A 72,089-nucleotide genomic window follows, 5' to 3' on the forward strand; every position below is an offset into this window, starting at 1 on the left:
CGGCGGTAGATCATTCTCGCACCTCGCCGTCAATACATGGAACACTCTTCCCACCCACCTGCGCCAGACCAAAGACCTCCTTACCTTCAGGAGACGTCTCAGGACCTGGCTGTTTAAACAGTAGCAGCCCCCCCCCCATCTCCTTCCCCCTCCTCAATGCTTTGAGACCCTCACGGGTGAGTAGTGCGCTTTACAAATTCCTGATTGATTGATTGAACAGAAGGCATTGTGTTATGCACTTTGTTTTGTTGCGATGTCTGTATAGTGACAAGACTAATGCACATTCTGTGTTAGACTTTTGAGACCCTGTAGATATATGTAGTCGATCTGTACAGTTTACTCAAAATACTGAAGAGGGTGCACTGGCATTTTTAATGGTGATGTCTGCTAATTTAGAAAAAAGGAAATACCTATTAATGAGTTATTTGGATTTAATTACTCATGGAATCATGAATGTGGAGATTGCTCAAACACATCAACTACAGAAATAGATTTGGACCATTTTATTTATTTAACATTACCAGACTGCAAAAGTGTGATGTTTGGTAGATTACTGAAATAAGCTAATCAAAATAAATGCCCAAATTGTCGCACAGATGTTGTGTCAAATTTATGTAAAGGAAGAAGTGGCAAGTACATAATTTTAATGATATAACAATGCAGATTAGATGGCAGTAAATTAGAAACTGAGATTACAAACGTTAAAGCAGGACATCTATTTCTGGAAAAACAGATAGTACTATTGATATAGGATATTGGAGTATTTAGTATTACACGTAGTCAGTACACTGTCAATCTAAAAAGTAAAAGCAGATGGAGAGAATGTAATGATAGCAACCTAAAATTCAAGCAAAGGTTGTCTTATAAGTTACCAATTTTGTATCTTTTGTTTCTGGAACCAAAGTTTTAAGAAGGATTACAGTTGTAAAAGTGGAACAGTTTAGCAGTACTTGACACATCATCAGTATTTATGACATTATAATGCCTACCAGGGGTGATATCTTTATAAGGGTTTGCATATGTAACACTTTTGCTTTTGCATATATAAGGCTTTTGTGCCTTATATATCTAGTAATAGTTCCAATGAAGATCTCATTTATAACATATATTTCTTTAGATTACAACAGCAAGAATAGGTGGAATTTTAGTTTAAAAGGTACAGTGAGTGTAGTGCACAATGCCACTTATTTACAGTGATATAGCATGCAGTTCTGGGTTTTGTCTACAGTCTGTATGATTGTTTTCACCACTGCTTAATGATGATTCTTTATACATAAAGTGCATAAGTATAAAATCTGAGAACAGTAAAAAAGGGGAAATTAAATGCTTATTTTTATTATAACATAGCACTACAGCATGATAAATGTGTAATGTGTAATGATTTGTTCCTATTATGAAGTTATGCATTGTTGAAATGTCTAAGTTTCACTTACAATTTTATAAATTGCAATACTAATTTATATTTGTTGTTTTCTTTTCATACAGATCAATGGTACCATCTATTGGAGTAATGTAGTTTACCGTTTAGTTCTTACAATATTGTTCCATAACATTACATTGTCATGTAACTCACACACCCAGTCACACACTGATAACTCACACACCGACTCACACACTCAGACAGCCACTGACACACCCACTCATGCACTGATACAGTCACTGACACACTCTCTCATATACTTATACACTCACTAATACACTCAGCCACACACCGATACACCCACTCACTCACTGATACAGCCCCTCACCCACCCACTCACACACAGATACAGCCGCTCAGACACTGATACAGCTGCTTACCCACCCACTCACACACTGATACAGCTACTCACACACCCAGCCACACACTGATACAGCCACTCACACACACACTCACACACTGATACAGTCACTCACACACCCACCCACATACTAATAACGCCACTCACAGAACCATTAACACACCGATACAGCCACTCACACACCCAATCACACTCCCATACAGCCACTCACACACCAATATAGCCACTCACACACCAATTCACACACCAATACAGCCACTCACACACCCAGTGGTACACTGACACAGTCACTCATACACCGATACAATTACTCAAACACCCAGACACACCCATACAGCCACTCACACTCACACACCCAGACAGTCAGTTGCACATTCATTTCCCTTCTAGTATTCCAGAAGGCATTGCAAAATGTTTTGAAGTGTATTCTCTAATACTTTGTAGGTTCACTTCCATTAGTGAATATTAAAGTAGTCACGTGTACTATTTTAATTTCTCTTATGTGGGATGTGATACATATAAACATACAAAAACTCACAAACACTTAAACACACAATTACACAAAAAACATAAAACATGTAAGCTTTTTGAACAGATGAGGTGGTTCTGACAAAAACTTTTTTGTAGATTTTTCTAATAGTTTTATAATTTTTCTTGCGTTTTTTGTTTTGGATAAAAAACATCACAATAAAAGAGAACGTGAAGGAAATTTGAAGGAACAACAGGCTGCAGTGCCTCGAAAACAGGTAAGGTTGAACTAGGATGAAAAACATTCAACACCTGTCGTTGTTTTCTGTGTCCATGTACACAGCCACAGATGAAATGTTTAGACCCACAGGCATGTGGCATTTGCCACAGTGAGTCACCATCTCAATTAGTTTTTGGGAAAAAGCAAGAATTGTTTTCACCTACTGAGATGTAGATAGGCTTGCAGATGCTGCTCCAGCTGAAGACTCTCCTGCTCAAGCACCAGCCTTCTCTCTCATCATCCTATTATAGGTCATTTTATGAATGGTCTTTAAATGCTTCCACATGGAAAACATCCCATGGGAATACTTCCTCTACCCTGTACCTTGTGATAATTTATTCCTACAGATAGCACACAGCACAATCACTGTGAGGCATTGTAAAATGCCTCCAAACATGATACTCCTTCTTTAGTAGTAGGATGTCTTCCTCCTACTCCCTGAGCAATGTTCAGGATGTGTAGGGCCTCCTGAAGACATGCCTGCAGCAATCCAAAATGTTTTTTGACAATCCCAAAAAAAAGACAGAGCAGCACTGGCTTCTAGTAGTCTCGGGTGAGAACTGAAATGAGAATGACTGACCTAGGGTGTGGTTTATCATGTGCATGGATGGGATTTGGCAGTAGCCAATCATAAGTTGAGCTTTGTGCTTTCTTCCAGCCATCACAATGGATTTGTGGATCCAGCCTGTGTATCCGTTCATTCACGGAAAAGGAGGAAAAGAAAATTTTGCTAAAAAATACAGATAGGCCTCTAAATATGAAATTATGGTCATGTTTTTTCCTGTTGGAAATGTTTAAAGCTCAGAGGCATGAGTATTAATTTATTCACATATTTTGAAAATTCCAGGGATCAGAGGATTCACTAAACATAGAGAAAAAATAATGATATTAAAAAATACATATAGGCCTCTAAATATTAATCTACATCATTGGAAATCTTGAAATAGAGGCCTAATTGTCATGTTATTCCATGTTTTAAAAATTTTATGAACCTGCGGATCCAGAGCTGAGAATTCATGATGCTTTCATTACAGGAACTAGCAACTATGGAGTACTCACATGGGTGCCTTTTTTTCTTTTAAGTCCTAGGTGGATCCCCAGATCCATAACATGTAAAATGCTTTAAAAAATGTTTTATTCCACTTACAAAAACACTACACAAATTAAATTACTTTGAATTGTGATTCATAACTTTTGGAATTTATAATAATAAAAATGAGAATAAAATGTATTTGTAAAGTTTTAAAAATGGCATAGCTAAATGTAAATTGTACATAACATTGGTGTACGATTTACAATTAAAAAACAGTGAAATACACTGTAAAAACTAAGGTTACAGGTGCGTTATAGTTATCAAATAGAATTACAAAATCCCTTAGAAATTCACCCAAAAAAACCCCAAAGGTTTCAGCCACTAAAATTAGGTTCAGATTTTACAAGCACAAAACCAAGGAAATTCAGTAGTTATTGTTGTGCTAACTATAATCTGGGTTCCCACAATGCACTGCTTATGACCTCACATATTACATCACTAATGACGTGGTCAGTAACATCACTAAAGACATCACTGATGACATCACTGATCAAACTAAACATCAATATTCTTTATAAAATACTATTACAATTTTATTTAAGATAGGAAAACAAAGTGGATGACAGACAGCTCATGAATCACTGCAACCTTATCAACTACTACACTCAGTTATCACCTAGGAGAGAATTCTTATTATATAGTAGTGCCTCTTCCAATTCACTGGTCTAATCACTAATTACCAAATTAACAAATCTATCCATATAGGTTCCTCAATCACATTCATGAACAACGTTATTTCCCAACATTGAAACAGGTTTTGGTGAAGAAATCAGGTTTATAAATAGTACTAGAACACACACTAGTACAGCTGTCTTAGTGAACAATGAACTATGGGCCTTATTAAGATCTCTGTGGATGGAATAATCCACTACGATTCCCATAGGATATAATTGGATCATAAGACGGCAGATTGGATATCTGTCACATTTGCGATAGAGTATAACCCTTCACCAAGATATAAATCAGTCCCTATGTCACACACCACTAGCAAAATTGTTGTTTATCCTAGAAAAAAGTGCATGCACAGGGGCCAGTCTGTTGCAAATCTCTACCACACTGAGCAATCACTCAAAACAAACATAATGGAGAAGAAGTCTGTTTTTTCGCAATCTACTACTCCATCCATTCATCACAAAGAAGACATGTTTAACCAAACTGGTCATGATGTCCTAAAACAGAACTGTACTGAGCCATCACCTTGCAGAAAAGTCTGAATGAACACCTTGGAGTGCCACAAAGCACAACTATAAACACACATCCGGAAGGAACACATGTTACTGTAGAGGTTAGTCCACTGATAAATAGTACACCCATTTTAAAAGCATAATTATACATCACATAACATATCTGAAAAATGCGCATGACTCCTGATTGAGAAATATTTTCACAATGCTTGATCAAACCAGGGGGTCCTTTATTCTGGCTATATGTACTTCATCTCGTGGTGGTGCAGTCCCATATGTGTGAATCTGGAGTCATGTGCAGAGAACCTCACAAAGGACTGAAACGCAACATAAGCCCACTAATCCCAGCTTACATCATAAAAATAATCATGGACCAACTGGGGAGTTAAAACAGGACTCAATGACATGTGAACTTAAAAATTAATAATGAATGCACAAACTAAGTGCAGTCCCTTGGATAGTAGCTTATGAAATATAAGTTTGTTGTCACATATTGCTGTGATGGACCTGTCAAAATATAGTGACATAAAATTTATCTGTGAACAAGTTAGATGTGGAAAGAAACACGTCAGGGATGTATCAGAAACTTACATTTGAGTTAATTAAATACAAGCTTTCAACAGGAGAGCGCCTCTTGTTTTTGTTTCTTTCGAAGATGGAGTTGTGATGTGTGAGAGGCTGGATCCTGCCCTCAAGACTGCACCACCTCTATGGATAGATAGTTATAGTTAGGACCTAGTTTCTATTGTAAAAGCTTTTTTTTTTGCTAATAACTTTGTCTCTATTTGATAAATCTTCAAATAAAATGTTCCAAAAAAATATGACGCTCACTTCAGATGCTGTCTGCAAGGTCTTGGAGTGATTCATCAAGTTTAGGCCCAGAAAAAGGGGAGGCCCCAAAATGCATTTTCCCCACTCATTTTTTCATTTTTCAGAGAGATTTTGAACATTGAGTTGCTACTCTGCTGTGGCACTCAGCTCAGCCCCCCTTTTGTAACAGCATGATGGAGCAGGGAACCTTGCTGAACAAAAATGTTTTAAAATACACATCCACGCACTCACAAATACACTCATCCTCCCACTCACAGACCAACTGAGATACTTACACAAAGTGGGAAAACTGGGCTGATTGCAGAAACCCTCCAGCTTTTTACTCCCATTTTTCACTCATACTGGTATTTTTCTGACTCTGATGGTGCCCTGTGCACTGATAAACAGTCCCAGGGCCAGTGCTCTGACTAAAATGGCGTATGCAAATTAGGCTAATTATAATTGGCTGTACCAACCTAGTATATGGTAAGGCATGTTGGTTTAGGGGCACCAGCATAGGTAGTACACCAGTAGGTATACTGCTGAGGTGCCCAGTGTTATATTAAAAGCAAGCCTGCCTTGCTGGTTGCTTTTAAGTTAAAGCTAACCCCAAATTTGACTTTGGAATTAAAAGTACTTCCAAAGTCCTGAGTTACCTTATTTTTACTTATAAGTCATCCCTACGTTTTGTCCTAAGTGTCCCCATGGTTGGGAGTAGTGTAACTATAAGCAGGGATTTTATAAAACATGGTTAATATACCCTGATGAGGTATGAATTGGCCTGGGCGGAAACAAAGGAAGCATCTGGTGGGAGGAGATCTGCCTCAGCAGATGGTAGAACAGGATGGGGGGGGAGAGCAGCCAAACTGGACTTCAAAGGAAGGAAGGACATTTGGGACAGCACTGGACCGCCCCCATTTTCTGCAGTCCCACACAACAAGGTGCCCCCTGATTAGATTAAGAGAGAGCTGTAAATGAGTGTGTTAAGGGAAACGTAGCCACACCAGTGGGTGGACTCAGCCATATCTAAACTCTAAGAATGAATTTTTGCCATTTTGGATTTTGGAGGAATGTTGCTCCATGGGATTGATTTTTCCCACACTTCCCAGGAAATGGTCACTGAAAATGGTGGTAGCTCAAACATGACTGGACAGGAACACCCCTGCTTTCCATCCCAGAAGTGAAGATAAATATGGCAGAGATGCACCACACTTCAGATCCCTACTAGATCAAGACAAGAAGAAGAAGGATTGACCTGTTGGACCCCTGGCCTGCACCTGGACACTGCACTCATCAAGAAAAGGACTCTGACCAGCTTTTAATACTCCAAGAAGGGACTCCCTGTAAGCTACATGTAGAAAAGAGCTGACCAGAGTCCCCTGCACCAAGCCCTGCAAAAATATTCCAGCGTGCCACTGACCAGTGGTCATTCAAAGATTTGAACCATGTGTATTCTGGGAGTTGGAGTCCTAAACCCCAAGAAGTAGCTCAGAGCTTCTGGAACCTTGGGAGGAATTCTGGAGAACTGATGGACCTTAAAAGTACTTCTGGAAGAAGATCCAGACATTTTGAGAAGTTTGGAGTAACTTTGGAAAAAAGCTCCATGAGTTGACCGACCCGATGTTGTGAGTCAGGCCAGCCAAAGTTGGCTGCAACCCATCTTGGCTTGTAGGGACGTCCTGCTGAAAAGCTCCAGAGCCCCAGACATCCAGGATTTCACTAGGGCGTGTGGAAAGGCAATCCAACGATGTAGCATCAAAATCAGCTTGCTGGGTCATCTGACATCAGGGAAGAAAAGCTCCAGAAAAGTTTCTAAGACCAAAAGTAAAATTTTGATCGGGGCTTCCCACACAGTGTATCTGAGGAGGCCTCCAGCAATGTCGGCTTCAACTTTTGACTTGGTCCTGGACAAAGAATTCTGTCCTAAAAAAGTTTCTAAGTCACAACCTAGAAAACTTGACTGAGGCCTCCAGTGCAGCATATCGGAAGAGGGCTCCAGCGAGGTTGGCCTCAACTTGTGACTTCATCCCGGTCGAGGAAAAATCTTCAAGAAAACGACTAAGTGTGAAGGTAAAATTTTAACAGAGGCCTCCCGCTCAGTGTAGACAAGCAGGGTTCCATTGCGGTCGGCCTCAACTTTTGACTTTGCCCCGGACGAGTACAACCAGATGTCCAGATTGGTGCTTTTGATTTCTAGGCATATCTCCGTTCCCTACATTGGACTTTTTTCATTTGATGTCATTTTCAAGATAAAAATATAATCTATTTTTATAAATTGGTGTTGGATTTTTAATGTGTTTTGTGTTTTACTTATTTACTGTTTTGTTGATATTAAATGCTTTAAACATCTGTCTCCTAAGTTAAGTCTAACTGCTCATGACCAAGCTATCAAGGGATAAACCAGGATTAATTTATTGAGACCTTGAATGGACCTAGTGTGGGTATGTGGCCTATTGCTAAGTGTAGGTACTTACCTACCCTTCCCAATAATCCACTTTTCAACACACACACACTCACAGACTCAGACAGACAATTGTACACCCACTCAGAGACCCACTCAGTCATTCATACACCCACTCACATGCCCACTGATACCCTCACACACCCACTCACAGATGAACTGACACTCAGAGAGTCATTGCAAGGCTCAGTCAGATACTGACACATCCACTCACATTCTCACACACCCACACACAGACCCACACAGACAGTCATGCAGCCACTCACAAACACACTGACACTCATTCACCCACTCACAACCCACTGGCACTCATACACCCAGTCAAATATCCATTGAGACACTCATACACCCAGTCAGAGTCTAATACACCCCCTCACAGACCTAGTCAGAGTCTTACTCACCCACTCACATACCCACTGAGACAATTATGCACCCAGTCCTAGGCCTAGTAAGACTATCATGCACCCACTTACAGATGCACTCAAACTCTCACTCACCCACTCACAGGTCCAGTCAGTGACTAAGCATCAACTTATTTGACCCAGTCAGACACTCATGCAATCAGACCCTACGCACCTACTCACAGACTGACTCAGACCCTCACGTTCCAACTCACAAACCCACACAGACACTCATGCACCTACTCACAGTCCCACTGAAAATGTGACACACCCACTCACAGACTCCACACACACTGATGCATCCACTCACAGACCAACTAAGACATTGATGCAACCACTCTCACACCCAGACAGACACTCTCACAGACACTCTCATTCCCAGATACACCCTCTCACACTAATTATGAAACCTAGCGAGACAGGCTGCAGCCATCTCTCGGAGCGCAGCGTGGGTTAGGTGGTAAGGGGGGGGGGGTTGGCCACAGGGTCTGGCCATAGGCTAGGCCCTGTGGCCAACCCCTACTGCACATAGCCAAAGGCCATGTGCAGCTCAGGGTTGAGTGGTATGAGGGAGTTGGCTGCAGGCCTTGTGGCCAACTGTGCACGGCAGTGGTTGGATTAATGTATAGTAATACAAATTACTTCACATTTTTAAAAAACATAGAAATTCACTGAATAAAACAACGGTTATAGGAACATTATAGTTAGGAAATAGAATTAAAACAAAAATAGAAATTTACTTAAAAACAAAGCTTACATGAACATTATAGTTAGGCTCACATTTTGAATGTGCAAAACCATAGACATTCACCTGTTATAGTTAGAGTTATCTCAAATAACCTTAACTCCTGCCCAAAGGTAACTATGACTCACTATCTCACCATGCACTGCTAATTACCCCACCAATTACAGCACTCATGACACCTTTGATAACATTATTGATAATATCAATGTAATATGTGCAGTAACATTTTTGATGAACAAACTGTGCATGAGTTATAGTTACCTTAGGGCATGAGTTATAGTCATTTGAGATAACCCTAACAGGTGAATTTCTATGGTTTAGTATGTTTAAAATGTGAGCCTAACTATAGCATCCTGTAACCTTTGTTTTATTTAGATAATTTCCATGTTTTTTAACATAAAGTGATATATAATTATTGTGCATTAATACACTCCAGTTTTCCTCTTCAGAGATACTAGCTTCACCTGTGTCTGATCTGCCAGCGTCATCTGCTTTATGTCTATTGGCACTTGACATATCTTTGGTCATCACATCCAAGTCACAAATTTTGCCCTTAAGATTGTTGCTGATGTTGTCAAATTTCTTATTAAATGTTGAGATACACCAGGTTTCACTATTTATGTTTCGAGGAGGGGAGGAAGGGACTCTCTAAACCTAGCCACACTGTGGTTACGAGAGGATGCCTCAGCTGGGCACCCTATCCTATTCTTCCATGACATCAAGTAGGATAAACACAATGTGATATTTTATATTATTCACATATTTTTCACAGTTTATTTTTACACAATGTCTTTGATGTTCGACCTAAGTCCAGCACTTGGGTACTTGCCCTCAGGGCTTTATTGTAGCATATATGAGATGTCAGTTGCAGAGTATGTTCAATAATATGACTTTGATACACTGCATATGTTTGTAACATTGCAATGCAACTCAATTGTATCTGCAAAGTTCATAATATTTTTTAGAGCAGTGGGACGCTGCTAGTGTTACTATATGCCCACTTGGGGATTGTGCTTTGAAGACAGAGCACATTATAAGGGTGCTGGTGCTCCCTGCAGGTGGCAACATTGCTGCCTGCTTGATTACGAGCCAGAGACAATGCTGTTGCCACTTTCCCACTCAGCTGACTGGCGTAAACCTTGGTTAAGCCCGTCAGCCCAGTGGGAAAGTCATAATGAGGCTGTCGAGGAGGTCGCCGCTACAGTGGTGGTCACCCTGTCGGGAGTTTGGCGTATGGATGTTCCCGTCAACGAGGCTCGCATTCAGATCTAAGGGCCAGATGTAGGTAGCGTTTTACATGGCGCAAACTGCGAAAATAGCAGTTTGCGCCATGCAAAACGCGCATTGCGATGCTCATTCCCATTTTGCGAGTCGGTACCGACTCGCAAAATGGGAATGCGACTCGCACCGCGATGCTAAATTGCTTTGTGACCGCGAACGCGGTCGCAAAGCAATTCGCAGTTACCACCAGTGTCACACTGGTGGTAACCCATTCGCAAAAGGGAAGGGGTCCCCATGGGACCCCTTCCCCTTTGTGAATGTTGCCATAAATTTTTTTTCAGAGCAGGCAGTGGTCCAGTGGACCACTGCCTACTCTGAAAAAACGAAACCAAATGGTTTTGTAATTTTTTTGTATTGCAACTCGTTTTCCTTTAAGGAAAACAGGCTGCAATACAAAAAAATAAAAATAAAACTGCTTTATTTAAAAAGCAGTCACAGACATGGAGGTCTGCTGTCTCCAGCAGGCCACCATCCCTGTGAGTGCAGGGAATCGCAATGGGGTCGCAAAATGCGACCCACCTCATTAATATTAATGAGGTGGGTCTTTGCAACCCCATTGCGATTCGCAGACGGTGTATGAGACACCGTTCTGCATCCGATTTTGCGATTCGGAAATTGCTACATCTGGCCCTAAATGTCTTTGAGTTTTTTTTCAACTTTGAGTCTTTTTAAACATTTGTCAGGCCACAAAGTGCTGCCATAGAACCAACCACAAGGGGTCACTGTACTCTAGCACAACAGCATAAGGCTTTAGCTTGGAGTGCTTCAAAAAAATATGGCAAGCCCTCCGGGTACATGGATTCAATGACCAAGGGGATGTACTGTGTTCTGAATACTGCTGGGGGACTACTGCACTCCCTGGCACCCTCCACAACATTTAAGAAATGATTAGTGGTGCCTTTCTTCTTTCTAGAGCTATCACCAGTAATCAAATATATAATTTAAAAGACCTCAGAGGGTATTGTGGGACACACCTTCCCTGTAGCAGTGAATAATAAATTAGCAGCTCCTGCAGCTCATTGATGTTTGTATATATGGGTCCCACTCGTGACACCCATGTTTTATTTACTCTTGTGTGTCATGGGAGGAACGCCAAGGCCACTGCTGCCCCTGCCGGCTCCCCAGCCACTTTCTATTGTAAGCACTTGAGTGTTATACGGTTCATACAAATCAGTAGGACTGTGTATCTGGTCAGCACAAACATCAGTGTATAGGGCCTCAGTCCACCTATACCCTCTGGAAATGTTGACAAGGTTCCAAGATAGTTTACAGTGCCCCATCTCAACCCTTAACCCTAACAGGGTACCAGATGAAGACTACCTAGATTCCCAAGGAAATTATGAATACAGATCTACTTTTTCATTGTTACTCTGTGCATCCAAGATGAAACACAAGAAAGATGTGGACATGTTGTTTCAAAATTCAAACAATCATATTCTTGCATAAAAACCATGAGCTGCAATTAGTAGGCAAATGAGATCAACTGGGATAGTCTACACCCCCACCCCCCAATATCTGGGTAAGATGTACCATGAAGCTAGGACTTTGTCCTGCTATGGTGCAGGCTATTGTCTCTTGCAGAATAGAGGTCAGAGTCAGCAGGGCTGCATCTCAGCCATAGTGCACCATGTTCCAGGATAATCCTAGCAGAAGAGCTCCTCTGCCAAAAGTTATATGGAACAAGTATTAATAGTACAGGCACCGCTCATATTGCACTGTGTCAGAGGTGCAGAGCTGGTGCACTGATATGTCAGTAAACGATGAGCTGTCTCTAAATGATGAGCTGTCTTCTCAGACAATCCTAATACTTAGGGGATCACGTTCTCTGTGTTTAGCCTTGGATGGAGTGTAAAGCCTGAACAGCATCAACACTTACAAGAAACATCCTGCATGTACAGTGATTTCTCAGTATATCATCACATGAGCGAAAGGGCGAGTAAAATATAATTATTAGACTTAAAATGTGCAATCTAAAATGGATGCTCTGTGGGGGACCTTTTGTGCTTTAAAACATGAAGGAGCTGGACATTTTACTTTCTCCATGTGTGCACTTGTGCCCATCTGGAGCATCCACACGTTTTATGTTGTGGGCTGCAGAGGGAGCCCCAAGCCCCCTGAAGCCCCTGCAGTCTCCTGAGCCAGCACTCTGGCAGGAACCATCAATTTCTCTTTAACTATGGATGCCCTGGCATCTCACCCGGGAACCCACACTTATTAGCCAGCGATCGCATGGGGGAAAGACCAAAAAATCCCAAATCCCCTACCGGTTCCCCAGCAAGCACTCCTCCAGGCGAGATGGGAGCTGGTTCCATTCCTTTGCTCCCAGATGGGTGGGAGGAGCTTTTTCTGTGCTCTCACCAGTTGGGAGCAAAGTTGTGTTCTCTGCTTGGCAGTGTGTTGGCAGGGAATAAAGTTTGCATTCCCTGTCCACACTCTCCTGGAAAGGAAATACAGCATTGTCTCAGACGTTAGGGTTCCCGGGACACTACATTCATTGGGCCCTGGGGAATTTGGTCCCCGGGGCTGGTGTACGGCTTGGTGAGAGGGGCAACACACACCCTCTCCAAAAATGTAAAACTTGACCCTAGCACGGGGTTCACAGGGCCTAACAGAGGCTTAGGGACGGGGGTTACCTAGCCCCTACCTCTAAAAACATATTTTGGGCCGGGGAAGTGATCCTCTGTGTGGTTCTGTAGAGAGTTACATACCTCCTCCCCTAAATTTAAATCTCAGTCCCCAAGGGATGTGCTCCCTGAGGCCTCTATGAGGCTTGGGGAGGGGTTGCATACTCACCTCCCCTAAAAACATTTTTGGCCCTGAGGGATGTGGTCCATGGGGCCGCTATGATGCTAGGGGAGAGGGCAACTGGCCTTCCTCACCTAAACTTAAAGCTCAGTCCCCAGAGGATGGGTTGCCCAGGACCTCTATGAGGCTCAATGAGGTGAGCCACAAGCCCTCTCCTCTAAATTAACTACATTGGTGACCTCCCTCATGTCAAGGTCCACCCCTAGGGCATTTTCAACATTTTCGTCCAGATTGTCAGTGAAGTTGCAGTAAATTATTCTAAAAAATAAGTTTTTGGATCCCCCTCCATCAGGCCTAAGGGTTCAGGGTATTCCTAGCTTGCTCTCTATATTTTTTTTAATATCTTTTTAGGACAGAGGACAGAGCTCCTGACCCCTAAAATGTTTGTAGCCTCATCTTTGTTGATGTGATGGTAACCAATCAGAGCTTATCCTTAGATTTGACCACTCTGTGGCTCCTCCATGGCTTGAAAACATACATACATTTTAAAACGTAATTTCTCAAAAACTACTGAATGGATTTACACGAATTCACAATAAGCACACTTTCTGGACCAAGATTTAGTTTCTGCTTCATTTATTGTAATTATTTTCTGCAGTTTTTGAGGTATCATTGTTAAATTTTCCTATGGAAAATTTGCATAGGGAAAGAGTATTTTGGGATCCCCCTTTTCCTCTGCCCTCACCTGATGGCTCACTGAAAAGCTTTCCAGGAACGAGCTGAAGTATATGATTTTTTTATTTTTGTTTAAGTTTCGTAATGATTCATCAAACCGTGCCAAAGTTATTAACATATCAAACAATTGTTTTCCTCTGGAAATTTGGTCCTAACTTTAACTATCCAGTAGTGATTCAGGGTCCATCCTACAATGGCTCTGCAAAGTTGCGCAAGTACAACCACTTCAGCAGTTGACTCTCTGTGATAGTAATGACGTGAAGTCACAGGCTTCTCAGGAAGGTAATGTAGGTGCGTACAAATTCAGAACTCGACAATCATCCAGCATCAAAAACCTAAGGGCCTGATTACAAAGGTAAACCTAGACTTCAATCTAAACTTAGACCTCAGGTCTACGTTTACCTTTGTGAATTAGGCCCTGAATGCCCAGCCCAGTGCTTTATTTCTGGAAAGGTAAAGTGCTTTAATATAAATACTTCACATCACATAAAGCACAATTCTTGTACTGGCACCTTGGCTACTGCTCTTCATACTCTGTCACACCCCCCCATCTCCGCCCCTCTCTTAGGTTATCACATTGCATTATTTACTTGCAAAGGCTGATAGAAGACCTTCTCATTTGTCACAACGCTTATTTTTGTAAGCTTCTTTCCGATGTGTTGTATTCAAATGAGATGTAATTGGACTACTTTATTAGCGGGGTAAATCATTTGGGAGTTTTTTGGAAGCAGAACGACTATAATGAAGACCTAATCACCAGCAGCAGTGTCCTTGCAGCAATTTTATTGAAAGTGTAATGTCAGGTTGGCTCCAGCGTGACAAAGACCATTAGAAAATTAGCAGAAGCAATGGGAGACTCTGTCAGCAGGAGGACCACTGCTTTCTTCATTCTGCAGAATACATTAATTACATCTATGACCACATAATCACTACAAAATGGCTATTTAATACAGCTTTTGCCAGGCTTTTTTTTAAGCGTAAAGTAGCATTCTTTTTTTAATGCTGTAACAAAGTGCAATAATACGTGTGAGACTTGGTTAATACCTAATTCAGGTATATTCTATAAGTCTGGTATCTGATTACTGTATTAAATCGTATTTATTTACATAAATGGTATATATAGCGCGTACCTAGCTATAAAGGCAATAGAGCTTTTCACGTAAAACTGGAACAGAGTAACCTTCATGGAGATGAGGAAGAGAGGAGGAAGGAACACTACTAGAAGATGAGTTTCCAAACTAATTTGTTTTGCAGTGTTTCTAGCCTAATTAATAAGGTCGGGCTAGAAAAGGAAGGCAGATCGCCTACTTGGACGACTTGGCATGGTCTCCCTTGAGTTCCTAGCACATATTCGGACGTCATGGACCCTCCTCACGCCTCCACAGAACATCGTCAAAGAAACAAAAAGGAAAAAGATAGTTGATAGAAGGCATGTTTGTCCTCTGCATATTTGTAATCCTGCAAAGAAATGCTCTGCAGTCGTTCTCTGCATGGACAATATTACTGCTGAAGAGAACATTCGGGATCTGTGTCATCCAGTCTCTACCGAGCGGTAGTTTCATTTCGGGAACAAAACTTTGGTTTTGAGTCTTTGTAAAACTGTGACTTCACATAATATCATGCTGACTGAAGAATGGGTACAGTGTAAAGAAGAAATGTGATACAGAAGAAACCAAACGGTATACTATCCTGAATCCTGAAACATAATTTGGTCTTGAAGAATCCGAAAAATGTAAGTACAAGAGTGTTCATTTAGAAAGTAACTTTTCTGTGTCTTTTCCCACACGGATAAAGATTCACAGAAGTTACTTTCTAAATGTTGACACAAATATTGTATTGTGCCAAATAACGCACAGACATACTGTTTATGATGTTCATAGGGCATGATCATCTGACGCCGAGAGTTCTATTGTAGCAGCACCTCGAGTGTATCCTATTAAGCTCAGCAGTTTGGGTCATTGTATTATAAGATGGCCTTATCACTTGGTACTGGTTACGTAGAGAAAGGCATAGGAGTCACTTGCTACTGGTTACGTATAGAAAGGCATAGGAGTTAGAATTAAGAACAAGGATAGTAACACTACAAGACACACAGGATTGCGTCTGTCACTATTCCCTCCCCACTCTCCCACTATGCGTTTTGCTCAAAGTGAGCACCAATGACGAGAACCTTGGTGGTGGTCAATGCCCATGTGTAAACCTACTTGATGTTGCTCTTGTAAGGCGATTACTTTTTTTTTACATATACACTGTTAAAAATGGGGTCTTTGGTTGGCAGTCAGGTTGCTCCCTGTCCCAGCAAGGACCTTCACTCTAGTCAGGGTAAAGGAGAATCACACTTAATTAACCCCGCTGAACCGCTTGGTAGCTTGACGTGAGCAGGCAGGCGTAACTCAGATATAATGTGTTAAGTATTTGTATCAACACACACAGTAATACAGTGAACCACTACAAAATGACACAACAGAGGTTTAGAAAAATAGGAGATATTTGATCTATGTGAACAAAACCAAATATGCCATACACCATTAAAAATATGATCTTAGCACTTAAAAACACAAAAATAGTGCCTAGAGACAAAAATGCTGCAATTTGATGTTAAGTGGCAATGTGACGGAGCCGTTTCCTACAATGCGATGCCACTGGCACCATTTACGGTGACATACAGACCCCCAGGTACAGTACCTTAGTAAAACAAGTAGAAAACAGGCAGGTGCATGGAGTCAGGGAGCGAGGTGTCACTGGATCTGATGCAGCGTTGGTTCCGGTGGTACGGGGCAGATGAGCAGAGGTGTTGCACAGTAGCATCGGGTCCTTACTGCAGAGCGGTGGAGGTGAGGCAAAGTCGGTTGCGAGATGTCAGTCCCTTGGTACCTCCGGCAGAAACGAATTCCAGCGAAGTGACGATGCTGCAGGGCAACCTCAAGGGGTCGGGCTCACGTCACAGGGTCACAGGCGCCGTGACCGAGTCGGTGACACGAACATCAGTGCTATGACACTCTGAACTAACCGAAGTCGTGCGGGATCAGCGGCTGCGGCAATGCAAGGCCTGCAGAGTTGTTGTGGGCTGTCGCGCTTCTATGAGGTCCACGGCTTCACGTGCAGCTGGCGTCATGGGTTCCATGCATCGGCGTCCTTAGCGAAGTCGCATGGTGTTGTTCAGCGTCGTTTCACAGAATTTCACCAGAAGTTCACTTCCAGGGGCCCAGGAACTGGAATGGCACCCTCTGGCAAGCTAGAGTCCATATCATGAAGACTCAAAACTGGATGGTGAAGACTTTGCTGTCCCTTAGGCTTAAAAACAAGAGGCAAGCTCTACTCCAAACCCTTGGAGATACCTCTCAAGCAGAATTGCACAAAAAGTCCAGTCTTTGTCCCCTTTCGCAGTCAGAAGCAGCAAATGCAGGACAGCCCAACAAAGCACAGTCACAGGCAGCACTTCTCCTGAGCTCTTCAGCTCTTCTCCTTGGCAAAGGTTCCTCTTGATTCCAGAAGTGATCTTGAGGTGATCCAAAGTCTGGGGTCTTCGGTCCACTACTTAAACCCCATTCTGCCTTTGAAGTTGGCAAACTTCAAAGGTATGTCTCTGTTGTTCACAGGATCTGGCATTGCCCAGGTCAGGCCACACACAGACCAGGGAGTTGGAGACTGCATTGTGTGAGGGCAGGCAAAGCCCATTCTGGTGTGAGTGACCACTCCTCCCTCTACTCCAGCACAGATGGCTCATCAGGATATGCAGGCTACACTCCCCAGCTCCCTTTGTGTCACTGTCTAGAGGAGAGGTTCAAACAGCCCTACTGTCAAACTGACCCAGACAGGGAATCCACCAACAGGCAGAGTCACAGAATGGTTTAAGCAAAAAAAATCCTACTTTCTAAAAGTGGCATTTTTAAACTAACAATCTAAACACCAACTTCACTAAAATATGTATTTTAAAATTGTGAGTTCAGAGACACCAAACTCCGCATTTCCATCTGCTCTCAAAGGGAATCTACACTCTAAGAATAATTAAAGGCAGCCCCCATGTTCACCTATGAGAGAGATAGGCCTTGCAACAGTGAAAACTGCAGTTGGCAGTATTTCACTGTTAGGACATGTAAAATACATCAGTACATGTCCCACCTTTAGCATACATTGGACCCTGCCCATGCGGAAACAGAGGGCCTACCTTAGGGCTGCCTTACATGTATAAAAAAGGAATTTTTAGGCCTGGCAAGTGAGTACACATGCCAAGTTGAATTGGTAGGCTAAAACTGCACAAACAGACACTGCAGTGGCAGGTATGAGCCATGTTTGCAGGGCTACTAATGTGGGTGGCACAACCAATGCTGCAGGCCGACTAGTAGCATTTGATTATTTATTAGGGACTTACTAGTAAATCAAATATGCCAATCATGGAAAAGTCAATTACACATACATTTCACATAGAGAGCACTTGCACTTTAGCACAGGTCAGCAGTGGTAAAGTGCCCAGAGTAACAAAAACAGAAAAAATAGAGTCCAGCACAGAGAAAACAACCTGGGAAGTAGAGGCAAAAAGTTAGGGGAGACCACTCCAAAGATGCCAGGTCTAACATACACTTTATTTATATAGATATCTAGCATGTTTGACTCCTTTGATAAATCATTTGAGCACGTCAAACACTAAAGATATGACACATTTTGTCTCTCCATTTAGACCAACTTCAAAGAGTAAGGGCCAGATTCAGAAAAGTGGCACTGCACCCAGTGCACCTCCACTTTTCTGGCACCCCTTTGTGATGCCCTAACACCACTATGGTGGTAGTTAGGGGAGTTAGCGTCAACATTTTTGATGCTAGTTCAGAGCTTTGCAGGATTAGCATAAAAAATGGTGAAACTAATCCTGCAAAGCCCATTGAGGTCCATTGTAAACAATGGTGTGGCTCCTTGTAATGCCAGCTCTGAGCAGGCGTTAGAAGTGCAGAAAAAATGATGCAAAGAAATCTATTAGATTTCTTTGTATCATTTTTTCAGCCCCCCCTAACAGGGGAACACCCTCATTGCATATATTATGCCTGGTGCAGGCATAATGTAGCAGAAATGGTTACAAAGTGATGCAATTCATGCATTGCAACACTTTGTAAATTTGGAGTGGCGATTTTGGCCACGTTGGGACACATTTGCGTCAAAATTGATGCTAATGTGGCGCAAGGAAGCACTAGGGGCTCTTAAATCTGCCCCTAATTTCCTTGAAGTCACTTATTGTGTGCTTTAGGTAACTGATTGGTAATTTGACATTTGCCCAAAGAAGGTATATAGCTCATTTTCCAAACCCACTGTTCTGCAGCTTCATTTAACAGTGGGGAAACCACTGAGTTTCAGATGGTAGGTCTCAGCTGGCTCCACTGTTAGAGAGGACCTAAGTGCATCTTTCTTCTGCTGGGCTGCCAGATTTAGAACATAGGAAAACTCCTCCTGTTTGAGACTCTTGGGAAAAAGTGCTTTTACTGTGCTGGAATCATTTTCAGTGAAAAACATCCACTGCTACAGCAGAGATTACTAAATAAAGTCAGCCTGCCATGCACGATAGAATGACCCTCTTTAGAGCCTTGATAAGCAATTTGAGGTTGAAGGGTTCAGAAATAGGATGAGTGAACACATTTTACTGCCTACCGCCTAGAGTAAGACACAAAAAAGCATCCATGATGAGAATTCAGTGATCAAGTTGAAGTTTTAGTATTCCAAAGTCTAGAAAGTTAGGATTAGATACAGAAATCAAAAGCATACATTTGCCAAGGCCAGATAATTTTAAGTAGGAACGTGTGATATTTACATGTTTTGTTTTTGAGTAATTGGGAGGAACCCTTGGAAAATGTATGCAAAATTATAAGTAAGTATGCAAAATTAAATCTGTCATTTTTCGCTACATTTTAATGTGAACTGTGTCCTTGCATCAATTTTTGGTGTGAGGATGCATATAAACAAAGCAGCACAAACAACTGCTACTCACATGCATAAAAACGCAAAGTAGTATAATGTCATAATTTGGTTAATTGTTCATAACAAGAGTAATGCAAAACTCCTGAAATTACGTTAACTATACTGGCCTAATTGGATTTCACCTAGGCCTAGATTTAAGCTAACATTTCCTTGTAATTTTACCAGCCTGATTTCAGTTGCCTCTAGGTCTATCTAAAGAAGGTAAAACCTCAGAAGAGAGTGCAGGCTGTCAAATATTTGACAACCAATCAGTATTAGAACATTGAAATGCTGGGAGTTCCATTGGAGACAATGGAGTCCTCTGGGCTTTTACTGGCTGGTAAAAGCCTGGACGTCAACATTCCAATGTTCTTTGTTCACAGCAACAGATGTGAACTAAGGCCTCACAGGGATTTTAATCCCCTCAGGCTCCATGAGGACTTTGTTTTATTTATTAGAACATTCTTCCCTCTATTTGCAGAATGTTCTAACAGTCTTATAGCCCTTTGTAGCTGGGCTACACTGGCAATTAAAGTCCCACTCCCTTGTTAAAAACCATTGCCGAACGCTGGAGTGGGCCTTTAATGGCCAGTATAGCCTACTGCGGTGGGCTGTAAGGCTATACTGGTACCTTTAAATCTCTTTTGTGTTCTCAGATTCATGTGTTTAAGATACAAATTAGGCCAAAAGAGATGTTATGGGCAAATACACACCATCAAGTTTTACAACAGACCTTTACTAAGCATCCTTTCCTTCGAAACTTTGAAAATGCAATCTAATAAATTAAGTATTGCAATACCTTGCTGTGAGTTTCAGCGCTACAATTATATATCCTCACTTGGCATGTTATTCATCTCAAAGTTGTCTATAATTACTAGCCATAATGGTAAAGCATTTGTTTGAAAAATGTTTTAGCTGGATTCCATTTGCACATATACATTTATAAGTACTGTTGATAGGATGGGGTATAATATGAAAGGGAAACTATGAAGGCGGAGTCACACTACTGTTCAAGATGGCAGCTGTTATACCTGTCATCCTAGGTGTGGCTTTCCTTGACTCTCTGACTTCAGACCTCCTGTTTTGCTGACCTCATTTTTACTGACTTTAGGACTCTGTGCACTGTACCACTAGTAACCAGTGCTACAGTGCATGTGCTCTCTGCTTAAAACAAGGTACCATTGGCTTTAGCTCATTTAATTTACTTATACGTCCCAAGTAAAGTGCAATAACCATGGCCATGGCCTGTAAATTTAATACTAGTCGTGGGCCTGCAGCACTGATTGTGCCACCCACTGAAATAGCCCTTAAAACATGTCTTAGGCTTGCCATTGCAGAGTCAGTGAGGGCAGTTTTAAACTCCCATGTTGACCTGGCAAGTTAACCATCTTGCCATGCCCAAACATATAATTTGAAATACATATAAATCACCCTTAAGGTAGGGCCTAGACAGTCTAAGGGCAGGGTTCAGTGTTTTTAAAAAGTAGGACATGTACTCTTAAGTTTAACACATCCTAGTAGTGAAAAACGCTTACATTCTTTTTTCACTACTGCAAGGCCTAGCTCTTCCATAGAATAACATTAGTATTGGCTTATTACATCTTCTAAGTGTAATTTCCAATTGGAAGACACGGGACACGCAGGTTTCGTGCCTCAGAAATCACAATTTAAAATCATACCTCATGGTGAAGTCAGATTTTAAATTCTAATCCTGAAAACACCAATTTTTGAAAGGAGACATTTTCTTACTGTATCAATCTGGTGCCTTCTGTCTGTCTCTGAATACACATCTGGAGCAGATGACGGCTGGTCTTTAGACATTCCCACACAAAGGAAGCATAGATGTGACTGATGGGCCATCTATAGCCTGATGGGCCATCCTGGGCAGGATGGAAGGTCGTAGCTGGCCTTTAAACCTTAACAGGCTGTCTCCTGTGCCCACACAAAGGGCTGTATACCACTCTGCAGTAAGTCTGGAGCAAAGGCAGAAAGGGCAGGTACTCTGTGCACTTCAAAGGTCTCTATTTCAAGTCTCCCCCACTTCAAACTTGATATAAGTACTGGACCTGAGATACCAACAACTCAGTACACATCTGGACCGGTGGATGGCCTGCCATGAAGGGCTGCTGAAAGGACAGTCACTCTCCTTCTGCACTCTTGCTCTGCTGTGCTGACCTGCTGCCCTCTTTGCTTGGTAGTGAGAAGGAATGGACCTTCATCTCTCCAACCCAAAAACAAAGTGACTCAAAGGGCTTGCTGGCTAGCCTGCTGTTTTCAGAAGTCTCAGGAACACAAACGACTTCCAACTCACCTGGTACAGTACCCAGACACTGCCAACTGGGAGTCTTGTCCTGCCTAGGGGGGTCAGTCCAGTCCGGGCCCTTGGAGATGGGTATAAAGTGCTGCTTCAGTAGAAATCCATGCATCAACTCCATTGCGGGAGTTTGAACCAGAGCATTAACACCGTTGCCGGAATCAGAACTGGCATATCGACTCCATTGTGTGTATCCAACCAGTGCATTGGATTCGGAAAAAGCACATCGCTCTTAGACTTGACTCATCCTCTGTCACAGAAGCCTTCGAACACATCCCATTCAGATCCAGTGCCTCATACTTGGGACCAATGCATTCCAGCCATTGCCTGGAGAAGATTGCACCATCGCCTCCACTGTGTAGTCAGACACCGATGCATCGCTTTGGTTGCACCTTGCATCTCTTCAACGATGACACAACACTGTTCAAGGTACTTCTGTTCAGGGGGCCAAAGCTGGCCCCTATACCCTACTAATGCAGCTGTCCTGAACTTTTGACTTTGTCCCGGTCAAGTGCAACCAGATACCGTACATGGGCGTGTATTGCTTCTAAGCACTATTTTACAGTTTATTCTTTAGGAAAACATATCTCAAGTTCTACTTTTTGGATTTTTATCATTTTGGTCATGTTTTATTTATTAAATTAGGCTCTATGTTTCTAATCAGAAGTGGTATTTTGTTGTGGTGTTTTCATTGTTTTAGTGTTTGAAGTGATACACAAACACTTAACACACTGTTTCTTAAGTGAAGCCTGACTGTCTGTGCCAAGGTACCACAGGATGAGCACAGGTTAATTTAGTGTATGTATCTGACTTGCCCTGACTCGGACTGTGGTTCCTGCTTGGACAGGGTACCTCTGACAACCAAAAACCCACTTTCTTATAGAAACCTATAAAAAAATACATAACAAATAGACTACAGCCTAATCCACAGAGGTTTTCTTTGCAGGCTCTCTGCCTCACATAATAAAACTGGCCTGAAAAAACAAACAAAAACCATCACCCTTTAGCACTCCTGTGCAACAAAATGAATAATAGCCCTAGAAGTGAGCCACACAAACAAAGAACTATGTGGAGGGCAAACCCAAAAAGGTGGTGCACCGCTAAACAAGCAAGCACATAGGATATGATAAACAGAGAGTCCAGTATTCCAGTGGTGAAGATGAAAAAATCCTCCTTTTAATTCTGTTCAAGTCCAATACTTGATATTCGCACAGTTCCGTAAATACAGCAATAGGTACAGAAAATTGACAGCCAACGCGTTTCGCCCACCAAAGGGGCTTCTTCAGGGCACAACAGTATCCAGTCGGTCACATAAATCAAATTGAAATAAGGAATAGAATGCCGAAAGGCTGGCAGGAGTAAGGTTCGAGCTGAATTCAAATTAAGTGACCCGGTCAGAATGACCGTTATAGTAAATACACCACTGTATGCCACTCTAGTCTACTTCTCTCCACTGTACACAACTCCGCTGGATGCTCCCCCACTATATCCTACTCCACTCTATGCCATTCTACTTTACACCACTCCATAGTAAATACGTGGCCAGCGAAAGTGTAACGCCGGTCCCACTGAGTTAGAACTATGTGGAGGGCATGAAAATGTTTCTGAAAATAACAATAGTTGCCTTTTCATTCATGTTGACCGTCATATGTAGCACAATCCTACTAACAACAGCAAGGGAGGTCAGAAAATAAACTACACTGCATGTATAAAGTTTCCAATTACACACAAACAACTAAAATACACATTCATGGTCACATGATTATGTAAACCAAATTAATCACAAATACAATAGGTAAAAAGAAAGAAATCACTCTAAGGAACAGATTACGAATTTGGTGGTCAGACCGTCCGACCACCAAGATGATGGCCAGGAGGATGACGCCAAGCCAGCGGCCTCCCGACTGTAGTATTATGATGTTCCCATGGAACAAAGGAATGCAAGCCAGCAAGGGTGGCCTTGCCCTGATAAGTAAATCGGGAGAAATGCACGGCAATGCAATTTGCTGTTTTGTGTTACTCCGCACACTCTAGTCTACATTGCTACTAAATTTCACATGCATCTATCTGTATGCCACGCCACTGTAGCAACTCCGCTATTCCACTCTAAGCCACTTCATGCTATGCCTCTACGAGACTCCACGTACACCACTCCACACTACACTATTACACTGCACGCAACACCACTGTATGCCACTCTAGTCTACTTCTCTTCACTGTACACAACTCCGCTGGATACTCCCCCACTATATGCTACTCCACTCTATGCCATTCTACTTTACACCACTCCACTCTATTCCACTGTATGCCACTCCACTTTACAACACACAACTGTACACTGTTCCACTGTATGTCACTCCACTGTATGCTACTCCACTCTAAACACATTAGTCTATGGCACTCTGCTCTATGTTACTTCATTCTAAGCTATTTGATTGAACCCCACTCCACTGTATGCTATCACTCCAGCTTACATCACTCCATTATACTCTTCTCACTGTATGCTACTCCACTATACACTATTACACTCTATGCCACTCCACTGTACAACATTCCATGCTACTCCACTCTAAGCTATTACACTGTCTACAACTCAACTCTATGGCAGTCCACTCTACACTATTACACTGTATGCTTCTTCACTCTATGATATTACACTATTTGTCACTCCACTGTATGCTACTCCACTCTACTCCATTCCACTGAATGCCACTCCACTCTTCCCCACTCCATTCTATGCCTTTCCATTGGACACCACTCGACTGTACACCACTCGACTGTACACTATTATACTCTTCCCCATTACAGTGTACACCACTCCAGTCTATTCCAAAACACTGTACGCTACCCCACTATATTCTATTCCAGTCTATGCCATTCTACTGTACACCACTCCATTCTACGCTATACCACTCTACTATATGCAGCTCCTCCCCATGCCACTCCAGTGTACACCACTCCACTCTCGGCCTCTCCATTCAACGCTGGTCCATTGGATGCCACTCCATTCTATGCCACTCCACTACATGCCTTTACACTCTACCCCACTCCACTATATACTACTCCAGTCTACACCACTCTATTAAACACCACTCCACTCTATGTTTTCATACTCTACGCTATTTCATTCTATGCTATTCTACTCTGCAACACTCCACTGTACGCCACTCTATGCTGTTCCACTGTACGTCACTCCATTCTACAATATTACACTGTACAGAACTTTGATTTGTGTCCCTCTACTGTATGGTATTCCACTCTACCCCACTCCACTGTATGCCATTCCATTGTATGCTAGTACACTCTATCCCACCCCACAATACACTGCTCCAGTCTAAACAACTTCACTATATGCCAGTCCACTGTACGACACTACACTAAATACAATTACACTTTCTGCCACTCCAAAATAGGCTGCTACACTATTCCCTATGCCACTCCTCTGTATGCCACTCCAGTCTATGCTACTTTACCCATGCAATTCCACTTTCTGCCACTCCACTGCATGCTACACCACTCCAGTGCACTCCCCTCTACAAACCTCTACTATACTCTATGCCTCTCTACTAGACTCTACTTCACTCTACCCCATATACTCCACTGTTCAAATTTGCTCTTAACTCTTTGCCTGCACACTCTATTGTACAACACTGTACTCCACTTTATGACACTTTCTAACACTGTACGACATAGCACTCCACTCTACTGTATGGGACCCCACTCCAGTTTATAACAGTTTCCTCAACTCTATGCTACACTACTCCAATGTATGCCACCACACTCTAAGCTAATCCACTCTACCCTACTCTACTGTACACCACTCCACTGTACACACCTTCACTCAATGCTATTCCACTCTATGCCACTGCACTCTTCTACACACAGAGTATCACACAGTACAATATTACACTATATGCTACTCCACTTTATGGTTATCTGCTCTCAGCCACTACAGTGTACACCCCACCACTCTACGCTGCCCCATAGTATGACACTCTCCTCTACTCTATATAATTGCCCTCTATGAAGGTCTACCACACTTCATGGCATTCTACAACATTCTACTCCACTCTATCCCCATACACTCTACTGTCTAACTCTATACTCCTCTCTTTGCACCATACACTGTCATGCACAACACTCTATTCCACTACACAACAATTTTCCAAACCACACAGCACTCCAGTCCACTGTACAACACCCACTTCAATTTATCACAGTTTTCTTCCTTTGGTAAACTAGAACAAACCACTCCATGCCACTCTACACACCATTATACTATATTATACTTTATTTCACACTACATTACACCACTCCACTTGGTTCTACACCACTGTACATGATTTTACCTCACTCTATGCTACTATACAACAATCTGCTCTATGCAGCTCCACTGTTTCACACACTACTATATTCTATTTAACTCCACTGTACAACACTCTTCTACACTGTATGCCACCCCCTACTCTTTACTGCTGTCTATACCCACTCACTCCACTGTACAACACTGTAAGCCACTGTACAACATGCTCATTTATGATACTCTAATCCATTATACAAGACTGTAAGCAACTCTCTGCATGCCACTGCACCCCACTTTACTCCACTCTACTCCACCACCACCACTCCACTGTACACCACTCCATTAGATGCCACTCAATGTCATTTGTCATCTATAACACTGTATGCCAATCCACTGTATCACACTCTATAACACTGTACTGCAATGTACACCACTCCACTCTACAAGAATCAACTAGACTGTATGTCACTCTACTTTACTGTAGTTTACATCACTTTCCAGTATTATATGACACCCCACTGCAATCTACTGTACAATATGGTGCTCCAATTTCTGGCACTTGACTGTATGTTACATGGCTGGACTCCAATGTATTCCACACAACTATAGTCTATGACATGCCACTCCACTCTATGACACTTTACTTCACTCTACACTACCCCACTCCATTGTCTTCCACTTCACTATACTCCAATCTACTAAACTTTATCCCCTTCTATTCAAATGTATTATACTTTGCTTTACACCACTTTACTCCACTTTTTAACACTCTACTGCACTATATGCATCTCCACTCTACAACACTGCACTACACTCTATGCCACTCTATGGCACTCTATGACCATCCACTTTACGGCTCTGTACTACAGTGCATGACACTCAATGACACCCCACTCAAATTTTCTCTACAATACGCCATTTGATTATATGTCAAGCCACTCCTCTCCATTACTCTCTCCTCCACTGTACTCTATGACACTCCACTTGACAATACTCTACTCTATGACATTCTACTTCACCCTACGTCACTCTAAAACACTACTCCACTCTATGACCGTCTAGAACACTCTACTTCACTGTTCATCTCGCCATTCCACTGCTCAAATCTACAATACTTGACTCTACTATATGAGATGTCATGCCACTGCACTAAATAACACTTTACTTTACTGTACGATGCACTTCTACACTCTACTTCTACACTTCTACACTTGATTTGAGTCTATAACAATAGACTTTACAACACTCTCCTCTACTTTACTTTTCGACACGCTACATAACAACATTCCATGTGGGACACTGGACTCTACGCTTCTAAACACATTTTTATTAAACAATTTAAAAAACATTGAAATTCAATGGAAAAAAACAAAGGTTAAAGCTTAGTTATAGTTAGGAAAACATATTTTCCCTATGCAAATCAAGTTTAAACTACACAAACATTAAAAAGTCTATAGTTATAGTTATAACTCTAATTTAAAATGTACCCATCACCTTCAAATTCCTATAAATAGCGGACCTCCTTACATACTGTTTTCAGCTTGTTTACCAGACAACACTAATTATCTGCAGTGTTCCACCCAAACAGTTTGTCTTTACCCCTCTTGTTTTCTGAATTGTATTTTGTTTGGATTTAGGACTCTCAGCACTTTACCACTGCTAATCGGTGATAAAGTGTATGTGCTCACTCCTTAAAACATGGTTGCATTGTCCCACATCAAATTAGCATACTTCACTTACTTATAAGCACCTAGTAATGTGGTACTACATGTACCCAGGGTGTGTAAATTAAATTCTACTTGTGTGTTATAAAGCCATTTTAGTTATTTAGTTATTTTCATTTTAGCAATTAGACCCGCTGCTTGTGCCCTTTAGCCTAGTAACATTTTATTCTGCTTGATTTTATTATTTCAGAATTGACCACATGTGTGATATTGTTTAATTTTCTTTATCTAGTTGTTCTCACCTAGGAAAGCATTGTGTCTCTTAGTAAGACATTCTTTTCACTTTGTGCTTTCCTGAAGGTTACAGCAAGATATGGTTGCCGGCACAAGTGCTACACTGCATCTCTAACATTTACAGAACCACAAATATCCTTACGTAGAGACATTTTCTCAGAACATCAGTTGTTTTATTATAAAACATTTTCTGTCCCATGCACTCCAGAGGGAGATTCCAGCCAGATGACCACAACCGCATGCTGATTGACTTTGCTACAGCAACTTTCTGAGACCACTGTTTCCCTGGCCTATATGGGGATTGTGTCTCTATAGACAACAGGCTTCCTTGCTCAGGTATGGGGGATGATGTCTTCCCCGAGGGGAATCCTGAAGTGCAGTTTTGGTAGGAATCACATACATTACACATGGTGAAAGTATGGTGGGACTTTTTCTTGTGTTTTGCTTTTTTTGTCACCATTTGCTTCTATAATGTTTCATCATTCTAATTATTGCATTTCTTACTATTTTATCTAGGACGCAGCTGACTTAATAAATCTTATTGAACCATTTTCAGTCTCTGTTCATCTTTGCTTGTGTGAGACAAATGTGACTGAAAGAAAAGGATGAGATCTGATACACCATGATTTCCCTGAGAAGTCATTCTTGTCATGCGCCCGGTAGCCACAATCATCCCTGTTCTCGGGCAGAGATGAGATGCTGCTAGTTGGCCGCAAATGGATTAAGCTGACAGTTGTCACATAGTATGAGATTGTACTCAGTTCCCCACAATTTAGGTGATACTGCCACATGAATCCAGCAACCTCATAAAGGATAATGAGAGTCCACACAACAGTGTATGGTCTTTAATTTGAGACAAGCGAGTATCTCTTTTGTGATGCAAGTTAAAGAATGTTCTATTCCAGGGAATGTGTTGCCCGATAAATAAGCAATAGCAACACACACAGAGATACACAATCAATAACTGTATGTTTGAGAAATCAATATACTCTCTGGCACAGGAGTGTAACTACCGTTGGTGTAGCAGGTGCAGTGACACCAGGTCCAGAACACTGAGGGGCAATGGAACCCTTTTAATTGCTGTATTTTGCTACTCCAACAGCAGTCAAAGTGGCTGATTTCCTTGCTTGCCCCAGGGCCAATGACATTCTTCCTGCACTACATATCTGACAATATACACAGCAAAAAACGAGCCTTAACAGTATCCTTAAAAGAAAAAAATAAAGACTCTGAGTTACTGAACAGTTCTGCCATGTCTAGGCTAGTGCATGCTTTCCTTATAAAGACTAGTAAAGGACTTTTCATGGCCTTGCCTAATTTGAGACAATCTTACAATACCTGCTGGTTACAGGTGGTTTCCGGCATGGTCCACAGTGATAACCACAGCAGAAGACTATGCAATGTAATGCAGTCAATAATATAATCTATCCCCAGTTCAGCCCCAGGTAGGTAGATGTGCTAAGAGGTACAGTCTCCAGACTCCCCTAGGAATGTTTGTGTCCTGTGTCTGTTTCTTTCTGTGCTATCATATGTCTTTGTACGATTTATTATGTACCATGATTGTGGTGCTATATGAAACAAGCACTACCTGCTTCAGGAATAAAAAAGCGTAGCGCCAGTAAAGACGAGTTGCACAAAAATAAGAGCCCCATATTTGTGCATGCTTTTCCTCGCTGACATTAGCACATTATATCCACACCTACTTACTTTGCCATTAGTTGGCTTGCCTAGTAACTAATAACATTTGCATTGATTGACTTGTATGCAAGCTATGTTACAGAAATCTGGTACATTTTAATTTGTTTTTGAGAAAATCTCTCTGTGGATTCAATATGAAAGGGCTAGGAAAAAATAAGCATTTTCCATTTTAACCCCAAGTGAATTTTGCTGCCCTTTGCAAAGAAACCTGCTGAATGGAATTACATTAACTTGTACAGAAGCCTAAGAAATGCTTTTGCCTACCACTGATCAATTATCTGTTTTTAGTGTAGCTCTGCTCAATAGATTTTGAGGTATTTGCATTCCAAAGATTGAGGACTAATTAAAGGGTTAATGATAACCATATCGGCTCAGGTTTACTATCATTTTGCTTGGGTAATCCTGTGACCGTAGGAATTATTTAGTTGCGTAAGTGCCCCTAAAATCCTATGCAAATTTAGAAATATTAACATAGTGCAACGTGATTTGCGTGAAATCGTACTGTCAAGTGACACCAGGCACAAACATAAGGCTAGTGGAATAACGTGTAATATTTCCTTGCATAACCTGTAATTTGAACAAAGTTGCACGTTTTACACGGCTTATTCCTCGAATAATTGTCATTGCGTAGAAATGTGTACTGGGGGTGTACTTCGAGCATGAATGTAATGCAGGAGGTCACTGGCTCATTTTGTCCAAGCATTAGCTGTTCACATGGGCATGTGTTTTTTTGGAAATATAATATTGCACAGTTTACATTTTATAGTTCAGGACTGCACTTTTTACACTGTGTTAAGTGATTTTTTTTTAGTAAATCTGGACATTTGTTTGGTGTTTATCTGCATTTTCTAATCTCAGAAAACTTCCCTGGTATGACTTGGGAGAATCCTTGACGTTAAGGAGGATGCAGATGATGAAACAACGGTACAATTATGCCATATTCATCAGTGCTTTCAATGGAGAATAATAAGTGCAGGCACTCGCCCTACTGAGCTGTGCAGGGATGGGGGAGAGGCAGGTGTACAGGTGGGGTGCAGAGGTGAAAAGCCTTTAATGAATCTTCTTTTTCAGTCCTCCACTTCTCATTGTTTTTTAATTAGATAAATTAATTTCACCCCAGTGTCTCCTTCTGTCTTTTCCCTTAGTCCTCCTTTACTTCCTCGGTGTATATATTTCCTTTTCCTTTTTGGACTTTTACCCATCTTTATATTCTCTCCACTCCTTTCCACCACCTCATTATTTTTTCTACTATCTCATCACTTTCCTATTTTCTTTTCTCCCTGCCTCTCTCCCCTTCTCCTTCACATTTTTCTGCTCTTTTGTCCTTCTTTCTTCTTTTTCGCTTAGTCTCTACTAGTAGTATGGGAAGTAGAAGTAGTATTCGGGGATCCATTTCCTCATCAGTCAAAAAGTGACAGGTGTCCCGCCCCTTCGGAAGTGATGGTACATCCATTACCGGGACTTCCGGTGACCCCTAGGAGCCCGCCCTAGAACTGACGTAGTTTTAGGCGAGATACGTGTGTTGGGATACAGTGTGATGACGTGTTAGTCATGTGCCCTGCTTCTGTCCCTAGTGCCTAGGTTTATGTGTTGTGTTAAATGGTGGCCGTGCAGGTGTGCGCATGTGTCTGAGCCTAAGAGGACAAGTCTGGGCATGTTCATGCCATCAGGATGGTTGGGCTGCAGTGTGGATCCTCTGAGGGAGGTGGGGAGGAACTACAGGTCACCCACCCACCCTCCCCAAGCATTTCATATCCAAGAGGGAATGTACAGTGGTGACCCAAAAACAAATAATAATAATAATAATCTTCAAGCCCCCAAGCACAGAAAGGGCCGAGCAGGTTGTATAAGGACATAGAGCATGACCTTTAAAAACACAAGTCATATTCACCTAAGGAGGGTAGCTGTGTGTAAGGGAAAGATAAGTGAAGCCTAGCAGGCTACATAAGGGACTTCAGGCTGTTAACTTACCTTCTAGAGTAGCTAATGCCCATCACCCCTATTATCTTATCAGGCATGCTTGTTACTGCTTATGTCAAATAATGAACTATCAACCTATGGTTTTGCAAGTCAGAGTGACCCATACATGTTTAGCACGGGCTCGGTGACCGAGTAATTAGCATAACAGTCCTGCTCTCAGAGACGCAGGCTCCTGCCCAGCGGCCTCTGTTAGCAGGTCTGCTTAATTAATGGCTGAGACCGCCGAGCGCTTTGTGGCTTGGTGATCTCCGTTATTAACTAAGCAGACCTGCTTTCACAGGCCGCTTGACGTGAGCCTGCGGTCCCTGAGAGCATGTCTGTTAAGTTAATGGCTGGGGTCACCGAGCCACACATGCTTGCCGACCTTTGTTATTAGCATAACAGGCCTGCTCTCAGAAGCCACAGGTTCACGCCGCACGGCCTCAGAGAGCAAGTCTGTTAAGTTAATGGCTGAGGTCACCGAGTGCTTTGTGGCCGGTCTATGTTATTAACCTAACAGACCGGCTCCCAGTCTGTTGGCCCGGCCTGTTAAGTTTATAGTGGAGGCTGCCGACCTTGCACTAGACAAGTTAGAAGGGTTAGAGGTTGTCTAGCGCGAAGTCCACAGGCTCTGCCACAAACTGCAGAATGTCCTAAGGCCCTACTACATACCTTGGCACAAACGGCTGAGGCCCTTGCGCCCCGAGCATGAGGCTCGGTCCCAAGGGGCCCGAGCAACCAGGTTTAAAAAAAAAAACAACAAACAATTAGTGGAGACAGAGGACACATGCAATGATGTCCTCTGCCATGTAGCCCCCCTTCAGCCCAGTCAGCCACCTTCTTAATTTTGAGGGCATTGCGAAACAGGCTCAAGCCCCAGAAACCTCTATCCACTCACCTCAGGTTGGGGTCCTGCTGTCCTGGGGAAATGTTAAGCATGACGCAGGGAACCCCCATGCTCCCTCCACAGCATGCCATTTTTCCAAAAGACTGTTTCCAGGGTGGTGGAGCTGGCTCTGCCTATCTGATCCACCCTCTAGGCTGGAGCTTTGAGTGAGCTTTGCCCCCACACATGGTCCAGAGCATGGGGAGCTAGGGTGAAAACACAGAAATGGATCCCAGGAACAGGCTGCCATTCTATTGTACATGTATATATGCAATGGACTGTAATGTTTCAAATTGTTTTGAGTTATATATTTTTATAATTAGTGTAATTATGTGACATTATAAAGACTAGAGGCAGCATTGAAATATAAGTAAAATAAGGCAGCGAAGGCCGCAGAACCATATAAAATAATCCCTTATTGAGAGACTCCTGGAGCTTATAATGTGCAGCTGTGCCACCCTGTGGACTTTTAAATAAACAGTGCATGGTTTTTGAGAAATCTGGACAAGAGGCTTTGGGCCAGATGTGGGAAGCCGTTTGCATGGTGCAAACTGCGAAAATCGCAGTTTGCGCCATGCAAACCGCCTTCAGCTATGCTCATTCACAATTTGCGAGTCGGTACCAACTCGCAAATTGTGAATGTGACTTGCAAATAGGAAGGGGTGTTCCATCAAACCATACAAACGTGCATAGAAAGGCTGCTGCACGATGTGGGTCCTAACAATTTCTTCCAACTATGCTTCCAGGGGCAGGGCATTGACAGTCCCTTGTTGACCCGTTGAACACCCCGTGACGTGTTTGATGCTGTAGAATTTCTAGAAAACCTGTCTAGCCTGCTACAGAGTAAGGCTGAAATAGTAGCATATGGCACCTTCACAGTCATCGCTGTCGTTGTCAGGGGTCGCAAGAGTGGTGTTTCTAGACTGTTAAAGAGCATCTTGCATAGTAAGATCAATGGTAAGAAACAAAGATGGTTGCTCAACTTTAACACAGGGGCACTGAACACATGTCTGGCTGCTAGCATAGCGGGGTTACTGATGGATCGCACTACACCCAATCCTCACATTATGTCTAGAGCTGTTGAAGCCCATAGGATGCTTGAAATACCGCACAACATAATGGTTGGTTTTGGGGATCGAGGGCTTTTTGAGAACTATTTTGCTGTTACCGTAAAAGTTCTTTACCACAACCGTTCCTGGAAGTACTTCACAACCGGTGAGCGGACAAAAAACAAGACTGTGTGTGTTCTCCATCATGAAAATCATTTTTACGGTATTTTGAACCTGTGGGGTTTTCTAGGAGCCAAGTACGTGTGCACCCAGTGCGACCATACCTACAACACACAGACAGCTCATCAATGTGAAATGCACTGTAAAATGTGTCAGAGAAACTGGTGTATTGAGATCGCCGGCAGAAGGTACGGTTCCAAATGTGTAATATGTTTTGTTGCTTGCAAAACTGCTTGAGCATACATAACAGACTTGTTCACTGTGTCTCTAAATTAGACTGCAGGAGATGCAGGCGGTACGTCACCTATGAGCATGTCACACGGTGACAGAACATAAGTGTAACATGGTTAAAGGGTTCCCTCAGACAAAACCGAAGACAACATAGTGTTCGATATAGAGCCTGCACAGGAGACAGTTGTACATCAGCCTAATTATATTTATGCTCATCACCTAACTTCCGATGACAGTTGGGAGTTTGAAGGGCGTATGTGCGTGAACAATTTCCTCACCACTTTCATGCAACTGAAATTCTACAGGTACACTATGGTGGTTCATAACTCGAAAGCGTACGACTCCGTCTTTTTGTTACAGACCATGATTGGTGAAAAGATGGCTATAGTACTCATCACCCAGGGTTCCAAACTGAAGTTGCTAAAGGTGGTACCTTTTCAAATAATGTTCATTGATACCCTAAATTTTCTACATATGAAATTGAGCACATTACCAAAAGCCTTTGGTTTCCCGGGGTGCAAATGCTATTTCCCCCACTTTTTCAACACCTGGGCCAATCAGAATTATGAAGGTCTCGTGCCACCACCCAACAGCTACGGTGTTGAGTATATGATGCCGGCTGAGGAAGAGAGCTTTCTACAGTGATACGATGAAAACCATGAAAATCACTTTCATTTTCAAACAGATTTGAAAGCATACTGTCAGGCGGATGTGATGATAGTATGAAAAGCCTACAACCTTTTCAGAGACATGGTGGTGGAAATGACCAAAAGGGTTAAGGTTTTAAAGAGCAATTCCCGAACTGTGAAAAAGACCGTACACTACATAGACCCTTTCCAAAATATCATGCTGGCTTCCAGGTGTATGTCTATCTACAAACACATGTTTCTGAAGCCCTGCACCATAGCTCTAGTACTGCCCAACCTCTATAATGGGAAACAGAAGCACTATTCAACCCCCCCATCCAATGGCTCATGCACATCTCTGACAAGGAAAACATCTTCATTCAACACGCCTTACAGGATGGTGAATACCGAGTGGGGCCTTAGTATCTAGACGACTACACTATAATTAACGGTGTCCCTACTGCTTTCGAGTACACCAGTTGTTTTCACCTCTGTTGTCCCCGCTGTAACAAGGACCACGAGTTTAACAACCTGTTGGGCACCAAGGGCCAGATGTAGCAACAAACCAAATTGCGAGTTGCAATTTGCGAGTCCATTCGACTCGCAAATTGCAACTCGCAATTTGGTATGCAGTACGGTGTCTCAGACACCGACTGCGACTCGCTATGGGGTCGCAATGACCCACCTCATGAATATTCATGAGGTGGGTCGCAAATTGCGGCCCCATAGCGAGTATAGGCACTCGCAAACATGGAGGCCTGCTGTCGTCAGCAGACCTCCATGTTCGTGACTGCTTTTAAATAAAGCAGTGTTTTTTTTTTAAAGTGTAGCCCGTTTTCCTTACAGGAAAACGAGCTGCACTTAAAAAAAAAACGAAACCTTTAGTTTCGGTATTTTTTCAGGGCAGGGAGTGGTCCCTTGGACCACTCCCTGCCCTGAAAAAATATTTTTGGGTCCAGTCACAAACTGGAAGGGGTCCCATGGGGACCCCTTCCAATTTGCGAGTGGGTTACCATCCACTTGAAGTGGATGGTAACTGCGATGCCATTTGCGACCGCGTACGCGTTCGCAAATGGTATTGCATCCCACTGCGAGTCGCAAATAGGAAGGGAACACCCCTTCCTATTTGCGAGTCGGAAATGCATTTTGCGAGTCGGTTCCGACTTGCAAAATGCATTTCTGCATAGGAAACTGCGTTTTGCGACTCGCAAACGGCAAATTTTGCCGTTTGCGAGTCGCAAACAGTTTCCTACATCTGGCCCCAAGTTTGAACACGTACACCACCGTACTTTGATGAAGGCTGAGTATGTTGAAAGCCGTGGCTTTGTAATGAGAACCCTATGGGAACATGAGTGGCTAGACATGCTAGCTTTGGATGCAGAACTTGCGTCTTTTATTAAGAGGCAACAGTTACCCGAGCCTTTGGAACCCCGCAACACCTTATTTGGTTGTCATACAAATGCTATACAGGTGTACAGGGCTGCAGGTGAGGGCGAAAAAATACACTATTATGACTTTACGAGCTTGTACCCATTTGTGAACTGTTAAAAATGGGGTCTTTGGTTGGAAGTCAGGTTACACCCTGTGCAAAACGAAGTACACATGGAAATATCACTTAGAAAATGATATGAAGAGTCTTTAATTCTTAAAAAGCAACAAATGTCTCTTGCAAGCACAAAGTACCTGGTTTGCGTCCAAGTTCTCTGCAAGGGACCGCAGAGGAGGAGTTGGGTGGAAAACGGTGATGTGTGCATTGATTTTCCGGCGCACACAGACGATGCGTCGTCAATTTTTCACGCAGGGCAGGCCTTGCATCAATTTCCGGTGTGGAGACGGGGAGCCTCATCAGGTTGCTGGGTTTTCGGAAGCCCCGGGGATGATGCGTTGAAATCCTGGCTTTGCAGGACGAAGTCACAGGGGTTGTGTTGATCCGGTGGGTGTTGCGTGGAAATTTCTGCAGCACCGCAGGCGCTGCGTCGGTTCCTCTCAGGAAGTCAGGCTGCAATGTTCCGGTTCTGCTTTGCATTGATCCAGTGGGCCGTGCGTCAAATGTCCGGTCTCAATGCTGGCGCTACATCGATCTCCTCATCGAGAAGTCGGGCTGCATCGTTCCTGTTTGGCGTGCAGTGTTTTTCTCACCGCAATGCAGGCTGTGCATCGTTTCTTGCAGGCTGTGCGTCGATTCTCAACGCACAAGGAGTTATTTTGCAGGAATGAAGTATTTTTGGTCCTGAGACTTCAGGGAACAGGAGGCAAGCTCTATCCAAGCCCTTGGAGAGCACTTCTCAGCATAGCCAGAGAGCAACAAGGCAGCAGGGTAACAGCAAGGCAGCAGTCCTTCTCAGAACAGCAGTCCAGGTGAGTCCTTTGGGGAGCCAGGCAGTTCTTCTTGGCAGGTAGCAGGTTCTGGTTCTGGAATTGTTCACCAGTGGTATCTTGTCCAAAAGTGTCTGCAAAGTAGAAGTGTCTACCTCAGAAGTGTCTGAGTTGGTAGGGTCAGAGACCCTGCTTAAATACCCAAATGTGCCTTTGAAGTGGGGGAGACTTCAAAGAGTGGCTTAGAAGTGCACCGGGTCCCCTTTCAGTTCCATCCTGTCTGCCAGGGTTCCAGTAGGGGATGTGGCAGTCCTTTGTGTGAGGGCAGGCTACTGTAATTTGACATGTAAGTGTCAGGCCCTCCACCCTCCCAGCCCAGGAAGACCCATTCGAAATGCAGATGTATGCATGTGAGGCTGAACAACCTGTGTTTGGGGTTCGTCTGAGTGGAATGCACAAGGGAGCTGTCAACTGACCCAGCCAGACGTGGATTGTAAGGTGCAGAAGGATTTAAGTGCAGAGAAATGCTCACTTTCTAAAAGTGGCATTTCTAAAATAGTAATATTAAATCCAACTTCGTCATTAAACAGGATTTTGTATCACCATTCTGGCCATACTAAATATGACCTGGCTGCACAACAGTGTAAAACTAAATTAGGAGTTTTACACTACCAGGACATATAAAACACACATGTTCATTTCCTGCCTTTTACCCTCCTATGGGCTACTTAGGGCCTACCTTAGGGGTGACTTATATGTAGAAAAACAGGCGTTTAAGGCTTGGCAAGTACTATTAAATGCCAAGTTGAAGTGGCAGTGACACTGCACACACAGGCACTGCAGTGGCAGTCCTGAGACATGATTAGGGGGCTACTTAAGTGGGTGGCACAACCAGTGCTGCAGCCCACTAGTAGTATTTAATTTGCAGGCCCTGGGCACATATAGTGCACTTGACAAGGGGCTTACAAGTAAATGAAATAAGCCAATTTGATATGAGCCAATGTCACCATGTTTTAAGGAGAGAGCATATGCACTTTAGCACTGATTAGCAGTGGTAAAGTGTGCAGAGTCGTAAAGCCAGCAAAAATGAGGTCAGAAAAAGAGAAGGAGGAAGGCAAAAAGTTTGGGGGTGACCCTGCAGAAAGGCCATTTCCAACAGCGGTAAAAGACTTAGACCCGTGTGGAATACGGGGTCCTGTCAGAGGCATAACTGTGTTTTTAACTGAGAGATCTAGAAGAACCGTTTGTAGCTTAGGGACCGGTTGCTTCTTCCTATGATTCTTTAAGGAAAGACGGTTTATTTTAGGGTTGTTGCACTGTTTCGGAACCCCATTCAGCGGTTTTACACAGTACTTGATGTTGTGTGTCTGCAGGTGTAACGGCTCCATCGCCTGTGTGTCCAAACCCTTGCAGTAATGTACTTTCTGTAGAAGTGGTCGATATACCGGTGGTGCTGCTTATTTCTAAAGTGGTGCAGTGATTAAAAATGTCACACTTACATTATCACACAGTGACTATTGCGTTCTCTGAGGCATCAGATAATTTTATTTACCCGTAAGAGCTGTATCTTGTTGCGTTGAAGACTTTGCATCTTGAGCCTCTAGGATCCACTGTAGAGCTTTGACATCCATCTGTACTTCGGCGTCAGAAAACATTAGTAAAAATAAACCAAAATAAAAAAAAATAAGACTAGTTTGTTCATAATTTCTCTACCTATAAAACTATAGATAGCTGTACTTTGCTGAAAGGCATCCATTTTCTCAAGGGTCGGCATTTATTCTTGGGGATCCTATGTACAAGAAAGACTTTAACCATAAATCATTTAATGTTACATTCATAATACATTCATAAATATACCATAAGACTGTAACTAACGCTTACTCGAATAATTAAGAGTTGAAACGTTACCTCATGCTAAGGACTTTATTAAATAGTGGGGGTATACTTACGTTCAGAGGTGTGCTCTAAGTGTCAAATTTTTACATACACAATTAAACAATCTCACTTAGGATGTTAGCTATTAAGTACACTATCAGCCCATTCATTGTTCTTAAGGTACCATACACAAAGGGCCAGATGTAGCAAGGTCCGAATTTGTGATTTGGAAATTGCGAGTTGGTGCGACTCGCAATTTCCGAATCGCAAATTCGGATGCAGAACGTTGTCTCAGACACCGTCTGCGACTCGCTATGGGGTCGCAAAGACCCACCTCATTAATATTAATGAGGTGGGTCGCATTTTGCGACCCCATAGCGAGTCCCTGCACTCACAGGGATGGCGGCTTGCTGAAGTCAACAGACCTCCATGTCTGTGACTGCTTTTTCAATAAAGCAGTTTTTTATTTTATTTTGCAGCCCGTTTTCCTTAAAGGAAAACGAGTTGCAAAATAAAAAAAATAACGAAACCATTTGGTTTCGTTTTTTCAGTGTAGGCAGTGGTCCATTGGACCACTGCCTGCTCTGAAAAAACCTTTTTGCCCACATTCACAAAGGGGAAGGGGTCCCATGGGGACCCCTTCCCTTTTGCGAATGAGTTACCACCGGTGTGACACTGGTGGTAACTGCGAATTGCTTTGCGACCGCATTCACGGTCACAAAGCAATTCTGCATTGCGATGCAAGTCGCAAATAGGAAGGGAACACCCCTTCCTATTTGCAAGTCACATTCACAATTTGCGAGTTGGTACCGACTCGCAAATTGTGAATGAGCATAGCTGAAGGCGGTTTGCATGGCGCAAACTGCGATTTTCGCAGTTTGCACCATGCAAACGGCTTCCCACATCTGGCCCAAAGCCTCTTGTCCAGATTTCTCAAAAACCATGCACTGTTTATTTAAAAGTCCACAGGGTGGCACAGCTGCACATTATAAGCTCCAGGAGTCTCTCAATAAGGGATTATTTTATATGGTTCTGCGGCCTTCGCTGCCTTATTTTACTTATATGGTTTGATGGATAGCTATAATGCCGTGATCAGAGGAATTTATGCAATCCAGGTTAACAAAACCGAATTCCTTATAATGCTCTGTAGCGTTAAACCTCCATATAGAACGACTGTACTTTCTAACACCTTCTAAAAACACCGATTCTGAATCCTCGGCTTTAGGATCGTCTCAGGATGGTGGGCTCACTGGGGTATCATTCACTGGTAGTTGACTATGGCTCGGTGTTGGCGTATTTTTATACCCCTATGTAACACTTATTCTGACTTTCTTTAATTTCCCTAATAAAAGCTTACGGTTTCTAGTGGTAGTAGCCCACTTCTGTTTCTTACAAGCCCAGCTGTTTTTAGGTAACCACCTGCAGCATGTTTGAACAATAGTCAGTGTATTTACAAGCTGTGTCCTTGCCACTTCACCTACTACGGCCGGGGGTGCTGCAGGATGTGTGGGGGTAACCTGGCTCTGGACTCTACCCCCTGAGGTCTTAAAAGCCCCTATGTTTGTGATGTTTTCTTTTAACTCTAGGTTTTGAGTCCTAGCTGGGTTGTTTTGTATGTCACGGGTGTTGGTTTTGGGGGTTTTACGCAGGTCTTGGGTAGCTCATGGGGATTTTTGATTTTAAGCTCTCATAAGAAATGTAAAGCTTTAGTGAGTAGATCCAGTGTCTTCTTTTTATATTTAGACCTGTGGACACTAGCATTAACAAATGCGGTTCTTACACTCCTTAGGCGACCTAGTACGCCTAGTCACACTTGTATATTACTTATGTCTGTAGCAGCTGAGTCACATGATTGGAGCACTTCCCTCCTACACAATGCCAACCTCTAGGATAAAACCCTCAGGATGGCACTGGAGGGTGTGGTATCTCCTTCCTGAGTTTTAAAGTCTTGCGGCTCAGTCTGAATTTTAGCTCTCAAATAGATTGGTATGTTTCTTTCATGTATGTGTCCAGGACTCTAGTGTGCTGCAAAATGTAATATTCTGGGTCATTATTTGAGGCGTTAGATGCAGGGTTCGTATTTCCATGAGCCATACCAGGTGTGGTTTCTTTGTTAACAGCAATACCCGCTTTGTGAATGGCAGTACCAGGATGGGTCAAAAAATCAGGGCCCCAATGCGAAAACCTGGGTGTTTTGGAGGACTGTTCCTCGCTAGACGGGGCTCCAAAACAGCTACCGTCCATACTACTATCATGGTATATCGAAGAGGGAGAAGAATGAGGAATGTATATACTTGATTGGGGACTGGTGGGATCATACGCTCCCGGAGATGTGATTGGGGACATCAGATAAGGGGAACTTAAATGGTGATCATAATAGCTTGGGGACGCGGATGCATGGGATGCGCAGGGGCTAGGATCGAGTGATTGTTGACTTGGACATTCATGCGCCTCTGGGTCTATGCTAGAAGGCCTGTTGTACTCAGTGGCTGCTATTGTTTCAGGACCCTCACCCCCACCCGTCAGTGCCCTGAGAAGCCCTATACAGATGGAATAAGGGTCCACTACAGGGTGATTATTTTCAAACCTAGAGTCCAAAATAGTTATAGGAGTTTTTGGGATTGATCTCTTGGGACCCGCCTCTATATTACCCCGTCTCAGCCATTGTTAGAAATGAGGTCTTTGGTTTGAACTCAGGTTACCACCAAGCAAGGACTCTCACTATAGTCAGGGTAAGTCACACACAATCCAAATTACCCTGTGCCCACCCTCTGGTAACTTGTCACTGAGCAGTCAGGCTTAACTTAGATGGCACAGTGTAAAGTATTTGTGCAATAACCTAGTAGAACCAATCAATCAATCAATTAATTTGTAAAGCGCGCTACATACCCGTGAGGGTTTCAAGGCGCTGGGGGGGTGCTGCTACTTGAGTAGTTTTCCGAAGGAAAGAAGGTCATGGGTCTGTCGTAGATCCGGCAGGAGGGTGTTCCAGGTCTTGGCGGCGAGGTAAGAGAATGATCTGCCGCCAGAAGATTTGCGTCGGATGCAGGGGATGGAGGCGAGGGCGAGGTTAGCGGAGCCGGGTGGGGGTGTAGAAGCTGAGTCTGTTGTTCAGGTATGAAGGTCCGGTGTTGTGGAGTGCCTTGTGTGTGTGGGTGAGGAGCTTGAAGGTGATCCTCTTGTTGACAGGGAGCCAGTGAAGGTCTCTTAGGTGGGGGGTGATGTGGCAGTGGCGAGGGATGTTGAGGATGAGTCGGGCAGAGGCGTTTTGGATGCGTTGGAGGCGTTGGAGGAGTTTGGATGAGATACCGGTGTACAGGGCGTTGCCGTAGTCGAGTCTGTTGCTGACGAGGGCCTGGGTTACTGTTTTTCTTGTTTCTGTTGGGATCCATTTGTAAAGTCTGCGAAGCATGCGGAGGGTGTTGTAGCAGGAGGAGGAGATGACGCTGACCTGCTTTGACATGGAGAGTGAGGAGTCGAGGGTGAAGCAGAGGTTTTGTGCGCTGTCGGTGGGCGTCGGTGGGGGACTCAGCGTGGACGGCCACCATGAGTTGTCCCAGGCGGAGGGGGTGCGCCCAAGGATGAGGACCTCTGTTTTGTCCGAGTTCAGTTTTAGCCGGCTGTCTCTCATCCAGTCGGCGGTGGCTTTTAGTCCCTCGTGGAGGTTAGTTTTGGCGGTGTGCGGGTCCTTGGTGAGCGAGAGGATGGGTTGGGTGTCGTCGGCGTAGCAGATGATGTTGAGATTGTGCTGATGGGCCACTTGTGCGAGGGGGGCCATGTAGATGTTGAACAGCGTCGGGCTGAGGGAAGAGCCCTGGGGTATGCCGCAGATGATGTTGAAGGCTTTGGATTGGTACGGGGGAGGCGGACTCTTTGGGTTCTGCCGGCGAGGAAGGATGCGGTCCATTCGAAGACCTGGTCCTGGATTCCTGCTGCGTGGAGGCGGGATTTTAGGATGTGGTGACATACGGTGTTAAAGGCAGCTGATAGGTCTAGGAGGATGAGAGCTGATGTTTCTCCATTGTCGAGGTGGCTTCTGATGTCGTCTGTGGTGGCAAGGAGGGCGGTTTCGGTGCTGTGGTTGCGTCTGAAGCCAGACTGGGAGGGGTCGAGGATGTTGTTGTCTTCGAGGTACCGAGTGAGCTGAGTGTTGACGATTTTCTCGATGACCTTCGCCGGGAACGGGAGCATAGAGTTTTTCAGTTCCTTGGGGTCCGCCTTTGGTTTTTTGAGAAGGGCGTTGATTTCGGCGTGTTTCCAGCTGTCCGGAAATCTTGCAGTTTCGAAGGAGATGTTGATGGCTTTCCGTAGGTGTGGTGCGATGGTTGTGTCTGCTTTGTTGAAGATGTGGTGTGGGCTGGGGTCTGATGGTGATCCGGAGTGGATGGAGTTCATGATTTTGCGGGTTTCGTCATCGCTGATGTTGGTCCAGGAGGTCAGTCGGCTGGAGCAGGTGGAGTTCGTGGTGGGTGGGGTACTAGCATCTGGAGTGTGAGGGGAGTTGAAGCTGCCGTGGATGTCCGTGATTTTTCGGTGAAAGGCTGGTTGCTAGGGCGTCGCAAAGTTCTTGGGAGGGGGTGATGTAGTTGATGGTGGCGTTGGAGAGTTCTTTTACGATGCTGAAAAGTTCTTTGCAGTCGTGGCCATTGTTTTCTAGGCGGGTTTTGAAGGAGGCTCTTTTTGCTAGCCTGATGAGTTGGTGGTGTTTGGGTGTGGCATCCTTGAGGGCCGTGTGGTTGTCTGGAGTGCGTTCGAGTAGCCATATTTGCTTGAGTTTTCGGCAGTGGCGTTTGGAGGCTTGGAGGTCGTCGGTGAACCAAGTGGTTTTTTTGTTGATGTGGTTGTTGGAGGGTTTTCTGAGTGGAGTAAGGCGGTTGGCGCAGTTGGTGATCTATAGCTTGAGGTTGTGTGCCCTGATGTCAGGGTCGGTGGGGTTGACGGGCGGTTTCTGGCCTAGGGCGTTGATTAGTTGAAGTTCGGTGACTCTGCCCCATCGGCGGCGTGGTGGTTGTTTGGTGAGGTGGTGTTGTGTCTGTTTCTTGAAGGTGAAGTGAATGCAGTGGTGGTCGGTCCAGTAGAGTTCGGTGGTATGGTTGAAGGTGACGTGGTTGCTTGTGGATAAGATGGGGTTAAGGGTGTGACCGGCTGTGTGGGTGGGTGTGTTGACGAGCTGTGTGAAGCCGAGGTTGGTGAGGTTTTCGGTCAGGGTGGTTGAGTTGGTGTCATTGTTGTTTTCGAGGTGAAAGTTCAGGTCCTCGAGAAGGATGTAGTCCGTGGAGGCGAGTGCGTGGGTGCTGGCCAGGTTGGCAATGGCGATGCTGAAGGGTGCCCTGTGTCCTGGGGGTCTATAGATGAGTGTTCCTCTGAGCGTGGTGTTGGGGTTGGTGCAGATTTGGAAGTGAAGGAGTTCGGCGGCACTGAAGGAGTCGTCCGGGGTGGTTTTGACTTCGAGGGTGGCTTTGTGGACGATGGCTGTGCCTCCTCCGGTTCTGTTTGTGCGGTCTCGGCGAGCGACTTTGTATCCGTTCGGGATGGCTATGGCGATGTCGGGTGCTGGGGAGTCGTTCCACCAGGTTTCGGTTAGGAAGGCCACGTCCGGGGAGGTGGAGTCGAGCAGGTCCCAGACTTTGATGGCGTGCTTGCTTGCTGAGCGGGTATTGAGAAGTATGCAATGGAGGTGGCTGGTCTTGATCCTTGGAGGTATGTGGGCTCTGTTGCAGGTGAAGCTGCAGTTGTGGCAGGAGAAGGGTCCGTGCGTGCTCTTTGGAGAGGCCTGGAAGCAAGTGGTGTCTCGGCTGGTGTTGAGTGCGCGGAGGGTGTCGGTGTTGTAGCAAATGCTGGCGGGGTGGCTGTTGCCGGGGCCAAGGGTTCTGGTGCTGGGCGCAAGCCCAGAGGCGCGCCAGCTTCGCGGCCACGCCGCGGCTGCCATAAGAGGAGGGGAGAGTGGGAGTAGCAGCTGGGAGGCGGGAGGGCCTGGAGAATGAGAGGGCTGGGGAGGGGACGCAGGGGACGCAGCGGCGGGAAAAAGGCAAAAGGAACAGTGAGAAGGAGGGGGGAGGGGCCGCAGGGGACGCAGCGGCGGGAAAAAGGCAAAAGGAACGGTGAGAAGGAGGGGGGAGGGGCCGCAGGGGACGCAGCGGTGGGAAAAAGGCAAAAGGAACGGTGAGAAGGAGGGGGGAGGGGCCGCAGGGGATGAAGCGGTGGGAAAGAGGCAAAAGGAACAGTGAGAAGGAGGGGGGGCCGCAGTGGACACATCAGTGGGAAAAAGGCGAAAGGAACGGTGAGAAGGAGGGGGGAGGTGGGAGGGGCCACAGGGGATGCAGCGGCGGGTAAAGTCAACAGCAAGGAAGGGGGATGGAGCGCGGAAGGCGGAGCTAGGAGCGACCTGCCTGCAGGAGCAGAGTCAAAGGTTGCACCACAAAAATACACCACATAGTGTTTAGAAAAATATATAATATTTATCTGATAAGATGCAGGTCAAAATGATTATAATGCAATAAGTGTATGTTGTGATATCACTGTAAAAGTGATATAACATGTCTTTAAAAAGCTTTCTATCAAGCACAAAGTACCTGGTTTGCATGCAAAATCTCTGCAAATAACTGCAGAGGAGGAGATGCGTGGAAACAAAGGGGGTGTGAGTTGATTTCTCGGGCCGCACACAGTGATGAGTCGTTTAGTTTTCATGCAGGGATGGCTGTGTGTCGATTTCTGGTGCTCGGTCGTGGATCCTCTTCGGGTTGCGGGGTTTTTGGACACCCCGGGGACGTTGCATGGATTTCCGGCCCTGACAGGACGAAGGGGGCTGCGTCGTTTCGGTGGGCGCTGCATGGAAATTTCTACCGCACGGCAGTCGCTGCGTCGATTCCTCTCTGGAAGTCAGGCTGCATAGTTCTTACTCGGCTGTGCGAAGATCCAGTGGGCCGTGCGTCAGATTTCCAGTCGCTATGCTGGCGCTGCGTTGATCTTCTCATTGCAAAGTTGGGCTGCTTCATTCAGGTTTGGCGTGCGGTAAAGTTTTCACCATGGCGCAGGCTGTGCATAGTTTCTGGCAGGCTGTGCATCGATTTTCACACCGCACAAAGAGTCCTTCTTGTAGTGATGAAGGGCCAGATTTAGGTAGCTAAAAAATTGCGAGTCGGAAATTGCGAGTCGTTGCGACTCGCAATTTCCGACTCACAATATGGTATCCAACCAGAAAAAGTGACTTCATTTTGCGACTCGCAAATGAAGTCGCACCGCAGATTGCGAGTCCGCTGTTTGCAAGGTCGCTTTTTGCGACCGTGCTAAAAACGAACACGCAAATTGCGAGTGGGTGTCGCAAATTGCGACTGTGCCGCAAATTGAATGCAGGTGCAGCAGAACACTCTGGAAAACACTTCCTGGCTCTTGATGATGACATCACGGCCAGGAAGTTTACTAATACACCTGGGAGGAAGGAGGACCACACCCATTTTCAACTGCTGAACAGCCAACAGGAGGAACAGCAGCTACAATGGAAGAAACAGCCAGGAAGAGAATGATCAAATTTGCAGAAAAAGAACTGGAGGTGCTGACGGACGAATGCTGCCAGCACCATGATCAACTTTTTGGGAGAGCAGCCCTCAGTGTGCCAGAGCAGGAAAAAAGGAGGATTTGGAGTGAAATCCAAGACAAAGTAAATTCAATGGGTGTGAGCCACAGGAGTATTGAGGAACTCAAAAAAAGGTGGTATGACCTGCGCTCCCGGACCAAGGAGAGGGTGGCAGAGTGCCTTCGGGAGATGAGGGGCACTGGAGGAGGACCATCTACCATACCACGACCCACACCCTTGGAGGAAAGAGTGGAGGAGACCCTGGAGCCAGAGGCAGTGTCCGGAATAGGAGAGCTGGACACGTCAGCGCCAGGACCATCAACCAGTGAGTACCATGAGACGTGCATGTACACCCATATCTGCCATACCCCCACCCACCTGGTACACAGCAGCATGCACAACCAAAATAGCTCCATTTCAGAGTAGCAACCACCTGAATGGTGCATTATGGGCAATGTAGTCAAGTAGGCAGCTGATAGGCAACAGTTTATTAGGAAGCATATAATAGATGGTAGATACTGACAGTGAGTTCCATATGTCCCACAGGTCTCCCACAAGACACCACCTCCAGCCACACTGTCCAGGGGCCACAGGTCAGCCACCAGACAGCACAGGACCCAGGAGCAGCCACCACAGGGATCTGCACCACCCAACCACAGTCCCCTCCAGATGCACCAGTGGCCATACTGGAGATTGAGGCAGCACCCGGTCCCAGCCACAGTGCCAGCGTACAGGACACAGAACCACCACCGCGTCGCAGGCGACGTGTCACTGTCCCTACAGTGTCACAGGGAGAAGTAGGGGACGCCTCCATTTCCGCCGCCGAGGCTGCACTCATCCATGGTCAGCGCCTGCAGACAAGGGAAATGAGACTTATTTCAGGGGCCATGCGGCGCATGGAAAGAAACCAAACAACAGGGCTGCAACAGGTCCACACAGAGCTACAACATCTAAACAGCAATGTAGGTGACCTTGTGCTCTCAATCAGACAATTGGTGGCTGAACTTGTCACGGAGAGAGAGGGTGCAAGGCGCCGTGACCGGCAGCTTATCCACCGCATAGACCGCATGGCTGCATCCATCATCCGGCTGGCTGTAAACACCACAGGGCTGTCACGCCGCACAGTCAGCCTACAGGTGGACATGGGCCACTTTGCCAGCGATGTGGCTCGTGGGCTGGGACGCATTAGCCACGCAGTCGACATGATAGAGGCACAACAGGTGGCTAGGGGCGTGGCAGACACGCCGCAAGACAGTGAGGAGGGCTCTACTATAACTAGTGCATCAGCCACAGACACCAGGGTGTTGCGTAGTGGAAGTGCACGGCAGGGCACTGCAGACGCTCCATGAAACAGTAATGCTGGGCGAGCACAGCGTAGGGTGTGAGCTACGCACTGACATACAATGGAGGCACATGAGGTTAATGTGTCCTCATAGCAGGTGGACTTTTACAGCCCCTGATCAGTAGTTTCTGTAAATAGTTTATTGGTTCACATCATTAAAGTTCTTGTTTGTTCCACTTTACACCTGGGCCCTTTGTGTGTGACATTTGTGTGTGTGGTAACAGTTACCACGTACCTTCCAAAGTATTGGTTTGCAATGTGGTCCGGTTTCTGTCTGCCTTGATTTGCAATGCTTCTATCCCCATGATGGCGATGTGGTAGCTCTTTCTCGTCATCCTCCGAATCTGGGTCTTCTGGGGTGAGATGTAGCCCACGTCTGGTGGCAATGTTGTGCAGTATAGCGCATGCGCCAACGATCTTAAATGCTGTTAATGGGGCATACTAGAGGGCACCTCCACTTCTGTGGAGGCATCTGAATCTTGCCTTCAACAGTCCAAAGGTCCTCTCTATAATATTTCGGGTCCTCCTATGTGCACTGTTGTATCGCCTCTCTGTCTCATTGCAAGTATGGAGTAAGTATCCATGGTCGTAGTGCATATGCACTGTCACCTGTTTGGCACAAAATTTACAATGTTAGCTGGGCATAGATGGGTTCCACATTGACCTGTGTGTATGTCTGCAAGGTGTATTCAGCTATACCTAGGAGGTATCCGTCTCCAAACTCCCCACGTTCTAGGCGTTGGTGTATCCAACTGTGCCTGAAAATGTAGGAGTCATGTGTCATGTGTACTCCCTGGGAATTTGGCAACCATGTCAGTTATAACATAATGGGCGTCACATACCACCTGGATGTTCAGTGAGTGGGTACACTTCCGGTTGCGGAACAGATATTCCAGATTTGCAGGAGGGTATATTTGTATATGTGTCCCGTCTACACACCCTATTACAGGCAGGAAGTTGGCAATCCTGTAGAATTCCAACTTGGTGCTGTTGATTTCTGCCTCATTCCTGGGTAGGTATATGTATCTGGACATGTGTGTGAGTATGGCATCTAGGAATGATCTGAAGAACCGTGAGAGTGCACTTTGAGATACCCCACCTGCCACGGCAATGACCCCCTGATAGCTACCCGAGGCCAAGAGATGCAGTGAGCATAGCAATTGTACATGTGTGGGGATGGCGCTGCCGCGCACAGTCTGGCGTTGAAGCTGCGGATTGAGTAGATCTATTAAATCTAGTATTGCTCCACTGCTGAGTCTGTATTTATCATATATCTCCTCCTCAGTATGTTGGAAAAGTGTCTGTCTGGTTCTGTATATCTTCTCCTGTCTCTGGCTCCTCCTCCTCATCTGCTGTGCGGCGTGGGCTCTCCTCCTCCTTGCTATCACATATATCTCCGCCATCTTGAGTGGCCCAGGTGCCTTCTGGGTCTCCTTTTATACTTTGGTTCTGGTTACCACTTGCTCTGAGTTAGTGGTAAATTGGAAGTGCAAAATGGGCTTTTTGCAACTAGTCGCAATTTGCGAGTGGCTATTTCATATGGTTTGCGACTCGCAAATTGTGACTTCCTATTCGCGGGTCGCAAAATGGGGTCGCTATTTTTGCAAGTCGGTAATGGCTCGCGTAGCAATTTGCGATTCGGAAATGGGATTTTTGCATCCCATTTCCGAATTTGCGGGGTCGCAAATTGCGATTCGGGCCATTTGCGACTCGCAAAAGTTTGCTACATCTGGCCCCAAGTCTTTTTGGTCCTGAGACTTCAGGGAGCAGGAGGCAAGCTCTGTCCAAGCACTTGGAGAGCACTTCTTCACCTCAGCCAGAGAGCAGCAAGGCAGCAGGGCAACACCAGGGCAGCACTCATTCACAGGAAGCGGACAGGTGAGTCTTTTGGGCAGCCAGGCAGTTCTTCTCGGCAGGATGCAAGTTCTGGTTCAGGTTCCCTGCTCCGGGAAGTGTCTGAGTTGGTAGGGGCAGAGGCCCGGTTTAAATACCCAAATGTGCCTTTGAAGTGGGGGATACTTCAAAGAGTGCCTTAGAAGTGCACAAGGTCCCCTTTCAGTTCCATCCTGTTTGCCAGGGTCCGAGTAGGGGGTGTGGCAGTCCTTTGTGTGAGGGCATGCTACTGTCCTTTGACATGCAAGTGTCAGGCCCTCCACCCTCCCAGCCCGGGAAGACGCATTCAAAATGCAGATGTATGCAAGTGAGACTGAGTATCCTGTGTTTGGGGAGTGTCTTAGTGAATGCACAAGGGGGCTGTCAACTAAACCCAGCCAGACGTGGATTGTAAGGCACAAAAGGATTTAAGTGCAGAGAAATGCTCACTTTCTAAAAGTGCAATTTCTAAAATGGTAATATTAAATCCAACTTCACCAGTCAGCAGGATTTTGTATCACCATTCTGGCCATACTAAATAAGACCTTCCCACTCCTTTCAGATCAGCAGCTACCACTCAGACAATATATGAGGGCAGCCCCAATGTCAGCCTCTAAAGAGAGCTGGCCTCACAGTAGTGTAAAAACGAATTTAGGAGTTTTACACTACCAGGACATGTAAACTACATAGGTATATGTCCTGCCTTTTGCCTTCACAGCACTCTGCCATAGGGGTTACCTAGGGCACACCTTAGGGGTGACTTATATGTAGAAAAAGGAGAGTTTTTAGGCTTGGCAAGTACTTTGAAAAGCCAAGTCAAATTGGCAGTTAAACTGCACACACAGGCCTTGCAATGGCAGGCCGGAGACAAGGTTAAGGAGCTACGTAAGTGGTTGGCACAATCAGTGCTGCAGGCCCACTAGTAGGATTTAATCTACAGACCCTGGGCACCCATAGTGCACTCTACTAGGGACTTATAGTAAATCAAATAGTCCAATGGGCTTTACAGGTTGCTGGATAAACTTCAGGAGCACTGTCTGCATCATGATACCGACTGTTATTTTTGTGAGTAATGATGGTGATGAAGACCCACCCCCAGATGATTATCCAGGAGATTTGACGAGCGAATTAGATAAGGACAACTACATAGTAGAATTCGCTTCATCAGGACCCAAGGCTTATTCCTACAAAACATAAAACAACAGGTATTACCTGAAATGTTAATAACACAGTCAAAATCAATGTTGACAGTTTAAACGCTTTGGTGAACGAATACGCTATATCGAAAGATGGTGATAATAATAAAACCATTGTTGTACAACAGCCTGGCATAGTGCAGTCCTAAAAGCAGTGGGAAATTACAGCCAAGCCTTTACATAAAACCTTACGTGTACTGTTTGATAAAAGGGTCTTTACTGAAGACTACAAAACCCAACCGTACAATTATTAAAGGTGTATTATAATCCTGAATCCCCATAATATGGACACAAGATTGCAACACCCGTTGTCCTGCATTTTAACAGGCCCCTCAAATTGCAGTAAAAGTTATTTTATAAAGAAGTTGTTAGAAATCGCCCCAGAGGTTTTATCCCAGACCCCGAACAACATCGTATAGCTTTATTCATGCTGGCGAGATCTTTATATGGAACTATCCCTAAGGTTCCCCCACATCAAATTTAATGAAGGCATACCTAACACTCTCAACAACGATGCCCTAAACACTTTATAAACATGGTGGTTGTAGATGATCTTATGCGCGAGGGCGGGGATCATCCCAAAATAGAAAACGTTTTTACCCACTATTCACACCATCATAATCTAAGCATGTGCTGCATCATACAGAACTTGTTTTACAAGGGTAAGAGCAGTTTTTCTGTAGCTCTAACGCATCATACCTCGTCCTATTTAAAAAAAAAAAACAGTGACAAACAGCAGATATCTATCATCGCTACACAGATGTACTCTGGAAACACCCAGTTCTTCCACTAAACCTTATGGCTACCTACTGGTAGACATGAAACCCAACACTCAGAGCCGGAATTGATGCCCACCAACGAAAAATAAAGAACGCAAGGAAGGATGCACTACAGGAGCGCATTAACTCCTCTGCACACAACTCGAAGGAAATCTTCTCAGTCATCAACGAGTTCGCAGATCTCCCCTGTGAAGTCACCAACATCCCCCGTCACAGGACCTCTGCATCAAACTTGCCCCCTTTTTCCACCACAATATCCAGGACATCTACGACAGCTTTCTGTCACCTGGCACTGGAACCTGCCACCGACCCTCCCCACCCCTCCAGAACCCTCCCAGACCATCCAAGTCTGGTCCACACTCACCACAGAGGAAATAGTAAACATCATGACAGCACCTACTCCGGAGCCCCCTTGGACCTCTGCCAGCACCAAATATACATCAGAGCCAGCGCATCCATCGCCCCCTAGCTTGGTAACACAATCAACTGCTCCATCAGCACGGGCACCCTCCCTGAGGACTGGAAACATTCTGAAATATGCCCTCTCTTGAAGAAACTTTTGGCCGACCCATCAAAACTTAAGAATTTCCAGCCCATCTCTCTGCTACCCTATCCCGCCAAAGTACAAGAGAAAGCAATCAATGCACAACTACGGAATTTCATCAAGGCCAACAACTCTCTGGGCAGCTCCCAGTCTGGCTTCCACAGCAAGCACAGCACGGAGACAGTACTCCTTGCAGCCACCAACGACATCCGATTACTCCCAGACCACGGTCACACCCCAGCACTCACACTCCTTGACCTCTCAGCAGCTTTCGATACTGTCTCCAACAGCACTCTGCGCACCAGACTCCACAACATGGGAATCCGTGGAAGAGCCCTGAAATGAATCCACTCCTTCCTCTCCGGGAGGACGCAGAGGGTCAGACTCCCGCCCTACACCTCCAAGTCGTCAGGAGTCAACTGCGGAGCCACCAAGGATCATCACTGAGTCCCACACTGTTCAACGTATACATAGCCCCTCTTGCTGCCATCGTCAGAAGCCATGATATGAACATCGTGTCATATGCTGATGACACACAACTCATAATTTCTCCCACCGAAGACCCGGACATGGACAAAAGGAACTTTCACGCAGGATTGGAAACCGTCGCCACCTGGATGAGAAAAAGCTGCTCCAAGGTCAACTCCGACAAGACGGAGCTCATCATCTTCGGAAACCCCACCTCAGCTTGGGATGACTCATGGTAGCTCACATCCCTCAGCGCCCTCACTGTGCCGACATAGCATGCCCGCAGCTTAGGAATCATCCACGACTCCTCCCTATCCATGACCCGCCAAGTAAACTCTGTCCCCTCCTCCTGCTGGCACACACACCGCAAACTTCGTAAGATCTTCAGATGGACACACAGCAGACTGTCGCAGGACAGTCACCCACTCCTTAGTCATGAGCAAGCTTGACTACAGCAAGGCCCTTTACGCCTGCACCTCAACTAGGAACATCAAAAAACTTCAGCTCATCCAGAACATTGCCCTCAGACCTCCCTCGCCCAGAACACAACTCCCAACAGCTGAGGACCCTCCACTGGCTACCGCTCAAGAGGCGAATCACCTTTAAGCTTCTCACCCACACGTACAAGGCCATACACAACGCAGGACCAGCCTATCTGAACCACTGAGTCTCCTTCCACACCCCCGCCAGATCCCTCCGCTCCACCCAGATGGCCCTGCCCACCATCCCTCGCATCCGCAAAACCACCGCCAGAGGACGATCTTTTACCTACAAAGCAGTGAAGAGCTGGAACAACCTCCCCCTGCACCTCAGACAAAGCCTGTCGCTCACCATCTTCAGGAAGAACCTAAAGACATGGATCTTCGGATAAAGCCCCTCCCTTCCTTCCCCAGCGCCTTGAGACCCTCACGGGTGACTAGCCGCGCTTTACAAATACTGATTGATTGATCTATAGAAGACTGCAGAGTATGTGCTGATATTTTCCCACCCGACCTCCCCATCGCTTACATACCTAAAACCAAACCCAAATCGTATAAAAAGAATGATTAAAAAGACTTTTGTAACATTTACACTCTAAGCCTTATACTGTAAGGTGCTGACCATGTCTGTGCGCCTATGCCGTAATTTTGCCCTCCTAATAATGCTGGTCACAGCTAAACCCCAACAAAGAAAGGCCATCCTTTGCTCAGCTTTGGATGACTTAGTGGCTGCTATTTCAGAAATCGCCCTAAACAGACTAAAAGACAATGTCCATATATCAGAGAATCTTTTCAGCATGCTAAAGAAGTGTAACCTTATCAAAAAGCTTAGTTATAAAAGGGCTTCCCTTGTTTCTAAGAAAAACTTGTAAAACAGTGGGACGGCTTCATAGGAGCGCTTCTAGGCATAGTGATTCCTTTAATTACAAAACTCCTAACCAGAAGCTAATGGATTACACCCAAAAGATGGGTACTGCGTCAACAGATGGAACAGTTGAGCCCTTCTACGAGCGACGCCTGGGATATACGAAAAAATGAAACACTATGCCTAGATGCCTAAATTCAAAATAAGTTCTTCAAAACTTTCTACATTATTACAAGCAATGGCAGTCAGAAAAAAACACACTGACTCCTTATACCCCCAACTCTGATCCGTTACCACCAGCCCTTGCTGAGCCTTAGACTCAACAGCCCCCACATCCAGTGGTCCCATCACCACCGTCCACAGACATCTTTTAAAGAATATAAGTCAGAGTTACAGAGGTGCGGCACAAATGTTACTAAGTAAAATGGCTGCTTCTAAAGATCTAACCTCATGGAACGATCCGGGTGAATTCCTCTACAAAGGACAGCTATTGTTTGGTCTTATATGTATGACCTTGTCAAGGGTTCACACACCCCAAAAACCCTATCACTCCAGAAAGTGCCTAAAGGTTGGGACCAGTTTCTAGAGGCCGCTTCAGAACTCAACATTCCTTCTACAATCGTTGGTAATGCTGAACACAGATGACTGCTTGAAAGTTTGAAATATCCTACTTACAGACCTCCAAGTACTCCAACATCTGTTGTTTTTAAATCCAGCCCTACGGTGCCCGCAGCCCCACTTATTCCTCTGCTATCCCTCTCATGGAACACATCGCCTCTGCTTTTAGATCCTAAAAAGACATTGTCCAAAAGAAACACTTGGTTAAATGTTTGATACTTCTACCTTATGAACCTATGTATATGTTTTACACTGTCTGTGTGTATAGTTTTACACACGCTAAAAACTGTGTGTCTAGGGCATCGCTGCTGTAATTAAAAATACTCTCAATGTATGCCCAATATGTGTACATGTTATCACTTTGTGAGATAAGGCGATCACCGAGGGTAATGTCCACCTGATTAAACATGGTTGCTATGGGGTAAGCAATAGTTGCCACTTTAGCATCATTCGCTATATTGGTACCATCAGCTTTTACAATTTTACAGATGAGGTCCAGCAGCGTGTTGTTGAGATCTAAATAAATATCAGTGGACCCTGACAAATAAAACTCTATTGGTCCCAAAGGTGTTAAAGCAGCTAGCGGTGATAGTTCCATGAAAAAACTGTTTTCGATGCTAGTCAGCGTTGGTTTTAGAGAAAACAGGTCTAACTCTGATTTAGCGCATCCACCTGATGCGCAATGTGTGAGAAAGTAGTCTCTTTCTAGCATGGTTTAACCCCATTTTTGGCCTGTTTGTCAGTGTGTTTGACTGTGTCACTGGGATCCTGCTAACCAGGACCCCAGTGCTAATGGTTTGTGGCCTACTTGTCATTATGTTTCATTGTTTCTGTCGAATGCTTGACTGTGTCACTGGAGTCCTGCTAACCAGGACCCAAGTGCTCATACTCTCTCTGGGTTCACATTTGTCCTTACATACCGGTAACCCAGTATTCCATCCCAAATTGGCATACTGGTACCCCTTTTTAAGTCCCTAGTATATGGTACTTAGGTACCAGATTCCAGGGGATCCCTATGGGTAGCAGCATTACTTTTGCCACCCAGAGGGAGCCCATGCAAAGAATTCTACAGGACTGCCATTGCAGCCTGTGTGAAATAGTGCATGTACTATTTCACAGCTATTTTCACAGCACCAGGTCACTTATAAGTCACCTATATGTTAGGTCTTCCAACCCTAAAGGCTGGGTGCAAAGTACCTGTGTTTGAGGACACCCCTGCATTAGCAGAAGTGCCTCCATGTCATCCAGGCCCATTTTCCCTGACTTTGTGAGTGTGGGGATGCCATTTTACATGTGAACTGGACATAGCTCACCACCTCTGGACAGCTTCACAATGGTAACTCCGAGTATGGCCATGTTTGGAATCAAACATGTAGGAATCATACCCCAAGGCTTTTGCAAGCATTGGTTGTATGATTACATGCACTCTGAGGGCTCCTTAAAGGACCCCCAGTACTGCCAACACAACCTTCTAAGGTTTTGCAGGCAGCCCCAGCTGCTGCCACCTCACAGACAGGGTCCTGCCATTCTGTTGCTCAAGCAGCTTGAGCCCAGGAAGTTAGAACAAAGGATTTCCTTTGGGAGAGGGATTTTACACCCTCTCTCTTTGGAAATAGGTGTTACAGGCATGGGAGGGGTAGACTCCCAGAGCCTCTGGAAATGCTTTGAAAGACACAGATGGTGCCCTTCTTGCATAATCCAGCTTAGACCAGTCCAGGGACCCCCAGTCCCTGCTGTGGCATGAGACTGGACAAAGGAAAGGGGAGTGACCACTCCTGTGTCCATCACCACCCCAAGGGTGGTGCCCAGAGCTGCTCCAGAGTGTCCCCAGGTTATGCCATCTTGAATTCCAAGGTGGTGGGGCACTCTGGGAGCATCTGAGTGGCCAGTGCAGCATGGGATGTCAGATACTTCCCCTGATAGGTGCTTACCTGGTTAGGTGACCAATACCCTTTCAGGGCTATTTAGAGTCTCTCCTCTGAGTGTTTCTTCAGATTCAGATTGCAAGACTCCAGCAGGAATCCTTTGCATCCTTTACTTCATCTTCTACCGACGGAACTGCAGCTGAACCCTCCAGGAACTCTACAAACTGCAACAAAGAAGCAAAGACGACTTCTGCAACATTGTAACTTCAGCTCCTGCTAGCAACTGCAACAGTTTCCAGGTCATGCAACCTCCAAGGACTTCCTGTTTTCAGCCTGCACCAGAAGAACCAAAGGAATCTCCCGTGGAGTGATGGAGACACTTCCCTGCTTCAGCATGCACCTCTCTGCAGCGATGACCGGTGGCGTGGGCCCCCTTTCCAGATGACGAGCATGGATTCAGCAATGCAGATGGTGGACTAAAGTGACCCCGACAGTCCCAAGGTCCAGCTGTCAATCTTTGGTGGAGACAAGAGCTTACCTTCTCACGCAAGACAATACCCCTGTGCACCGCATGACTTGCAGTTGACAAGACTCGTGTGCGACCTTCCAAGAAGCTCTTTATGCACAGCACAGCTTATGCCCCCAGCACTCCATCCTGCGATGCACAGCTTCCTGAGTTGTTCTCCGACGGCATGGGATACCTTTGTGTAGTGCTGCATGGGCCTCAATTTGCAGTTTCTTTGTTCCCATGCTGTGGAACTCCTGTGTGCGCTACCTGGTCTTCTAAGGACTCTCTGAGTTTCTGAGAGCCCCCTCTTTCTCTCCCTCCTGGGTAGAGGCCACCTGGTCCCTCCTGGTCCCAGGCAGCACCATCTTCTACTAACCGTGAGTATTGAATGTGCCAAGGCTTGTTGGCAGAAACCAGCGATGCAATCCAGACTGCAATCCTCCATCCGGCGTGGGGCATCTTCTGCATCAACCCGGAACCCGCATTTGTCTTCTTGGGTGCATAACTGACTTTGTCTTCTCACCGGTGGTTCTTATTTTGCACCTTCATCTGGTTAGCAGGTGCTCCTGTTCTCCCTGGACTCTTCGGTGCTTCTTGGACTTGGTCTCCTTCTTCCACAGGGCTTCAGACCCAGGAATCCATCATTGGTGTCCTGCAGTCTCTTCTGTTTCTTGCATAATCTTCTATCACAACTTCTTGTGTGTTTCTGGAAACTTACTCCTGTTTTCTTGGGCTCTGGGGTGGGGTCTACTACTTACCTGTGGTGTTTTCTTACACTCCCAGCACCCCTCTACACACTACACTTTCTTAGGTGGGAGAGAGACTTTCGCATTAAACTATTTTAGTATATGGTTTGTGTTCCCCTTAGGCCCATTGCAACCTATTGTGATTTTCACTATTTGCACTGTTTTCTGATTGTGTACTTACCTGTTTTTGGATACTAGTGTATATATTGTGTACATTACTTACCTCCTAAGGGAGTATAGTCTCTAAGGTATTTTTGGCATTGTGTCACTAAAATAAAGTACCTTTATTATTGTAATACTGAGTATTGTCTTTCATGTGTGTGAGTACTGTGTGGGTACAGTGGTATTGCAAGAGCTTTGCATGTCTCCAAGTTCAGCCTTGGCTGCTCTGCCCACAGCCACCTCTAGACAGCCTGGCTTCTAGAGACACTGACTACATTTCACTAATAAGGGATAACTGGACCTGGGACCTTTGGTACCCACTACAAACCAGGCCAGCCCATGTTTGCAGGTTTATCTGCTTTTTACAAAATATTTTCATTAGCATCCCTTCTCTTCTTTTTCTTCAAAGCTCTCTTCTGACTTATGGATCTCTGTTTGGGATTGTTTTTTGAAGATCAATGTATTTTTTATAGGGGGCTGGTAGGCCCCTGTGCTTCGAAGCACCACTCTTCCTTTTAATAGGTGTGCAAGACTTGCACACCAGCCCGCTCCTTATTGGGATTGCTTATTCATATGTTCAACAACCACAGATGTCCCAGAACGCACCACCCCCTGCGCAATGTTCATAGCAGCTGCTTTACGTGTGGTATTTCAATTTCAACGCCTCTTTTCAAGAACGGCACAGCTCTTCTAAACAAACTACGGAAGAAAGCCCCCAAGCCTACCCCATACAGAACCGAAGACCCTTGAAAGTACGGCAGTGGGGCTCCATATCCAGCCTAGTTTCAGTAATAATCACTATACATAGAGTGGTTGCCATATGTTTTCATAATCACCATGATAACGGATTAATAGTCACTCACGCGTCGTGGTTTTAAATGAAGCTTAACAATAACTTTCCCGTATTTAAAGGACACTGGCTCAGCCTGATTGTCGTAGATCATTAGCGTAATGGTGTCAAAATGTTTTTAGGAATTGATACGTAGTTGGGTTTGTTGTATTGTATATTATTGTGTTATTTTCAACCTTCACCTGGATCCATCTCAGCAACAGTGAATAACTATCCCCTATCCTCTACAACTCTACAATATCACTATACATGTAGAGTGTATAGAAACCTCTGCTAATATCGGGGCACGACTGGTCCAGTTCTACTTAACTTTTGATATGCTGCACTGATCCTAACGCCCTTTTTAATTTACCTGAACAGTTAAGCACTGTATCGCGATTTGGAGATTTAAGAAACACCTTTCGTCTAACGTTATCTAACACTAACTGAATATTTGCATACGACTCAATGCTGGCTATGGATTTGTTGATGGCTTTGACCACCGCGGCCCAGATGGGTGATAACCGTGAGAAAACCCGGCGTGGATGCTCAAAGCATCCAGAGATCGATTTATATTAAATATGGCGTTATACATTGAAAACGTATTCCATGCTCTGGGGTATTGGATTTCTATGAAGGCTACCTCCCAATCCCCTTTTAGGTCTACTGGTTTAGCCAATTTCACTGTATAATTAGAAATTCTATTGTCAGGGAACATGTCCTTTGAAGCGTTAGACAGCAGAGTGATGTAAAATGGTGCTGTATGCATCTTCGCGTCTGCAACGAGCCCCCATCATACTCACACAACCTGTATAGAACTGGCCAGCATCAAACCGTTAAATTTCTCTGGCCATCCACGCAACTTGACAAAAACCTGAAGGTTAGTTCTGCTACCTTTCTTTTTCAGAATCTTTTCAACCCTGTACATCCTGTGCAGATCATTAGGTACCTTCTGTAGCGCCTCCTTGTAAAAGATATCAGGCACCTTTTTCCCATCATAGTCCTCTAGCCTGTAAACATATACATCCTCTTTAAGCTCCACACTTTCTACTATAAATATCTCATCACTAAAAGTCTGTTGGTAGCTCTTCCTAAACACCCCTTTCAATTTTGAAACCCTAGGTTGGTCATCTTCCTTTAAAAGTGGCCTCTTTACATCTGCAGCAATCCGACTCCCATACACAGTTCGCCACACCTTCAATGAATTATCAGCCATTACATCTACGGGTGCCATTTTGATGGTTCTGTGGTAAGTGGTGTTATAAACATAAAAAGCCTGTAGAACATCCACATACTTGTAGGTGTTATAAGCCATGAAATAGCTCCACATCTTAGACTTTAGGGTTTTGTTAAAACACTCACTCTATAACAGATGCCTTTACCTCTGTATGCATTACAAATATTTAACAATTTCTGAAATGCTTTTTTTTTTTAATTATTTTCCTGCGTCTGTTTGTAGCTTTTGAGGGGTTCGCCCTTTCCTGAAAATTGCTTTAAAGGCTTCAGTTACACCAGAACCACTTTTATGGTTTAGCGCGTAGCGTTTAAGTTTATTATGATACGGAACTCTATAGAGGTCCACATAGATAGATCAAATACATAAAATGAACAAACAACACAATGGGGGTCATTCTGACCCTGGCGGCCGGTGGCCGCCAGGGCCACCGACCACGGGAGCATCGCCAACAGGCTGGCGGTGCTCCCACGAGCATTCTGACCGCGGCGGTTCAGCCGCGGTCAGAAGCGTAAAGTCGGCGGTCTCCCGCCGACTTCCCGCTGCTCGGGGGAATCCTCCATGGCTGCGGAGCGCGCTCCGCAGCCATGGGGATTCTGACACCCCCTACCGCCATCCTGTTCCTGGCGGGTCTCCCGCCAGGAACAGGATGGCGGTAGGGGGTGCCGCGGGGCCCCCGTAAGAGGGCCCCACTGTGTATTTCAGTGTCTGCAATGCAGACACTGAAATACACGACGGGTGCAAACTGCACCCGTCGCACCCTGCAACTACGCCGGCTCAATTCTGAGCCGGCGTCCTCGTTGCAGGGGCATTTCCTCTGGGCCGGCGGGCGCTCTTTTGGAGAGCGCCCGCCGGCCCAGAGGAAATGTCTGAATGGCCGCCGCGGTCTTTTGACCACGGTGCGGTCATTTGGCGGCTCCCTCCAGGCGGGCGGCTCCCGCCGCCCGCCGGGCTCAGAATGAGCCCCAATATTATTTGTACAACTACCGCCCACCCCCCTAAAAGCATCTAGTCACGAAAAGCAAACATTTTTCCTGAACAGACTTTAAACAAAATTTGATAGTTGAATTTAATACAAGGATAAAAAGCTTATAAAAAAGTTAAAAACTGTAGCAAAACATCTCATTAGGTGGTTCAAAGACATTAGCTCAGAAGCTGTGCGTCAAGAAAGTTTGAGACAAATAGGACTTATCCACTTACGGCGGGGAAACAGCAGGGCTGGACATATGAAATGACATGGTTCGGGTCTCGATCGCCATTATAACAGAAATTACAAGTGGCTGGGGAACCATACCATCTGGCCCACAATGAGATGAGGAGGAGCAGCCCCTGACGCAGTGAGAGCCAGAATCGCCTGATCCCGTGAGGCAGATTTCAGCTAAGGTAGGGCTGCATTTTTCTCAGAAGAATAGTGTTAGTTACAAATTGAAAACCCTGGCTATGTGCGCAAGCTTCTTTGGCCCGACAGACGCTTGCGAGCCAGGTTAAATGTCTAAGGATGGCTTTTAACTGTGGCTGTGGAAGTGTAGGAATGGAGGCAGGATCTAACTGTAGGAAATCCATGGCGTGTACGAAATTCCTGCCAATGGTGTATTTTGCTGCCAGCCAAAACTTCTCTTTTTAGTAGTGATCTCAAAGAATTATCGCCACAGTTCATCATACTGACCACCCAACTTACCACCCCAGCGAGACCTTGAATAAAAGCGCTTCGCAGGCCCATCTCAAGCCTTAAGGTTGCTGCGGAGAGGGCCGAGTTTGTGGAAGAGAGTTTCCTCAAAACGCGACCCTCTAATTTATCTGGGAAACCCCATTTCGAGACTTCAACATGCTGTAGGCCATAGAGTAAAGACAGGGGAATCTTTGCCTGGTAAACCTCTAAGAGGTGTTTGAAATGTCTCTGACCAGTGGCCCTATAAAGAGAGTTTAAGCCATTAGCTTGGGATAGAGTTTTCCGCTTAGCGCTTTTGCATAGGCGTACTTGGACCATACATCTATAACCATTATTTTGTATTAAGCACTGTTGTTATACTTTGATAAATCGTGGAGACTAATTATGTACGCCTGCCATATTCTACTTGTGCATTAACGATGGTAAGTTTTCTCTTAAAACTTTACCTGGCGGGCTTATGGAGTGAATACTCCTCTTCCCCAGATAACCACATATTCACCAGTGCTCTTTTTACTGGTTCATTTTCAATTAGAGCCCTTCTAAACAGTGCTTCGGTGCCCCCGAAGCTATGAACACCGCTAGTATCTTAATAAAACTTCCTTAATCCATCGCTCAACATGCTGTCATCTGTCACAAGCCATGAAATGAAATACACCAGTATTGTGTAATGGCATTTATTAAAAATATAAATATTAGCACAGAATAAAACAATATACTTTACATTTCTAGATCCAGATCTTATGGAGGGGTATTGTTGGGCATTAGGTTGTCTTTTGACTATGTAGGAATACTACTACTCTTGCTACATAAGTTACTGGGCGCCATGCTGCTAATCGACCTCAGCGTCACAAGTTTTGCTATTTTTTAGAGATATACACTCGATAGCTCTAGACACGACATCCCTCATACCCCTCCTATAACTTTGTACACACAGGATGCTGACAGCATTCATAAGTTCGTACAGTTCAAGGCCCAACAATACTGAACCCTTCTTTGTGAAATAATCATCCGTCAGAAGCTCCAAGGATGTGCGTATTGCGATCGTCTGCAGAAGTCTTAACTCGCGCATACACTTTTTGTACACGCTCCAATATTTATCAGCTGTGGGCATCAACGCTTTGATACATCCTTCGGTTATACATTCAGTGCTATCGCACATCATCGTAGCGGGTGGCTCAGAAATGTTCCAATAATGCAGTGTTACAGTGTGTATTTCAGCTATTCTTTCTTTAATCAGCACATGTACCATTCTGCCAATGCATATGTATCCGGGGAGTAACTCATAGACATCTTGCACCTCGACTTTCTGATACACGTCCTAAAAGTGAGTAAGTATGTATGTTAAATAACAGCATGATGGCCCTCTACCCAGGACTCTACATTTTTAAAACAGTCTTTTGGGGGCAAATGGACTGATTTTTCTATTTTTAAAATAAACATCACACATACGTATTCCTATAACCCTTTCTATCATCTTCCTATCAAAATACGTACACAACCCCTGCATACGCTCGAGTTTTGAACCTGGTTCATTTGAGTACTGGATCTCTTTGAGTGATGCTGCAATGATCTTAACTATGTTGGGGTGTACATTTTTCTTTTCCTCGGACATCCCATACACAACTCTTAACATTTTATACATCTTGTACGGGTCTAGTCTGATACATATATGTTGAATTGTTCTTGGTGTGTACGACTCATATAGACACTTGTGAGTCTCCTGTTGTGGTTCGGTAATTTTATGACTATAACAAAGATTATAATAGTCGCATTTCACACGTGTTCACAACAGTCGCTGCAAAACCTTTAACAGGCCATACGGCGTCTTGCGCCCATATTTTCCTTTTAAAAAACACTGCCATTATAGGTACAAACGCAATTCTTGCATGGCTCTTTGTTCTGGCTTGTGGAACTTTCAGACTATTTTGAATAACAGTAAAAATATACATTGTTCACCTTTGATGATGACCCTTCTCCCATGGCACTTTTTGTTGATATTTTCTACAGTCCAGTCAGAAACAAAAACATGCTGTTAGTAAAAGGTAACAAAATACACACATATATGTGTTAAGTGTCGATATCATATTTTTAATTAACCTCTTCATTTTCTTAACACTTGGCGGCGCCTCTAAAATCTTGAGAATCACAAAGATCTATTGATGTGTTTAGACACGGCTGCTGCACAGTAACTGCGTCAGATGTGTTTTACTCCAGAAACACCACGTCTTCATAGACAGGGTAGTTAGGAGGTGCTATAGATTCTTCTACATCATCAACGTTGGTGAAAATGTTTCAAACATTTAACTCTTCACTCGATGCATTGCTGCCACTGCTGTCGCACTTAAAAGGGCATGTTAGCTGTGGTAGATCCTTAAGGATGAGCTTGTCATGCCGATGGCAAAGATCCTCTTGAAATCTCGTAGCACTGCACCCCTCGTCTTTAGTAGTACCCTGCCTCACGTTCTCATCCAATACCAAGAGTTTCAGGGTTCGATAATATTTGTCAATAGTGTTCAAACCACCCTCCGAGGCTGCCTTTTTGGTGAGGGGGTTGCATCTCTTCATAATGCCAGAATAATCTCTTTCAGCTAGATGCTCTGTGTTTAGCGCAGGTCGCTTAGACGGACACTTATATGCATTCTACGGGTCAAAAAGGGGAGTGTTCCTCTACAACATGACATATGCGCTCCAAAGGGGCTCTTATTCGTTGGGGGATGGCGCATAACCATGTCGCTGTATTAGGACCTAGCCACATGCCTAACACTTGTTCATCCTATGTCACAATCCCCCTGACCCTCCTACACCTACATCAGTTCCGAGCTGTTATGCAACGCTTGCTCTGTAGTTCCACCACACCAACCTCTGAGGGCTTACACTGCAGCCCAACCATCTTGAGGGCATGAACATGCTGAAACTTGTCCTCTTAGATGCAGAAACATGGCGCACACCTGCACAACCCTCATTTTACACAACACATACACCTAGACACTAGGGACAGCAACAGGGCACGTGACTAACATGTCATCACACTGTGTCACAACACACGTGACTCACCTACACCTACGTCAGTTCCGTGGAAGGCTCCCAGGGGTGACTGGAAGTCCCGGTAATGTTTGTGATGTCACTTCCGAGGGGGTGGGACAACTGTCACTTTTTGACTGATGAGGAAATGCATCCCTGAATACTACTTCTACTTCCCACTGATCTTCCTTAACCCTCGTTCATTTCACCCTGCTTGCCTTGTCTTATCCTGGTCTATTCCTTTCCACTCTTGTTTCTCTTCCTTACACTTCAGACTGTTTCCCCAGTTTCTAGTTTCTCTTATTCCTATCAATACCTTTCTCCATCTCTTTGTCACTCAATCCTTCTTATCAATATTCCAAACTCCGCTCTCCTGTCTTGCACCTTCCTCTTACTCTTCTTCGTCCTTCACACCTCATGGTGCACACATGTTCCCCAGACTCCCTTTTGTTTCCTGTGAGAGGGCTGGCCTACAATTACTCCATGGAAGAAGGACTGTCACACCTTTTGGAAAGGCAAGGAGGATGGAAATGGGTCTGTTGCACCATGCCCTACCCTAGACTTTACAGGTGGATGATTCTGTCCCTGTCTCAGAAGGAATTTCCGAGGCCTGGATCTTTGGAAGTTCCCAGGGTCAGACTGGGGCACTAAACAGGCCGTAGCACCGTAATCAAAGTAATCCCTATTAGAGAATCAGATAGCTAAAAAAAAGTGCCCCACATTTGTTGATTGGGCAGTTTTGAACTTGTGAAGACATGCTGTACATGAACAGCCATGCTGTATAGGTGTTTTGTAAGGGATGGGAGACTGCATGCATTTGTATTTGTTGGAGCTAATTCTTGTGGTACTATCAAGAAAATCAACAGTAAAAACCCATCGGCCCCTAAAACCTGCCTACAAAGAGCCAAAACACAGTGCTTACAATTACCTGTCATAATTGCCCTTCTTCTGCAGCCAGATTACCCCATAGGCAGTCCAACTGTTGAGGGGCCTATACATTCACTTCCTTTTTTCCCTGTGTTGTGGATAAAGGGAGAGAGGGGGATGAGCACTGTCTGTGATATTTTTACCAGGTCAGTAAGGGATGCACTGCCAATTTATCCCTCTCCTTAGTGAACATACAACCCCAGACACTGCCTTGCTGTGCACATGTTCGGTGCCACTCCAGATTAGCAGATAAGTGATCCCTCATGAAAGCTGCATTCACTCTCCAGACCCAAAACTTTCAGCTTGGCATTCCACAACAGGACACTGGTACACCAGTCCAATCCATCACAGCGGGCCAAATTCACAAAGGTAAACTTAGACCAAAAGTCTAAGTTAGGATCTAAAATCTAACTTAAAGTCTAACTTTACTCATAGTAAAATTAGACTTTTGGTCTAAGTTTAGACCAAAAGTCTAAACATGGACAAAAAGTCTTAATTTACTCATACACTAACTGCCATGAATGCCCAGGATACTGAATTGTGAAGAAAGTATTTGTGGTAGAGCAAAGATCAAAAGCTGATGTTGTGGCCTGGGACCCAACCCCAGATGGGTCACCTCTCTCTTCCACCTGCATCTTACAGAAGAGGCCATGACGGCTTGACCGATAGCAGCATGTTTGACAAAAACTATGCCACTCACCATGCAAGGGTTATTTGGTACTCTCACTAGGGTGTCAGAAACTGGGGTAACTCTTGTGGCACAGGTACTGCATAAACTGGACCAGCTGTTGCACCCATTTAGAATGCTACCACATCAGTGCAACTCAGCTTTCTTAGCAGCCCAAGGCAGACATGCTAGAGTCGAGTTTGTTGCGCCAATAATTTCAGAGCTGCAGGCTGAGTGACTAGAGAGGTTGCAAGGCTTTGTTAGTGAATAATGCATTTTGTACTTGAGTCAAAAAAGTAAAGGTGCGTAGTGCGTTTTCTTCAGCAGCTGCAATTCTCACATTTGTTGGCTGCAGGAAATGCAAGTCGCTTGGCACCTTTGACACCACTAAGGACAAGATGGGTGGGGGCATTGTGGAAGGGAGAGAGGGAAGGAGGAGAGGGCGCTAATATGTGAGCGCCATAGGAGTCGGTAGGGATGCTCCACTGGTCAGCACCATCAGTAGCAGCTAAGCAGCATCTGTGCTGCTCAACATACCAACTCTACTGAGACTGCCTTTGAGTACCGGTACTCTCCTCAGTCGAGAACAAGTTCCGGTCCTCAAACGGAGAAAATTATGAAGTTCAGGTACTCAGTACCGGTGAGTACTGGCCCATTTAAAGGAGTGATAGTCAGACCACCTAGTCTGTTACTCTTAAAAACATTCACAGGAATTAACAGCCATCATTTTGTGCATCGTTGAGCCAGTGGAAACCCATGGCTCTACAGTGGGTGGCCAAACAAAACTTTAGGTGTAGGAAGCACTCAAAACTGAGAAGTGTGAAAGTCATACTTTGGCCTTCTATGAAGTGCCGTGTAAATTAACCCTGCTTACACGCTTGCAGTTACCCATATGAACGCTTCAAGAAGTGCAGAGTTCAAGCAAGAAGCTAGGAGCAAGAATCAGTGAATTTGCGAGCCATTAAACCATGTGGAATATTTTCCAATAAACTGCACAGTTTTAAAAGTTAACAGCTTGAAAACTGCAGGGCAAATCAACATTTAAAGAGATTATGCTATTTTTTATGGGCGGGCAAGCTACTTTTCAGGACACCTATTAATTATTGTAGTGTCATTCAACTCTCCCTCTAACACTTTTTGTGCGTGTGTAGAGGAAATGTTTACAAGCACCCTCGTTTCTCTCTGTGCGCAACTCCGAGTAAGCTTACACTTTTGTGAGGTGATTTGAAAGAATGACTGCTTGGTAAATTTGCGATAACTTGCTACTACCTGGTATTTTTAAAACCATATTTGTCCACTTTATTTGTAAACAGACACATTTTGGAGGGAGTGCTGGATGGGAACCAATGACATCATCCAATACGCCACTGTACCCATAACTTATGAAACAGGAAATGTAGGTCCCATCAAATTGAGAAATTCCAGAAAATAGGACTACATCTGCATCGGAATTGCAAGGTCATAGGATGGTTAATTTCGGTAGTGCTACTTTACCCATAGCCACAGAGCTCTCCCTGCTCCACCATCACTATACTGACAACAATTTCCCTGCAGTTAAATGCCCCTCAGAACACCTGCCTCACACTGTGAGTAGAGACAGTGAGCCTGAAATAAGGGCTCTATGTTTCAAGATTTCACTCTGAGATGCCTTTGACCCCATCGTGCAGCATAAGCATCAAATTCGTGTCCAGCATGCCTCCCATCACAGTGGCGGCCGGCAGGTTTAGGAGGGAGGGGGCGGGCGGGTCACACACACAAACACACACACTCATTCTTTCACACACAGACCGCATGCCCGCACATCCATTAACAACACTCATACCATTCAAACATGCATGCACGCACCACACATTCAATTTGAAACATCACACACATACACACACACACTTACCTTCGGCCTCCAGGTCCCAGGAGGGTTGGGACTGCTGCCTTCCCTCATTGGCTGAGGAAGGCAGCAGTCCCAGCCTCGTCACAGAGTGGGATGGGGTCAGTGAGACTGCTGACCCCACCCCATTCTGTGATGAAGTGTCACTGATTGACACTCGCCCTTGGCACTTCAGGGCTTAAACTGAAGCGCCCAGGGAGAGTGTCAATTGGTGACGCTTTCCTCGTCACCAAGGGGAGGGCCTCGAGGCACCTTTGCTGGGCTGAGGAGGTCACGCCCATAGGAGCTGTGACATCTTCAGCCCAGCAAAGTTCAGCTCAGGCAGCCAGGAGTCTGCGCAAATCGCGCATGTCTGCTCCTGGCTGCCTGACCTGAACATGAGGAGTGTCTGTCAGGCTGACCTTTGTTCAGCCTGACAGACACTCTTCATGGGGGGCAAAAGGTGGGGGCGTGGCCCCTCCGCCCTAAAGGACGGGCCGCCACTGTCCCATCATTTAATGGCCACAGAATGATTGTCTCCTTGGTTTTCTGCACTTTGTGTCTCGCCCTCTCTTTCTCATTTAGCTTGTAATGCCTTCCAATGTATCTCTCCTTTGGCCTCTTGCTTCAATATTAGTTTCCTTCTAGCTACAGCTCCCAGTGCATATATAGCTTCCTCCCACCCATACTCTGTTTCTCTGCTCCTATCTGTCACTTTAACTCAGCATCTTACTTGAACACTTATTGACATTCTAACCTAGTCAATTTCCCAGTCGATAACATGTCTTACCATGCTATTGGTCTATAGCTTTCTCACCAAACCGTTCTGTCTCCAAAAATGATTCTGTTGCTCACAAACTCAGTATGTTGTGCCGCTCTTGCACCTCTGCTCTTTCTTCTGCTCTTTCTGTCACATCCCGGAAGCGGGTAGACAAAGGCGTGTACATTTAACAATAAATAAAAGGCATTATACGAACATGAAGGAATGAGACATTATGACAGTTAATCTTTGCACAATGTACGATGCAAAGATTAAACTGTAAATATAACACACCAGGATCTCCTTTGCGCCCAAAATTAACAGATACTTCCTAATAGGAAAATTGAATTTAATTTAGGCAGACACGCTTAAAGTCTTCTCAGCTACAAAGTCAGCGATCCTGTAATAAAGTTGGCTAAAGTGTGGCTGCCTCTAAAATCAGCCAGATTGCCTTATTTCTTATTACAGTGTCTAATAGTGCATTCAACAATCAATGGCCATGAATGTAATGTGTGCGGTGTTTTCCTTCCATGGTTCGTATTGATTACTGACATTGTGGTCACTCATAATAAAGCACGTTTGAGCCATGATGCATTATCAGTATTGGGAAGTTCATTGTTTGCACTTTAGTCCTAAAGCTTGTGACCACAGTGCCATTTCACATAACTATCACACTCAATCTCACTCCTTTTTTAGACCACAACTCAGTAAATAGGATTTAATAGGATTTACTAACCGAGGCCTGTCAAGTGAAATGAAAACATCTTATGTAACATAACCCCGGAGATAGGTGGCAGCTATTGATTTCAGTAACCACAAATAAGTCGTAGTATAAAATACAGACGGCTGTAGGGGACAAGAGGCCAGATCTACTAAACATTTTAATGAATGCAAGAGATCCAATTTGGCGTTTTCGATGCTTAAACCATTTTCCCTTATGTACTAATACCATTTTAGAAGCCAGAAAGGTTTTTCCAACTACTAAAATGGGATTCCGAATTGATTAATATTTTATTATTTTAATTTGGTTCCTTGATACAGCAGAAACCCAAGTACAAGTATGAGTGCAGCTCTTTGCAGAGAACATCTCTCAGTCAAATTTAGAGTCTGTTCGGGCAACTATAGTGTGTGCTTGGGGGTAATCTGAAAGAAGAATACAAATAAACAAATTGTGATTAGGAAGTTTGGTACAGCCTGATGTTGAGATCTTACAGAGCTATCTAGCTGCCTTATCATGCTGTGTGTTTGTGTGTGTGTGTTGATGTGAGTGTGTGTGTGTGTGCGTGTATGTGTGAGTGTTGATCTAGTGAGAGGCAAATAGAAGTGAGGTCAGCACAGATAAATAGTTCAAAGACTCTGCGAGACAAACTTCAGTGTTTCCAGTGCTTCAGATCCCAGGTGAAACCAGCATACCCAACTGCAAGCCATCAGAGCTTGTGCAGGGCATTAGGCATAGTCATGGTCTTAAGAACCCAGCAGCATGCTGGCCCACATTCCAAAATTACTACTTTATTATTCATGTATGGCTGAGTGAAAGTAATTCTTCCAAGACCTGGAGGTGCTCCAGCTCTTCCCAGATCTTGTAAGGTGGACCATAAAGCCACTGCGAATTGTGTTTAGAGCATCCTCCCCCAACCAATTATTTCATGTTTGAGGAGATATCAGCTCCTCAGACGAATTCCTGCCAAGGACATCCTTTTTTACCTCCAGAATCTACTATGTCGGAGTATAACTATGTGATATCAGGAAGGTACATTTCCTAAATAAAAATCCCAGGACCTGACTCCAACAGGAATCCTTGTTTAGTTTCTCCACACAGTACCTGTATATCCAACCGAAGAGGAAGCTAGGAGAAAGAGAAGTGTGAAATTAGATTGTCCTTGCTACTTCTCCAAAGGCAACATCCATCTTTGATTTGCAACTGTAATGGTAAGTTCAATAATTACATGCATTTTTTCAAAACTCACAGCAACTTTCCTTCATAATCATCCACGTTCACTGAAAGTTTTAACTATTACATATTTTACAATGAAAGACCAGCAGCCATCATTGACAGTTGCAGCTATAGGGCCCCAAAACCTACATATTGCTGCCACCAACAGGGACCTAAATAAGTATGCTGCTTCACTGAGACTACTGGATCAGGAGCCTTTTTATGAGGCTCCTCATCCCCATTTTTAATACAAACCAAACGTATGCCTAAAGAACACCAGGTATGCACTTTTCCCTTCACTGAAAAAGTGTCAGTACTGTCTGCTGATACTGGGTGTCTGGGTCTGGAACATTGAAGTGGTTCCTCTTTGAGTTCACTAAGTGTTTCCATTATACATCAACGTTTGCTGCCTGCCACATATCGCCCTGTGCGAGAAAAATGTATGGACTTCTGTTCCATTAAATTGTACATCACCCAATTCTCCTTTGAAGCATAACACAAGGTTCTCACAAAGATTCTTAGCACTCAGTGATCCCATCACACACATCACCCAGTACTCTCAGGATGTACATCAGGCATTGCTCCCGTGAGATGCACCATTCACTCTGCACTTTCCTGAGGAACATTCCCATTACTCCTGGAATTACATCACTTGGGGCCTGATTATGACCTTGGCGAAGGGGATTGATTGCTCCATCCCAAATGTGACAGATATCCCGTCCTCTGTGTTACTAGTTCCATAGAATATAATGGAACTTGTAGTACAGCAGGCGGGATGTCCGTCACATTTGGGACAGAGTAATCCCCTCCACCAAGGTCGTAATCAGGGACTTCGTGTTACTTTTAAGC

The sequence above is a fragment of the Pleurodeles waltl genome, chromosome 1_2 (assembly GCF_031143425.1).
Source record: "Pleurodeles waltl isolate 20211129_DDA chromosome 1_2, aPleWal1.hap1.20221129, whole genome shotgun sequence".
NCBI lineage: Eukaryota > Metazoa > Chordata > Amphibia > Caudata > Salamandridae > Pleurodeles > Pleurodeles waltl.